Source organism: Glycine max, chromosome 6 (genome assembly GCF_000004515.6).
Source record: "Glycine max cultivar Williams 82 chromosome 6, Glycine_max_v4.0, whole genome shotgun sequence".
NCBI lineage: Eukaryota > Viridiplantae > Streptophyta > Magnoliopsida > Fabales > Fabaceae > Glycine > Glycine max.
The window spans coordinates 34,107,730-34,179,818 of record NC_038242.2 but is presented as its reverse complement, the minus strand read 5'-3'; the positions used below and the strand labels follow the sequence as shown (position 1 = coordinate 34,179,818).

At 34.9% G+C, this 72,089-nt stretch overlaps 4 protein-coding genes and 1 non-coding gene across 5 annotated transcripts; 3 read left to right on the top strand and 2 right to left on the bottom strand.

Annotated features, from left to right (window-relative positions):
* The first annotated feature begins 18,340 nt into the window (after positions 1 to 18,340).
* Positions 18,341 to 23,772, top strand: LOC100786900 (rab3 GTPase-activating protein non-catalytic subunit). The gene is made up of 8 exons (XM_003525927.5): positions 18,341 to 18,868; positions 20,941 to 21,075; positions 21,290 to 21,484; positions 21,939 to 22,000; positions 22,135 to 22,292; positions 22,820 to 22,968; positions 23,053 to 23,196; positions 23,469 to 23,772. The coding sequence occupies exons 1-8, from the start codon at positions 18,512 to 18,514 to the stop codon at positions 23,649 to 23,651; spliced, it is 1,383 nt and encodes a 460-aa protein (XP_003525975.1). The 5' UTR covers positions 18,341 to 18,511; the 3' UTR covers positions 23,652 to 23,772.
* A 9,414-nt stretch (positions 23,773 to 33,186) lies between these two features.
* On the top strand, positions 33,187 to 35,315 carry LOC100785850 (peptide-N4-(N-acetyl-beta-glucosaminyl)asparagine amidase A). Its single transcript, XM_003525925.5, has one exon. It carries the CDS (start codon positions 33,241 to 33,243, stop codon positions 35,053 to 35,055), a length of 1,815 nt encoding a protein of 604 aa, XP_003525973.1. The 5' UTR covers positions 33,187 to 33,240; the 3' UTR covers positions 35,056 to 35,315.
* Positions 35,316 to 39,483: 4,168 nt separating this feature from the next.
* LOC100818974 (anaphase-promoting complex subunit 6) lies at positions 39,484 to 50,376 on the bottom strand. Its single transcript, XM_003527156.5, has 16 exons — positions 49,887 to 50,376; positions 48,506 to 48,640; positions 47,734 to 47,807; positions 47,236 to 47,275; positions 46,737 to 46,782; positions 46,513 to 46,592; positions 46,250 to 46,431; positions 45,993 to 46,118; positions 45,767 to 45,841; positions 44,931 to 45,056; positions 44,133 to 44,202; positions 43,793 to 43,875; positions 41,897 to 42,010; positions 41,474 to 41,573; positions 40,849 to 40,884; positions 39,484 to 39,704 (listed from the first exon to the last, which is right to left on the bottom strand). The coding sequence occupies exons 1-16, from the start codon at positions 50,130 to 50,132 to the stop codon at positions 39,600 to 39,602; spliced, it is 1,638 nt and encodes a 545-aa protein (XP_003527204.1). The 5' UTR covers positions 50,133 to 50,376; the 3' UTR covers positions 39,484 to 39,599.
* A 97-nt stretch (positions 50,377 to 50,473) lies between these two features.
* Positions 50,474 to 50,546, top strand: TRNAE-CUC (transfer RNA glutamic acid (anticodon CUC)). The gene has a single exon. It is a non-coding gene; the product is annotated as a tRNA-Glu (tRNA).
* Positions 50,547 to 64,487: 13,941 nt separating this feature from the next.
* On the bottom strand, positions 64,488 to 65,036 carry LOC106799060 (cleavage and polyadenylation specificity factor subunit 4-like). The gene has a single exon (XM_014777012.1). The coding sequence runs from the start codon at positions 65,034 to 65,036 to the stop codon at positions 64,488 to 64,490; it is 549 nt and encodes a 182-aa protein (XP_014632498.1).
* Between the last annotated feature and the right edge of the window lie 7,053 nt (positions 65,037 to 72,089).

Sequence of the window (72,089 nt, the reverse complement as noted above, 5' to 3'; positions counted from 1 at the left end):
ACAGAAATGGAGTAGTCGGAGTACCAAGGAAGTGTTTGGAGGAAAGGGCAAAGGCCTTGGAAAATCAAGGCAAATGGGCTTTCTTTTATTTACATCTTGGCACTTTTGATCTTTGGAGTTGTCCTCTTTCCGAATATGGAAGGGTTAGTGGACCTAGCAGTGATTGACGCTTTCCTCGCCTTTCATCATGGCAAGGAAAGCCTGGTCGTCGCCATTTTGGTCATGTATGACACGTTCGACCGGGGATGTGAAAAGAGTGGCGCAAGAATTGTTTGTTGTGCACTGGCTCTCTATGTGTGGCGGGTTTCACACCTTTTTCTCCAAGAAGGTAGGCCCGTCTATCCGCTACAAGGTCACCGCTCGTGCGTCGAAAAAGGAAAGGCGAATTGGGACCAACTCTTGGCTAGCATGGAGGGGCGTCTGTTAATTTGTTCCCTCGCTAGAAGGAAGGAAGAATCAGGATTCTATCTTTATGCGAAGGATGTCCAAATGTTCCCTTGATGGAACAAGGGGTTGTATTAATTATAATCCCGTCCTCGCCATAAGACAGCTTGGCTACCCCATGAGAGGAGTGCCATCAGACGAAAGTATCACGCCTTTCATCGCACGGGGTTTCAGTGACCCCAATGCGAGGGTACTCTAAGGAGTTCACAAGGCATGTGATGCGGTGTGAAGAAAGGACAGAGAGCTTAGGGGAAGCAGTAATGGGAGCATCGGCGGCTATCATAAGTGGCTGAGAGTCCGGACACAAGGATTGGATTGGCTCCCAAATCTAAAGACTATGAGAGATGATGAGGTTAAAGCTTCGGAAGAAAGTGATGAGGTACAATCCCTAAAGGCAGAGCTTGAAAGAGCCCGGGTAGTCGAAGAGAAGTTCAAGTCCATAGCCATCAAAGTCTGAAAAGAGTACGATGAACTAAGGGACGTCAATATGGCCACCGCTGAAGCCTTGGAATGAGAAACCAAGAAGGCCTGAAAGGAAGAACACGACCAAAGCAAAGTTTTGAGGGGCTTTATAGGGCAGCAATAGTGAGCTCAAGCTCCGAAGAGGTGAAAGGAATCATCACGGGTCAAAGGCATGATCTTGAAGGACGAGCTAAAGGCTTGCCTTAGGTCGAAAAGAAATTTGTCCCAACAGTTAAGCGAGACTGAAGGGAATATGTGGGCCATCATCGATGAGTGCAAAGAGAAGCTAAATCTAGCAGCGACTCACGAGCAAAGGCTAGAGGATGAGTACGCCGAGATATCAGCAGAAAGAGAAGCAAGGGAAAGGGTAATTGATTCATTGCACCAAGAGGCAACAATGTGGATGGACCGATTTGCTCTTACTTTGAACAGGAGTCAAGAACTTCCCCGATTGCTAGCCAAGGCCAAAGCAATGGCGGACACCTACTCCGCCCCCGAGGAGATCCACAGACTTCTCAGCTATTGTCAGCATATGATAGACTTAATGGACCATATGATTAGAAACCGCTAGGAAGTTTGTATTGTCGCTCAGATGTTGACTAGTTATAACTTTTTGAATAAGATGAATTTATCCCACGTTTTTACTCCAAAAATCAGTGCGAATCAAGTCACTCCCGCATTTTATCTCTAGCATGCATTGTATGTTGGTCTCGTCCTTTGTCACGGGAAGCCGGAAGGTCCATATCACCTTCTTAACTGTACACATAGGGCACTGCGCCCCCAAATGCGCAAGTAAGAAGAGGTAATTTTTCGGGCTCTCGTGTCCGTAAATGCATTCATATCATGCATCGCATAAACATCTCTTCATGGCATCATAATGAACATATCGTTCCTGCATTTGTCTGTTATCATATTACAGCCTCACATTTTGCATGAGTCATGGCATCATCATGCATATGTGTTCAACAAACTTTTTGATCTGCAAAATTGCATACCATTTGTTTTCATGTTTGCTCATCCTTGCGTTTTCCTCTACAAAACAAAAACAAAAAAGGGGAAGCGTGAAACTTCACACTACATTCTTAGTTGCATGTGTTAGGCACCATGAGCCAACCATGTTGGGATCATAAACCCATTTCTAAAAATAAAAAAAAAACACACAACAACAAAACAAAATAATTGAACATGGTACCTAATGCATGGTTAACTAGGAAATGGTGTTTCTTCGGGCATCTCAATTTCATAATTACACTTTCCATGCATAGCTTAAAGTATGCCCGAGTCATTCATCCCTATGAGATGTTGTTGAAGTATTGGCGATCAGAATTGCCATTCCTTGGATTATAGGGTTGAACCAAGCTCATGCTTTTACAAAAAGGTTCATCAAAGTCAAGTTGAAATATGGAAGTAACCGTCTTGCAAAATTGGGGCAAAAGATGAATCGAGTCACATCACTGCTTTGTCTATTGCCAAACATATTTAGAATTTTTGATGTCCTTATTACTTCCAGTTTCACCTTGACAAAGATGTCATGGACCATGTTGAAAATATAAATTGATTCAACCCCATATCCTGCGTAAAAATTCGCAATACTTCAACTATACATCATTCGCATACATCCATGCTTTTCATTGGTTGCATTGCTCATTGCATTCTTTCCTTGAAAAATAAAATAAAATGAACTTAATCATTGTTATCAAAAAGAAAAGGACACGCTTTATGGCGCCCTTACCAAACTCGTGCTAGAGCTAGAGTAATGGGTGAAGCAAAGGAGGTGCAAGAGAAGATGAAGGCCGACATGGAGGCCATGAAAGAGCAAATGGCCACAATGATGGAGGCCATGATGAGCATGAAGAAGATAATGGAAGCCAATGCGGTTATAGTTGCCGCTACTAGCGCTGTCGCTAAGGTGAACCCGATGCTCCCATCTAGCCTCAAGCAAATGAATCATCCAACCTCAAATATGGTAGGCAAAGATTTGGGAAGTACGGATGACCCCATGATGTGCAAATTCAAAACAAGCACGCCTTCCCGCCATATGGCTTGCCTCCCAAACTATACACCACCCAATGTGGCGTACATTCCCAATGAGGATGTCAATAACTCCACTCCCATACTCATTAAGAGCCAACAACCTCAATCTGATCATGCACATGTCTCTCGACCCATGGAGGAGACACATGAAATTCCCCACCACGATCTAGCCGACTTCGAGCCTTGCCTCGGATATGCCGCTGAAGGGCAAGCAGTTGGTGGTATACCCCTACAAAACACTTTGGAGGGCCCTCAGTATCATCCATAACCACAACCCTCACGTTCCACAATGGTTAAAAACCCTCATGACTATGGCAGGAATGGGAAAGTTGGATCATCTAGAGGAAAGGCTCAGGGCCATTGAAGGAGGTGAAGATTATGCCTTTGCTAACCTAGAGAGTTGTTCCTAGTACCCAATATCATCACCCCTCCCAAGTTCAAGGTGCTGGACTTTGACAAGTACAAGGGGACTACTTGTCCCAAGAACCATCTAAAGATGTATTGTCAGAAGATAGGGGAATACGCAAAAGATGAGGAATTGCTGATACATTCCTTCCAAGAAAGTCTTACTGGGGTAGCTGTTACCTGGTACACTAACTTGGAACCTTCCCGAGTCCATTCTTGGAAGGACCTAATGGTTGCCTTTGTTAGGCAGTATCAGTACAATTTTGATATGGTTCCGGATAGGATGCAACTACAGAACATGTGCAAAAAGGGGGACGGATCTTTCAAAGAACACGCCCAAAAGGTGGAGGGATCTGGCGGCCCAGGTGGTACCCCCAATGATGGAAAGGGAGACGATAATCGTGATGGTAGACACATTATCGATACTCTACTATGAAAAGATGGTGGGCTACGCACCCTCAAAGCTTTGCGGATTTGGTCTTCGCCAATGAAAGGATCGATGTGGGTCCGAAAAGAGGCAAATTTGATCATCCTACTAGGACGACTGAGAAAAATGGGGCAAATAAAAAGGGTGAGAAAGAGGGAGAAACCCATGCTGTGACTGCCATTCCTATACGACCAAGTTTCCCACCAACCCAACAATGTCATTACTCAGCCAATAACAAACCTCCTCCTTACCCACCACCCAGTTATCCACAAAGGCCATCCCTAAATCAACCACAAAGCATGTCTACCGCATTTCCAATGACGAAGACCACCTTTAGCACAAACCAAAAACACCAACAAAAAGGAATTTTGCAGCAAAAAGCCTGTAGGGTTCACCCCAAATTCCGTTGTCATATGCTAAACTTGATCCCATATCCACTCGATAATTCAATGGTAGCCATAACCCCAACCAAGGTTCCTCAACCTCCATTTTTCTGAGGATACGACTCGAATGTAACGTATGCTTATCATGGAGGAGCCCCGGGGCATTCCATTGAGCATTGTATGACCCCGAAGCATAAAGTGTGAAGTCTAATTGATGCGGGCTGGTTGAAATTTGAGGAGAATCGCTTGTTGAATCCTAACATTGACAAGCGACACCATACATGGGGCAATTCTGGAAGCTGTTTTTATGACTCATTAGGATTTTCGAGTTTATGCCATTATTATAAACCACAGTTACAATGCTAAATGATATGGATAAAATGGACATCCTTGTCTCTCTCATCCTTTAACGAACACATCTTTGCTTATTCAACTTCCATCGGAATGTGAGTGTAAGCCATTGGTCTGTTTGCTCAAGCAACCTGCGCTCCTGAGTGTTGACTTCCAAGACCATTCAATCAGAGATTACTCATCTTGCACGTTGGTGGGGGTGTCGTAAAACAACAAGTAAAGTTCAAAACAAATAAGTTTCAAAATAAAAAATAAGTTTCAAAATAAAAAATAAAAAGGCATTTGATTGACTGTGTTTTCAAGTAAAAATATAGACGTTCATGTGACCTCATTTTGTCTTTTTAGAGAGAAGTGAGTTATCAAGAATAGGATGTTGGACAAATGGCCTCAGTTACCTTAAGAAAAAGGGGGGTTGAATTAAGATGCAAAGACTATTCCCCAATTGAACTATCACTCTTTCTTTTTGGATTAACAATGCACCCTTAACATGAATTACTCAAAAGACCATTCAAAATAAACTTCTTTAAAGCAAAAGATAAATAGCAATAAATAAAAGAAGTTTAAAGGAAGAGAGGAATGCAAACTTGATTTATACTGGTTCGGCCACTTCCCGCGCCTACGTCCAATCCTCAAGCAACCCACTTGAGATTTTCCACTCTCTTTGTAAAACTCCTTTTACAAAGTCTGAACCACACAGGGACAACCCTTCCCTTGTGTTCAGGAATGCTCTACAACAAGAGACCCACGGTCTCTTAATCCCTTTTCAGAAATAAGAAGAAGAGATCTCTCTTAAAAGAGATAGATTGTACAATGAAGATCAATCAAAATTCTTTATTGAATATACAAGTGGTTGATCAAGGAATCTTTTGAGAGGATAAAGACATTTCAGTTTGGAAAAAGTCTTAATCTTTTGAGAGGATAAAAATTTTTTGGGTAATGAAAACTCTCTTTAAATTCGTGTTTCCAAGTCACATAAATAGACCTTTGATGGCCGTTCATAAACCATTTGAATAGATGTGACTCCTGGGAATTATATTCTGAAAATCCCCTCTGGTAATCAATTACAAGACTGGTGTAATCGATTACAGGTTTTAAAAATTTGAATATAAACATTTTCAGCTGCTGGTAATCGATTACCAGAGAGCAAATCTCAATTTGAAATGATAGAATTCTTTGGTCAAACCTTTTGTTTGTTTTCAATTTGGAAACTTCTTCCTAAAGATTCTAAGAGATCAAACTTGATCATATATCTTGACTTTCTTGGATTCTTGTCTTGAATAAAACTTAGAAGCACTTGATCCTTTAGCATCATCAAGACATCAAAACATCTTGCTTCTACATAGGAGTCATTTGACTTAATCCATCAACTGAAAAATCCTTCAACTATTTCTCGACCTTGGAAAATTCTTTTTGCAAGAATCAACTGCTTCTTTCATTCTTCCTCACTACGAGGTTGTGAAAACAAGACAACAATTGGTACCTCTAAGCCCTACACTGGGGCAACGAAAGGCACCATGCAAAAACCTCAAGCGAACCTAGGGGCAGATTAGAAGTTTTCACCCAATAGGTTCCCAGCTACAAGGTCATGACGAAAGATAACAATTGGTACCTCAAAGCCTTACACACTGGGGCAATGAGGGGCATCGTGCATGAGCCTTAAGTGAACATAGGGGCAGATCAAAAGTTCACACCCGTCGATGTTTTTAAACAAGAAAAAAAAAAGGGAGACAAGCCCTGGAATTTCAATAGATTGATTAAACATCAAACGGCTCCATTCCCGTCACTCCAAAACGGTCAAGTGACTAAATCAAACAAAACATACACTCTGAGGGAGTTCCCGGAGAGATTTGCAAAAAGATAGGATGAGGTTGCATGAATTATCACCTCTTTCAAAAGGACAGTCAATCTGTGTTTTCCAAAAAAATTAAATCAAAATCAAAATCACAAAATAGGGAAAGAATGTCATGAACGTTGTACAACTTTCCATTACATTGCATTGTTTCATATGAAGTCTGCATTTACCGCATTTCAAGACAAAGGTTGCATGCATCTGCATCCCTAAAAATCATGTTAACTGCATAGATTTCCTACATCTAATATCCAGTCGTGTGGATTTGGGATGACCGACCCTCTCGATGAGTCGATCTCTTGCTTTCTCATAAGGGTGAACCCTTGGGTACTAGTTACCCTCACCATCAGAGGGCTGCACGCCCTCACCTTCAGAGGGCTACACGCCCTCGCCATCAGAGGACTGCATGTCCTCACCTTCGTAGGGCTACACGCCCTCACCTTTAGAGGACCACACGTCCTCACCTTCAGAGGGCTACACGCCCTCGCCATCAGAGGACTACATGTCCTCACCTTCGTAGGGCTGCACGCCCTCACCTTTAGAGGACCACACGTCCTCACCTTCAGAGGGCTACACGCCCTCGCCATCAGAGGACTGCATGTCCTCACCTTCGTAGGGCTACACGCCCTCACCTTTAGAGGACCACACGTCCTCACCTTCAGAGGGCTACACGCCCTCACCATCAGAGGACTGCAGGTCCTCACCTTCAGAGGGCTACACGCCCTCGCCATCAGAGGACCGTATGTCCTCACCTTCAGAGGGCTACACGCCCTCGCCATCAGAGGACTGCATGTCCTCACCTTCGTATGGCTACACGCCCTCGCCATCAGAGGACTGCATGTCCTCACCTTCAGAGGGCTACACGCCCTCGCCATCAGAGGACTGCATGTCCTCACCTTCGTAGGGCTACACGCCCTCGCCATCAGAGGACTACATGTCCTCACCTTCAGAGGGCTACACGCCCTCGCCATCAGAGGACTGCATGTCCTCACCTTCGTAGGGCTACACGCCCTCACATTTAGAGGACTACACATCCTCGTCAACAGAGGGTTGCACGCCCTCACCTTGAGAGGAATACACGTCCTCGCCAACAGAGGGCTGCACGCCCTCACCTCCAGAGGACTACACATCCTCGCCTTGAGAGGGTTGCACGCCCTCACCTTTAGAGGGCTACGTGTCCTCATTTTCAGTGTGCTCCACATCCGCACCTTAAGAGAATTTAAGGTCCTCTGTCCTTAAATGCTTAACCGAGACTTGCACTCTCGGTTAAGGGACCAGTAGTTTCCTTTTAACGGTTCCTGGGCCACCCCCTAATATTGGAGGGCGACCAACTATGCAAGCACAACCAGAGAGGGAGGCTATCACGCAGCTACTATGCATACCGGGGCAAGATTTCACCCGGGCCGCTGCAAAGAGACGAGTGTGGATCATGCGCATCAACATGACCACTCTTACACAGATATAAATGACGTTGTTACTTAGCAACATTCTGCCCAGTGATCGTAATGCCGATCTCCCCCTGTGGAAGTATCAGTTGGTCTGTGCCGTCCCGACATAGGTAGGTATGCATTATTTCCAACTAATTTCTAATGCCATCTACTATTTGCAGGGATCGCACCCATAAGACACCCAGTGGACTCGGAAAAGTCCAACAGGGCCCTGGGGTTTCCAGCTCTGGTTACGGGCCTCTATCAGTCCTACAGGGTGCCCGTACCCCCCTGGCAAGGTCACGTCATCATAGGTAAGTATGCACATCGCTCAACTAATTTCTGATGTCATCTATTGTTTGCAGGGATCATGCCCGCAAAACACTCTGTGGACCCGGAGAAGTCCAACAGGGTCTTGGGGTTGCCAGCTCTAAATACGGGTCTCTGTCAGTTCTAGGGAGTGCCTGTCGCCCCCAGCAAGGTCATCAGGCCCCCCTTACCAATCGAGCTTTCATCAAGAAGTACTGCACCCCCAGGCAGGCGCAGGGCGAAACACCACATCAGCATTGGGATGGCCGGTAGTGGGCAATAAACACACCGCCACCACCTCTAGAGTTCACCTCAGCTCATCCATAAAAAGGTTAGAGCGTTGCCTACAACACATGGCCGACCAATAGGCGACCAAGTCCAAAGCCAAAGGTAAGCAAAGTACTAGGTCCATGACTGACAAGTCATAAGGCGTCCAGCTCAAGACGTTAAAGAAGCGCTACTAGGAGGCAACCTAGTACCTTTTGAATCTATGCTTGTTATTTGATCACTTTTTATAGTAGGACGCACCTAGTTGCTCATGATCCTGGGAATTTAAATAAAACAAGCGCAAGCTCGGAAGGTAGATACCTCACAAAATATATATATGTATGTTTAGGTAGCAAGATACCTTGGATATGCATGTATATAGCAAAAAAACCTCACAAAAATATACACATGTTTAGGTAGCAAAATACCTCATGAAAAAAAAAGGAAAAAAAACAAAAACAAACAAGAAAAAGAAATAAACAAATAAAAAAAAGGAAAAAGGAAAAAGAGAGAAAAAAGAAAAATAAGTTGTCTAGCTGAAAAGCCAACATGCTTTTGAAAAGAGATGACTTCCAACTTTTCTTTGAAGAAAAATTCGCTGATCATAGCTAGTTTTTGAAAAAATGTGTGTAAACCTGAAGGGTGAATGCTGTGAAATTTTCCTGAGTACCCAAAATGGACTCGGATGAATGCACAAATTGATGAAAGAACATAATTTGGAAACATTGGGTTGATTTAAAATAGAGGAAATGAATCCTGAGCCCTAGCATCACATGACCATAAAAATTTGACACTTGAGTGTCCGCATAGGTGCATGCATGACCAGTTTTGCATAAAATTTCCAAATCATCATTTTTGCATTTGTGTCATGGAAATAATGTGGGGCATCCCTTTTATCCTTGAACCAAACCAAACCCTGACATGTATCATGTCTAGCCATTCTACAAGTCTTGTGCCGAAATCCTGACTCACCATAAACCTTGACCCAGGGTGAGAATGTCAATCCTTACCCTCGGAAGCAAAAAAAAGGAAAGAAGGAAAATTTCCAATCAAAGAGAAAGCAAAAAAAGAAAAGAAGGAAAATTCCCAATCAAAGAGTGGGAGAAAGCAAAAAGAAAAGAAAGAAAATTCCCAATCAAAGAATGGGAGAAAGTAAAAAAGGAAGAAGAAGAAGGAAAGAAAGCTCCTGATCAAGGATCGAAAGAAAACAGAAGAAATGTGCAGAAAGGTCTTTGGACCGGACAATATCTGAACAATACAGAATTGTCACCAAATGAACAAAAGAAAGAAAAGGAAACCATGACCTAAAAGTGGTCTTCTCCATTTGATTACCAACCAAAATCCTGTGCGTCGGTGACTTGTTCGCCTCGCGCAAAACCAAAACAGAAAAGGAAAAGGCCAAAAACACGCAAAAGCCGAAAAACCCACCAAAAGAACCCATTCCCAAGGGAAGTCCTATTGATCCATGATCACGCATGTAATTTTTGATTTGATAGGAAATAATTTGCAAAGTCAAGTCATGACATATCTATGGTTCGGAATTAGGGTAAAACACTTACCTGTGCGAGATTGATACACTTTGAGTGGATTTCTTCTATTTTTGTCGAACCCAGTGTTTCCTCTAAATGGTCATTTAGAAACGAAATGCTAACATCCAAAATCTCATTTATGGTTATGGGGGATTTCATCAGCATACTCTCCTTCCCCGGTAGACGCATTGTTTTTCACTCAAAAAAGCATATGCTGCTCTAAATCAATTGGAATATTTGTCTCTTTGCTAAAGCATGTTTGCATTTTAGTGGAGAAAACACCGAGACTTTTTTAAGTCTCACAAGTTATCCAGAACTACGTAGGTCTGAGTTCCTCATTGGAGGATACGTAGGAGCAAGAGCCTCGCTTTTGTCGACCACACCACCTTTTGTTGCCATGACCCAAGAGCTGGTAACCCGCGGAGACAAAATTTGGTCATTCCGCACCCCTTTGCCATTCAGACACAGTCGTGTCCGATGGCACGCAGAGATAAAATTTGGTCATTCTGCACCCTTTTGTCATCCAGAGGCGGCGGGCCCGATGACATGCGGAGACAAAATTTGGTCATTCTGCACCCCTTTGCCATTCAGACACAGTCGTGTCCGATGGCACGCAGAGACAAAATTTGGTCATTCTGCACTCTTTTGTCATCCAGAGGCGGCGGGCCCGATGACATGCGGAGACAAAATTTGGTCATTCCGCACCCCTTTGCCATTCAGACACAGTCGTGTCCGATGGTACGCAGAGACAAAATTTGGTCATTCTGCACCCTTTTGTCATCCAGAGGCGGCGGGCCCGATGACATGCGGAGACAAAATTTGGTCATTCCGCACCCCTTCGCCATTTAGACACAGTCGTGTCCGATGGCACGCAGAGACAAAATTTGGTCATTCTGCACCCTTTTGTCATCCAGAGGCGGCGGGCCCGATGATATGCGGAGACAAAATTTGGTCATTCCGCACCCCTTCGCCATTCAGACACAGTCGTGTCCGATGGCACGCAGAGACAAAATTTGGTCATTCTGCACCCTTTTGTCATCCAGAGGCGGCGGGCCCGATGACATGCGGAGACAAAATTTGGTCATTCCGCACCCCTTTGCCATTCAGACACAGTTGTGTCCGATGGCACGCAGAGACAAATTATGGTCATTCTGCACCCTTCGTCAATCGCGGCCGACAAGTCCGTTGACACGTGGAGATTTACATCATCTTCCACACTCACAAGATCTGTCATACTGACTTTTGAGTCACGCTGACGGGCGGAAATACCCGAGTGGTTATCCGTATAAACATTCTTTTGCTATCTGTAAGACAGAACGCTTGATAGCAGGCAGAGACTGACATCGTCTTCTGCACTTTTTGTTCCCTCGGGAACAACGAGTCATTTGCATGCGGAAATTTTATGGTCACCCGCAACTCTCGTCAACCGAGAGGAACGAAATTAGTGTCTTATCTTTACTTTCCTTTTATCTCCAATAAAAGGCAAGTAAAGAGGGGCAACTGTCATACCCTAATTTCGTCCGGGGACCTTTGCTTGATGACATGCGACTTTTGTTTGGTCCTTGTAAGGTGCTTGGCACCCATCATTAGGCAATTTGTGAAATTCCGGGACATGCCAGAAAACAAAAGAAAATATTGATGCACAATCGGTAAGGTTCCGTGACACACCGGAAATCAGATGGAAGCATCGTTGCACAATTAGTGAGGTTCCGTAACATTCCGTAAGTCAAAAAAGGGATGATTATGTAATCCACAAGGTTCCGTAACATTACAGAAAGAAAACAAGTATCGTTACGAAATTCGTAAGTTTCCGTAACTTTACGAAAAAAAGAATCACCAAAAAAAGGCAGGGGGTGTACTTAGTAAAAATGAGGGTGCAAATAGCAACCAGGCCCACTTGGGCCCTCCAGAAGGCTGTTGCTTCTGGAGGAAGCAACCCTGCTCGCCTAGGCGAGCTGGGCGGCAACCATCTCCCCTATTTTGCTATAAATAGGGGAGGAAGTGAAGAAGAAAAGGGTTCAGCCCCTTAGGCACTTCTCTCTCTTTCGAATTTGCTTGGAAAAATTGTTTCCGTGAAGAAAATCTAAGCTGAGGCGCTTCCAAAACGTTTCCGTAACGTTTCCGTGAGGAATTTCGCAAAGGTTTCGACCGTTCTTCGACGTTCTTCATTCGTTCTTCATCGTTCTTCGATCTTCAACGAGTAAGTACCTCGAACCAAGCTTTTCGATTCATTCTATGTACCCATGGTGGTCCACATTGTGTTTCGTGTATTTTTATTCTCGTTTTATTTACTTTTTATACCCCCTTTTGACGTGCTTAAGCCATTTTATTTAAGTCATTTCTCGCTTAACCTAAAAATAAAATAAATTTCCACCGATCGTTTGAATTGTATTATCCATTAACTTCGGTTAAAATGAATTCCGACCGTTCGGTCGTGCCGTAACCACGTTGGAAATCAAAAAGAGGTAAAGTAATAATATAATAATAAAAAAACAACGTCTTTTAGTAAAATAAAGCGAAAAATCAATCGAACGTTTTCTCTTTGGGATTTCTCATTCTTAATCGAATTGGCTAATAACTAAAGTGAAACTAAGGCTAAAATCAACTCGCCTAGTCAAGCTTGTCCATAAAAAATAGGTTTTTGAAGTTTGTCATTTCAATTTCTTACTAAGTAAATGGATCGTTTTCAAGGTCCAACGCCTTAAAATGATCACCTTTTAAGTAAAAAGAATCACTTGATAAAAAAGAACTACGTAGGTCTGATTTCCTCATCGCAATTGAGGAATACGTAGGAGCAAAGGGAAACACCCTTGTCGACCACAAAAAGAGAAAAATATAAAAAGGGTATAAAGGATATAAGGACATAAAAGGCAACGTAAAAATCAAAGTCATGTTTGCACATTCGATTAAAGGCTGTCGTCCCTTGTGACGGACGTGTGGGGTGCTAATACCTTCCCCGTGCGTAAATACAACTCCCGAACCTTTCACTTAAAAGTTTGTAGATCGCGTCTTTTCCGGTTTTTCCAACGTTTTCCTCAAATAAACGTTGGTGGCGACTCCGCGCGTATTCCTTTCGTGGAACACGCATCCCGCGAGTCTCGCGTCGCCCTCCCGCCGAAGGGTAGGTTGCGACAGGAACAAAGACCCCCCAACATAAAGCAAGCAATTGGTGAGGAGAATATTTACCAAACACAACTAAGCACCCTGTTAGGATTAGCAATAATAAGAGATTAGCAGAAGCTGACAAAGGAAGAAGCAGAATACTAAAAGAGAAGAAGAGAGAGGTTTGAAGTGTGAATAGAAACACTAAAAAGTAGGCAGCATAAGGGAATCGGTACTAAAAGTAGCATACAAGACCCACAAGCAGTGTTGAGACAAAAGGGCCCTAAGTAGAGAGGAAACATGAATGAATGAATGAATGAATGAATGAACGAATACAAACATTACCAATGAACATCAACATGAACCAAATGTAGATTGTTATAAACATTACCTAAATTGGGGCTCAGCTTCACGGGAACCTAGCTTATGCACTTCGACCAAGCAGTAGCGAAAGCAAGATTATGGTGGTGCGGCACGACAAATGGCAGAACAGGCAGCGATGTCAAAACAGAGGGCACTGGAGACGGCGGAGTGGGCTACTAGCTAGGGCGCAGACAACGCATTGTCGTGGAGTAGTGAATTCAATCACCTGCGTAGGTCGTGAAAAAACAAAAGAACAATCACGTGCCCTCACGTGCAATCACTAACCATACAAAGACGGTTTTTGGGACTAGACCATCTTTGTATTGTAATCAAATAATTACAAGTTTGCCATTGCATGTAGTTCAAAGACGGGTTTGCGGAAACGTCGTGGTTGTCTTCCTGTTAATTACAAATATGCCACCGTCGTACTTTCTAAAACGGTCATTTACAATCGTCTTAGAATCACCGACGTAAATAACACATTTTTTAGTAGTGAAAACAGATTTAGTATATTAAGAATGAAGATCGTGGGTTTTGGTTTCATCCAAATCAGAGCTACGGTCTAAATTTTATGCACGTTTGAAGTTTGCAGTTTTGAAAGGACTCTAGAAAATGATTTCCTACGCAAACTGAGCTACAAAATCCCAAATGGTGTGGGATCTAAAAACAGTTTTTGTTTCATTCTAATTTACATGTTACATTCTTATTTTCTTTCTACCACAATACACACATTAGAAAGAAAAGAGAGAAAAAGAAAAGAAGTAGTTATATGCTTAATTGTTTATGCTAGTAGAAGAAAGTAGAGTAGTCTAGTAGACAGTGTGTGCAGAGGAGAAGGAGTATAAAGATAACCAATTCCTTCATCAATTAGTTCCTTCAATTAGAGTACCAGTTAGTTCCTTCATGCTCAAGTGTACCAATTTGTTAAAGAAAGAGAAGATAAAAATACCTACTAAGGGTGATTGCCGAAAAACGGGCGATGGAGCTCTAAACGCTGAGAGATACACGCAACAGTTTGGTTCGTGAAATCGCTCAGGATTTCAAGACGGATATAAGGTTTCAAAGTAGTGTCATTTCCGCGCTCCAGGAAGCTGCAGAGGCTTACTTGGTGGGACTCTTCGAAGACACCAATCTTTGTGCCATTCACGCTAAGAGGGTTACCATAATGCCTAAGGATATTCAACTCGCCAAAAGAATTAGAGGGGAGATGGCTTAGTTTTGTCATCCCTGTCAGTTTACGTGTTTACCTGCAACAATGATGACAATGCATTGATGACAAGCCCTGACGGTGGAGACGCCGTCCATGATGACTCGTGACGGTGGTGATCAGTCGGGACGGTGGTGACGACGACGGCGAGCCATAATAGTGCGTGGCAACGATGGTGACAGAGGTAAACAAGGAAAAGAAAGAAAGAGGATATTTAACATCAGGTAAACAAAGGCCGATGTTAAATATTTCCCATAACATCAAGTAAACAATAATCGATGTTAAATCTCAATTTTCCCTAATGATTTTGGTTTTCACAAACCCAACATTAAACATAATAATCGACAAAAGGCGTAACCTATTCGTACTTAAGTTCACAGCGAAGAAATGAAAACTTTGACCTTTTCAAAATGAGGAAAATCAATTTTTGTATCTTTATAAAAAAGACGTTTAATCTCAATACTTGGTCCTGAATAGTTTAGACAGCTATGACATTTTATAACATTTTATTTTATCTTAACATGCACATGATAGCATGGCTAGTTAGTTTTAAGGAACTACAGAAAGATTATTTGAGTCACATAGAGAAGTATATATTAAGTTGTTTTTCACAAAGCAGCGCTACTTTTGATTTTAGCTTGAATTCTTTGGTTGCAGCAAAGTGATGCTTGACTATATATTGTTATATTGTTTAGGATACAAAGAATAGAGATAAGGTTTTATGTAACAAGATATATATACGAGGGTGTTGATTCAGGACTTTACCTTGAATAACAATTATAAACTCAAATCATTTTTTATTTTTAATAAATATCTGATTTTTTATTTGTTTCTTGATAAATTTTTATTTTATGTTGAGTTATTAATAAAATAACATTTTATTTTTTATTCTTGATGTTTTGTTTTAAGCTTTGAAAAAAAAAGAAAATTTTGTGTTTACTTCTTAATAAATTAGTAAATATTATTTTAGTATGTATTAATAATAAATGAGAAATATTTATCACAAAGCAAACATAAAAACAAATTTTATTAATTTATTAGTGGTTAAAAATAAATGTTCAATGATCAAAAATAAAATTATTATTATATTCTAAATTCATCGCAAAATAAAAAATTATTAAAAAATAAATACAAAATCAAATATTTATTAAAAATCAAAAACATATTTAAAAGTCTAAACTCAAATTTTCTTTTGCCACTTTCCTTCTCGCTACCGTCAAAATCCTCCACAAAACCTGTCTTCTCAATCGCACTCTAAATTTGGAGGAGCAAAATGACTGATATGGGAAACAAATAAGATGCTTTCATAATTAAAGATCAATACCGGGAAAATCCATTTAAATTTCTAATATATTGTAAATTGATGAAATTTAATGTTTGAGTAATGAAAAGTGTACGTTTATCCTTGAAGAAAGGAAATTGAGATTTTCAAAGGTGTGTTCAGCATGTGAGGCAATAAATTTGGATTGTAAAACCTGGCTCGAGTGTGCACGAGATCAATATCCCGACTAATTAAATATCCAGGATTTTATATGCGTGAAATATGAAAATTAGCTGAATCTGTCTATATTAAAATTGTGTGCATCTAATTTCAGTAGTCAATTATAAGCGAGAGAAAAAAGTTTAGTGGATTTAAATATTAATTAATTTTAATTTTTATCTTATTCAATAAAACCATCTAAAAATATTTTCAATTAATTAATTGACATTCTATTTCTAATTATTCTTTTTTTTTATATCAAGTATTAATGAAAATCATTTTGATTTTTTAAAATATAATTAGTATAATTAAATGATACTAGTATTAACTAAAAAATTTAATTAACACAAAAATTAGTTAAAATTACTTACTAGTAGTATATTAGTGTTCAAAGAAAGTATGTGTCTTTACTCCCTAAAATATATTTAAGTATATTTTTCTATTATAAGTTGCGACTTAATTAATTGTGTCCATCAACTAAATTTCTTTGTGCAAAGAACATATTTATGATAATTTTTGGGTTCGTTTGATTTGTTAAAAAATATGATACTTTACATGATAAATATTTTTATTTTCCATTTGATTTGATTTGAAAAATGATTAGTGAACAATAAAAATCAAGCTGATGAGAACATGATAAAATCTCTAATTTTTGTTAGTCAAAAGATTGTGGGACAACTTTTTGTCCCAAGTAGAAAGTGTATTGTACGGGATCGGTAGGTAGTCAGTCTCAATCGACTACCACTAACCAATGGCACGTTCTCAATGGACATATTGGAACGAAGTAAGTTAGTTTCTATTCACATTATACACACCTTAGACAAACACTTACTTTACTACTAGAGTCCATTTTCAAGTACCCACTCCACGCCGGAGAAGGAGCTTAGTCTAAAGAAAACACGACATCCAACAAATCAAACAAGTATAGAACTTGATTAGAATATTTTGCGCTCGTTACAGGGCTGAAGTGAAATTTCCTTCAGTAAAAAGACTTTATGGTAGTGACCAAGAGTTCAACATTTAGGTTGACCACCATGGAGGAAAGTTCAATGATACAGGGATGTAGGGAGTAGTTGGAAGCTCTACAAAAGAAAAACGTCGAGGAGATGGTCGTGTTATGACAAAAACAAGAAGTAGATTTGCAAGCATTGGGCCAAGAACACGAAGTTATCTTAGCGCAATTGCAACAATTGCAACCAAACACATAGAATACCATGACTACACACCAACCTGAAGCAACAAAGGAAAACTCTTCACATGATACCAACCGTCAAGATGACACCATTGGACGTTCTCATCAGAGATCCCAGAGTGAGCAAGTTGGGATACATTGTCAACATCCCTTCGTCAATTGCATCCTTGACGCTCCCTTTTCTCTTAAATGGAAACCTTTGAACATCAAACGATATGATGAAACCACATATCTAGATGAACACCTAGAAGCCTACATCACCCAAGTAAACTTATACACTAACGATGATGTTATCTTATGTAGGGTCTTTCCAACTTCTTTAAAAGGACATGCATTAACATGGTGGCATCAACTTCTTGCTCGATCTATTGACATGTTTGCCACTCTAGTCGAACATTTTGGTGCTCAGTACGCAACATGTCGACCTCATGAAAAATAAGAAGGATAAAGAATGAAAGTGACAAAAAATGGTAATGTCTATGCTAATAATTTACATGTAAAACTTAGTTGAAATTTTGAAAGTGCTTTCATGGATCAAAATGTCAGTAAATGATTATGTTCGGGGACTAAAATGATAAGTTAAGTTCAAAGACATGATTGAAAAATCAACTTTTAGACATGTAACAATCATGTGGATGACATATGTCAATCGTTAACCGTAAGAAATGTCATGTGTGCATGTTAACGATAATGAAAGAGAATTAACGACAAAACCAATATCTTTACTTTTTTCACATTCAAGAATTAAATTCAAATTTTTGATCTTAAAGGAATCAATCTATCAACATCTTATACTTTCGAGGACCAAAATAGATATATATATTTACACCACTAATGATCTAAAGATGTTATGAGTGTTTAATATATGTTTTTTATTTATTTACTTTTTGTTTGGGCTGAAACTAAAAGTTTAATTATCAATTTAATTCTCAAATTATTTTAAAAGATTTAATTTATCCTTAAATTTTTAAAAAAATTCAATTTAATCCTCGAGTTTTTTTAAAATACATTCATTTAGTCATTTTCGTCTAATTAAACCGACACAAAGTGTAAATTCCGACGGTTTTGACTTGAAATAGTTTTAATCACCATTATATTTATTTTTGTTTTCAAATTAAAATTTAATATACATGGAGGAAGTGTGGCATCGTTGTCTTCTGGGATCGCACCTTTCCCGACGAGCATTAAGTCGAAATTAAATCTTCTACCCATCGAGGACAGGTACTTTTATGCATTTGGCTTCCGTTGTTGGGTGTGTGAGTGGAATCTGAGAAGAAGCGATGTCCCGGCGATCGTACAAGACGGAGTTGGGTTGCATAGCATGCGACGAACTGGGCGAGCTGGGAGCGGGGAAGCCCCACTGGCTGGTGGAGACCCCTCAGCTCCTCTGCGCCATCGACACGCACTCTCTCCTCCTCGCCAACCGCTCCACCATCCTCCTCCTCTCCTGGTCCTCCGACTCCACCGCCGCTGCACCGCCGCCCCTCAAGATCCGACCCGACCTCTCCCCCATCGATGCCGAGTCCATCTCCGCCCTCGAGTGGCTCGCCTTCCGCGACCACCGCGTCATCGTCGCCGGCACCTCCTCCGGCTACCTCCTCCTCTACTCCCTCCAAGGGGAACTGATTCACCGCCAGGTAATCTCATCGTTGCCCCTCCCATCCCGCCTTCATGCCTTTCTTGTTGGTTAAGAATTTTAGGGAGAAATTATTGTGCCTTCCTTAGCCCTTTTTAGATTTGGCGTTTTGCTGGGTTAAGACTTTTTGGGAGAATTGCGATTTGAGACCCGAGAAACATGCTTGTGTTGTTCGGTTGGATCGATGCGTTTGTTTGGGAGATGAATTATAAAGGTTTAATGGTTGGGAGTTTAACGATTTCGTAGTTTGTTATTTGTGTGCTTGTAATTTGTACAATGTCGTCGATTGAATTTCTAATCAATGGCTATAACTATTGTTTATCTTTCAAAGTTCCCCCCTCAATTTAGTGGGTGTAAAATCTTGGACTTGGCTCATCCAAGGTTTTAAATATCGATGGCAGTCGCGTTGCAGTTTCATCACGTTTGTTGATATCGCGGAAAATTACAGACAAATGCGACCGATGTGGTCCCAGTTGCGGTTGCGGACAGTTGAAAAACCTTGATAATACGGCTTAAATAATGGTCATGTGGACCATTTTTTAAAAACCTTGGGATCATCTAATGCGAAGAGGATGCTCTTAAGTGGATATCAATTGCGGATTGCAAATAATGACGGAAAACTAATGATCTACTGTATTTATGCGGATAGTATCAGAGGCAAACAGTAGAAGTCGTACAGTGGTTGAAATCAGGGTTTTCGATAGCCGCACCGCAAGCAGCCCCTGCCCGCTACAGATGTTGCTGTAGCAGATCAGTTTAGTGTAGTGTCCATAGCGGGCTGAATAGCGACCATAGTGGGGGTACTAAAGCAGCGCTGTGTTGATTCCAAAAAATCCATCTGAACGGAGACAATAGAGCTTTCTTGGACAGATATTTTAGGATTTTAATTTCCAAAAATGAAATATATAGATGTAATAATTGTGAAAACGATTAAGACAACTTGGATTTAGAGGATGATGGTTGATGACTGATAATTCCCATCTAGGAAGCTTGTATTTGACATTTGTTGGTAATTACTGGTATGTTTTTTTTAAGACATCTATGACTTTTTTATTGTTAATTATGAATTATGAATGTCATAAATTTTGAGTAAATTTGATCATTTTTATGTGTATAGTATTCATTGAGTAGACTGTAAAAAAAAATTCAAAATAGAAGCTATTCTGCTATACTTTCTTTCACTAGTGTTTTTGAAGCCAGCTGCTGCACGTTGCTCTCCAGGATTTAAAACATTGGTTGAAATATATACTATATATAAATTATATATGTATAAAAAATTAAATTATATTCAAATAAAAGTAAAATGCATAAAAATTAGCATAACATTGACTCAAAGTTCAATTGGCCAAAGATGACAAGAGGATGCATGACACATGACACAACCACAACACCCATAACAACTGCAATAGCAACAGAGTTGCAATTTCAGATCCAAGGAATTCTGCAACGCAATAAATCTGGAAGATAATGTGTAATAATAATCATTGATTAGAAAATTAATGGTTTAGAAGTGTGATAAAATAAAATACATGTATCACAAATGCTGAAGTTAGTTACAATCTCAACGGTTGAATTTCCAAAAATTAATGTGCCAGTTAATTCAGCTAGTAAAGTCCTTTGTAGATGATCAGAAGGACTTAGGATCCATCTGCCTTCATCCGTTGCCCTCCTTTAAGAAGTAAAAAAATATTTTAATAGTGCTATTTTGTTTGAAATGAATGATTTTTTGGTGAAAAGTATTATGAATGACATTTTAACCAATTAAGATAGGAATAGGTAAGTGAGTTAAGAGAGAGAGTTGCTTTAAGATAGAGAAATGTTGTTCAGAGAGAGAAAGATTTATACTTTTGAGTTTCAAAAAATCTGTTTTGTACCTTTTAGCATTTTCCAAAATATTACTGCTCGAAAAGAACAAATGAAGTTTAAAATATAATTAAAATTTTGGGTGCAGATTTAAGATTGGCAAGTAGGTAAGGTGTACAAATCAGATAATATGAAAGTTTACATGCATATTTGTCCCTTTTTTTTGCATTAGTTTAATCATAGGTTTTATATCAAATTGCTTCCCTGTAGATGATTTATCCTGAACGAGTTTTAAAGTTAAGAGTTCGTGGAACAAAGAAAGATTTGATTCAAGATACCTCCTCAGAAGAGTTTTGTCTCATTATGTCAGGTGTAATTGCCCGTTTTGATGGCTCTGATATTCAGGTAAACACTAGTTTCTGTATCTCTTGGCTGTTGGAACTTCACTGAAATATAGATGAGTGGAAATGTAAAACTTTGTTTATTTTTTATTTTTTTTGGTGTTGGAATACTTTATTTTATTAAAAGTGAAATAGGGTGTCGTTGTTACAGTCTGAATTTTGGATTTGTGGTGGCTGATTATGAGTCTAATTGTAGGCTTTGTAATGTTGAAATGCAGAATATGCTGCAAAAATGGTTTGAAGAAGCAAACTCTCGATTTTCAGATCAAAACCCAAAGAGCCAAGATTCAGAGGATTTTGAAAATACTGATGTAAAAATACCTTACCAGTTATGGAATATTGGCAAGTATGGTACTTGTGCTGATGCAGCAATTACTGGCATAATGCCCCCTCCACTTATGGAACAACAACAGGTAAATTATTCTCTTAAATGATTGTGTTTTGTCTGGCATGGTAATGGTGTTCATTTGAATTTATTTTCATGAAATCCAAACAACAGAAATACAGAAAAGTGATTGGAGGAAATTATCATCAAATATTTTAGTATGTCTTAGCATCATATAAGATTTGTGAAGGCACATTTGTTTCTTTCATTTAATTGTATACTTATTCAGGTGTTAGTAGGCTTTTAAAAATTTCTTATTCCTTTTGGAAAAAAACTCACTCACTGTAATCACTTTTGAAAATTGTGACCTTTTAAAAAGTATAATAGGTTTGGTGATGTCTTTGATTTCTTGTGTGGCTTGTGTTTCTCAGTTTCATTTTGTCCTTCCATAATTATTGTGGTTTTATTTGAACCTGTAGATAATGGGAGCTTTCTGAAATTATTTCTGGTATTTGAATTCAGCTGCTTTTATTGTTGGGCAGTCAAATCAACGATATTATTGTGCAGTGGCTGTTGGAGAGGATGCCGTGATTTCAGCATACAGGTACTTGATGGATTATTTGGTATAATTTATGGTACTTCTTTGTCAATATGTGCTCTGATTTGCTCTATGATTTTTTTTGAAGTCATAGTAATATAGTATTATATTCACCAAGTTATTGTTTGATCCTTTGGAAGACTTTCTGAGAACAAAGGCAGGTCTTTAGTGGGAGCTATCTTGTCTAAAGTTGTACCTGCAACATTTTCCACTATAAGTTCTTTTTCTAAGTTGATATGGCGGAATGAACGGTCGTCTCCAAAGAAGTCAGATCTGAAGCCTCGGCCATTTGCTCGAGGTAGGAGTAACACCCATTATAGTGCTTGCCTTCTGTGATTATAAGTACACAGGCTCCTGCAGATAATAATATGGATGATGGTCAAGCCTAGTAAAAGGAAAAGAAAAATACATATTATCTTGCTAAATAGGATTGATTTTGACAATAGAAAAGTGATCCTATTATATTTTAACTATAACTAGAAGAAAAGGACTCACTCCAGAATAAGTTAATGAATACTTAGATACTTGTTAAAGGAAAGTTCTGCAGAATAACTGTTTTACAGGACACCTGTCTTTTCCTTTTTTGGCATTTTATTAACACTGGTGGAATTGATGTACTTCGATACTGAGAAACTCATTATGAGTGTCTAAAAAAAAATAATGAATACTTAGCTAAATCCCATTGCACATTCTGTTAGAACAGATATAGCTGAACCAACTGGATTTTCAACGATAAAATGCAGAGTTAATGTCCTTCATTATTGCTGCACCATTTCTAAATTCTTATCCTATTATCTTACTTTTTGCCTTCATGGTTCAATGCAGCTTCACCTCTGACATGTTTAAAGGATCACCCTAGGAAAGGTGAGAAGCTTACCTTATCACCAAGTGGTACATTGGCAGCTATAACAGATTCACTTGGTCGCATATTGCTGCTTGATACTCAAGCACTTGTGGTGGTGCGCTTATGGAAGGTTTTCTTTTGAACTTTTTGACCCCAACCACCACCTCACTCTTCCCAAAAGAAATATCAAAATGAAAATTAGTATTTTTTGCAGGGATATAGGGATGCCAGCTGTCTATTCATGGAGATGTTGGTGAACAAAGATATAGCATCATCAAGCTCTTCTTATTCTGAACCATTGAAGAGTGATTATTGCTTGTGTTTGGCTATTCATGCACCTAGGAAAGGAATTATTGAGGTTAGTCTTTTACCTTGCATTATAAGTGTGTTTTCACCTCTTTTTGTAAAACTATTGGAAAGCGTTGGCTGCAATTGTGCAATGAAAAATCTATAATTGCTATAATATAACAGTATATTCTCATTTTTACTGTCAGTGTAGCACTGATCCTCTACATTTTTATTCTTGTGCATAAAAAACTGAACCAGTCTTCTACTAGGATTGAATTGAACCTTTAGTGTTCTTACTTGGTAGATTCTTAATTTCTTTCCTTGATTGATAATGTCCTCCAGATCTGGCAAATGAGAACCGGACAACGTCTTAGAACGATTTCGTGCACAAAAGGTAGTAAAATGTTACAACCCAGCTACAGGTTTGGAGCATCAGTGTCCTCTCCTTATGTCCCTCTGGAAGTTTTCTTGTTAAATGGGGACTCAGGTCAGATATCAGTCTTAAATAGAACCTTGGATTCTTGATAGCTTTTGTCGTTAATTTTTTTATTCTTTCTATTTGCTAAATCAAAAACAATATTTGTAAAAAGAAAAAGACAGCATGATGTTATTAAGCCCGTTATATGCGAGATCATAGAATGGTGGATCCACTTGCATTTCAATTCAGTAATGGTGATTATTGTCTTCCGTTAGTGCCCTAGCTTAGTGAAAAGGATATATTGCTAAAGTTACTATAAAGATCCCTGCATCTCTTAATGAAAACTTTTGGTGAAAGTGTAGTAAGGCGCTTGATCAAGAAAGGACGAGCGAAGCTTTTTTATTTTTAGAATTGGTAATTAACTGATTATAAATTTTTACTTTTATTTTTATCAAGCAGATGCACGAACCGTGGGATTGATTACACTTTTTTTTTTTTGCAAATGCAACATTAATTTTTTTTTACAAAAATTATAACCACATAATTATGTTCAAACATAATTGATTATGCACTTTGAATTTATTTTTTAAAAAATAACTCAACATGATGAATTATCACAAAAAGGTAACGTGCATCATATTTGTAAAAAAAATAAAAAAACTGAATCGACTATGATTACCGCATAATTAATTATGGTAACAAAAAAAACATCTTTTTGTCCGTCAATTTTATTTTTAAGATTGGGATAAAATTATAAATTCATAATTGATTATTTTTTTTTTATTACTCATCTAACTAGTTTAATTTAAAATTTTAATCTCTTTTCACCTCTCTTCTATCTATACTAAACTCCACTTTTATCTCTCTTTCATTTTATTTCATTCCTTTTCATTCACCTCTACAAAATACAACTTTAATTTGGTTTTAATTGTTTGTTTGAATGAAAACTTTATTAGTTCGGTCATTAAAACTGATCAAAGAAAAAAAATAACGAAGTTAATTACTAACAAAATTTAATTTATATCAAAGAGCTGATAAAAGACAACATTGATTGATCACGATAAAGTAAGCTACGAGATCAGACAAACTTTTCTTGTGGCATCCCCAAGATAATGGTTAATACAATGTTACTGATAAAAAATACACTAAATTTGTCTTTTTCTTAACTTAATAAAAACCTTTCCGTTGGACCTATAACATGGCTTTGGCATCATCTTTTTGTAATGACAAATTAGAATTTTGTTATACCTTTTTCTTTTCTTGATTGTTATACCTAAATTGACTTGGAAAAAACAATTCATATTTTATTTTTATCTTCTTCACCTCCGCGAGTTCCTCCTTCTATGCTAAACTACGTTCCTCACTAGATACATGGGAGGTTAGCTCTATGAGTAGAGAATCATCACAAAATAATGTACATGTTTATTAGTTTATATATAGTTGCAAGCCAAACTCTCTAGTGTTTATTATATATGGTAGCAAAATGCTTTTGTTATGTATGTAAATATTTTGGAGTCTATATTGTATAATTTTGTAAAATATTAAGAACTAAATATTTAATATGTTTTTATAAAAAAAAATATTTAATATGTGTTATATTATGGTATGTACTAATTATAACTGACTGTATTTATAGATTTTTTTCATTACTTCCTTATTTTCTTTCACATAATATGGAAAAACATCAATAATACTTCTTATATTATTTCACTGTTTCATTATTTATATACAATTTCCTAATATACTTAGGCATAACACAAGTTTAATGTCCATGATAGTGTAAAATAAATATTCAATCATAAATGACCATTTGAATTATTTTATGATAATTTTTTAAAAGTTAACAAACTTATCATACATGGTGGGTTGTCATTAGATGATTATGTAAATTTTTTTACACTATTAGTATATAACTCTTTTTCTCAAAAACAAAATCCTAATATACTTCTTATCTTTCATATTAATTAAATACTCTCTTATTTTTAGTTTTTTTTAAAAAAAAAAACTTTTTCATCTATAGTAGTAAATATTTAAAACTATAATAAAATTTAGCAAAAAGATAAATCTATAATATAAATATATTTAATATACCATCAATAAATAACAATTAAAAATCTACTAAAAATGGATTCTTATTTATAAGATCTCATCACCTAATTCATTAGAATTAAAATAAATGATTAATTTAATTCATAACAATAAATTTATCTTTAATTTATATAATTTTTTTAAAAATATCATTATCATTAATATTTTTATTTTTTTCTAAATATATGTCAATATATTTAGAAACACTTCATATTTTGGAATCATTGTATGCATTTTCTGGCATAAATGACTCAAAATCTCTGTAAGACATCCAGTATAGCTAAAATATTAATTTGCATTAGTAATTTTAAAAACAATAAAATTGACATTTGAATAAATAAATATAAAAACAAAGGATTCAACCTCCTCATTACGCATGTTGTCGAATCTAAACCTGTAGTCAATGACATCACCGCGTGGGATTTCACAAAATCGTAGGCCTCTACCGCTCCATCTCGGTTAATGTGATAAGTTAATGTCAGATACATTATTGAAAAATGAGCTTTGTTTGAGTTGGAATTTTTGGTTTACCTATTTGCCAATGGATATGACGGTTGGCGTTCGACCCTTGGTTGAATGAACGACATGCGATACCATGTCCAAGACTATGATAACAGTGTACATCCTCCCATTTTTTTGGATGAGAGATAAATAGTCCTACACATTCTTTGTACAGATGTGCTAAACATGTCAAACCCCTACTTATCAGTTAGCCCGATCAAATCTGCTAATAAGGATAGATACATTTGGTGAACTCTATTCCTTGACTTGTGTGGCATCAACATCCCACCAATGAACCATAAAATGTATGCTCTACAATGGCCTGTTAGTTGTTGTGGTGTGGGTTCTGCTAGGAGAGTCAACATGTATTCTTTTAACCACTTTAGTTTAAGTGTTGATCCCACTAGTACGTTCTCTAGGAAACAATACCTATATATTCTATGCACATTTGTTCACAATCAAAATATGCTGGGCCAATAACTAGTCTACCATCAATGTATAAACCCAATTATAGAGCAACATCTTCCAAGGTGATTGTGCATTCATCAACAGGAAGATGAAACGTGTGTGACTCAAGTCTCCACCTTTCAACCAAAGCAGTCACTAAAGCGTCATTGATTTTAACTTGTCCGAGATTTGCAACATCTGAAAACCCAACTTGAACCAACAAAGGTTCAATTTTGGGATCTAAAGAGGGCATTGTCTGAGCATATGACTTGATTACATCATTAGTTACCTGAAGAAATGAAAATAATACAACATCATCATTTCTGACTCATGACTTGATTAACATTCAATTAAATAGTATGTATTACATACTTCTTCATATCTATGAAGGTGTTGTTTCCAAAGAAAAGGATCAATTGTAGATGTCATTGTTTAGGCTTTGGTGCTAACATCAAGAAGAACTTAAAAAAGGATATATGAGAACCAGAGAAAGTGAGTATGTTAGTTAGCATATATGATGGCAATACATGCAATGTATTTATAGGAAAAATGTAACAGTAACACAACTCATTCAGTGATATCTAGGCCGTTGATTTTGTCGGTGGGATCTTGGTTGTTCAGTGTTCATTGCTCCAATCGGTGATATCTAGGCTGTTGATTTTGTCGATAGAATCTTGGTCATTCAATGTTCGTTGCTCCAATCGGTGATATCTAGGACGTTGATTTTGTTGGTGGCATCTTGGTCGATCATTTTGAAGTGTATGTGACAAGCCATTAAACATTATAAATGTGGTATGCAGTAAGGTAGTTTGATCCATCACCTCAACCAGAAACCTTTCTATAACCCTGTACCCTAAACCATTGCTTCGTCATCAGTCAATGTGATTGTGTATTATGATGGCATGATCATAACAACTAAACATGACTCAACGTTTGTAAACAGTTCACCAAAGATCGTTCAACTTGACAACATAATGTCATTGAATGCCTTGAAGTAGGCTATTGGAAACAACATTAGTCTACCAAATGGTGAAGTGGTGAAGGATATTCATTTTCAATTTCCTGTATCATTTGTTGGTGATTGTGGCAGGTACATTGCATGCATGTTACATGATGATGAGGATGTAATGACTATGTTTTCCATGTTTGTAGACATCTCCAAGCTCACATGCCTGGAGTTGTATATTACCATTGTGCACCTGGCCATACAAACATTTGCACATCCACCACCAATTTCTGGCAGTTCTTTCAATTTTCAGGGTTTGGATAAATACCTCGCTCAAGCAATGAACCTTGAATCGAGTTTTGAAGAACTATGGGAAGGAATGATTATTTCAACCAAAACACTTGATACAAATAAGAATCTAAGTGCCCAAAGTTGCCCTCATGGATTCATATCTTCAAGTCTTAGTAATTTTTCTTATCTTTTCCCACTTGGTTCATGTGTTCGCGAGCTGAATCAAGACCCAAAAGTTGTCTTAATGGATTTATTGAGATGAAAACTATGAAATGAAACATTATTTAAATTCAAACACTTGATACAAATAAGAATCTAAGTGCCCAAAGTTGCCCTCATACATTCATTACTTCAAGTCTTAGTATTTTTTTCTTATCTTTTGTCACTTGGTTCGTGCATTTGAGAGCTGAATCAAGACCCAGAAGTTGAATTAATGGCTTTATTGACATGAAAAATATGTTATTGAAACATTATTTTAACCAAAACACTAGATACAAATAAGAATCTAAAGGCCCAAAGTTGCTCTCATGGATTGAAATTTTTAAGTTTTAGTAATTTTTCCTATGTTTTGTCACTTGGTTCATGCATTTGAGGGATGGATCAATACCCAAAATTTGTCTTAATAGGTTTATTGACATGAAAACCATGAGAGTGAAACATTATTTTAACCAAAATAGTTGATACAAATAACAATCTAAGTGTCAAAAGTTGTCCTCATGGATTGAAATCTCCAACTCTTACTAATTTTTTCTTGTTTTTGGCCACTTGGTTCATGCACTCTTTTTGTCTCACTTACAGGTTCAATTTATTTCATACCCTTATCTGCTCACGTCAGGGAATCCAATGCTTTACAATCTCATGTATTCATGTCAATGAATCCAATGCTCTAAATCCTAACCCTTACCCTAGGTTGTAAATCCTTAACCCTAACCCCGGACCCTACACTTAAGAGGAGGCAAAGCCTTTGTTGTATGATGTTTCTTGTGCTCTTATTTTTCTCTCACTCACAGGTCCAATGTATTTTAGTGATGAGAATCCTGAAACTGGTCAAATACAGGCTAAAGGTCCAAGTGGAGAAGGACGAAGGCCCAAGTGGAGAAGGACAAAGCCCCCGAGTGGAGAAGGATGAAGGCCCAAGTGGATAAGGATGAAGGCCCAGAGGCAAAGACACTACCAAGACTATTAATTGTTGATGAAGGCCCAGATTAATTTTAAGGCCCATACTAAAATATGTTCTATTTTTATTAATAATTTTTATTTATTGTAATTTTGGCCCAAACTATTTAGAAGGCTCATGTCTATTTTTATCTTTTTGTTCAGATACACTATAAGTATTGGTTTTTGTTTTCAATAAAGGAACTTTTGGCATTTTCATAAAATTTGGTGAGAGCTTCTCTCTAGGTTCCTTGTTGAACCAATCTCAGACTTATCAAGGTAATCCTTGTGGCGTCTACCCTGACTTATCTTCCTTCACTGGAAGTGGCGTCATCCAAATCTCCGTAGCCTGTATCAAGCGATCCGCTCCTAGTCAGGATCACATCAGTATGTTAGTGGATGAAGGTAATAATTGAAATAACGTTAAATAGTGAAAAACCCTTAATATTACATCAAGAGTAGTTTTGGTAAGTTGAGTCTCAACACGCTCCGTAATTCTACTTCAACCGACAACTCACTGCCTGAGTGTTTGTATTCTATCTCTTTAATGTTCTCTGCTTAATTATCTTCATTTATGTCTAATTTTATATTCCATATCATTATTTGACTCATATCAAATTTAGTTCATTGATTGCTTAAAATTGAACATATACAAATTCTAAGTACAATCAAAGTCCCTGTGGACTCGACACTCAGTTTTACTGTTTTAATTTACTACTTGGACGAATTAGTGCACTTGCCAATCGGTTAACAGTTAACCTGCTAGTGTCCCCTACATTGATTGAACACGCCTCTCAACGTTTGCAAACCAAGGGATTCCGAGGCAAACTGAGGCAAAAAACTTTTGAAAAAATTCACTTCAACTTATATTTAAATAAATAAATTATATTTTATTTTATCATCAATAATTAAAATTGTTATATAAATTTAAAGATGAAAATAAAAATAAACAAGTGATTTAAAAGAGATAGACATACATTAAAATTATGAATGTGCAAAAAATTACTTTAAAAAGTTATATTGATTGATATAGATTTTATTTTTAAGTTTCATTTAATCTATTTAAAAGCTTAATTTGGTATATTAATCTATTTACAAATCTATTTTATATTAAAGTTTTTATATAAGTCTAATTTTTCTTTATATTACACAATAGACTCATAAATAATTGAGAAAAAAATTATGTTAAATAAACTATAATCTATAAAAAATCAAAATTATCATTACTCAAAACATGATAAAGATGAAAATACATAAAAATAAACAAAAAAATAATGTAGCGAAAATATCATCTTAAAAAAAATTAAACAACACATTCTCTTAAATAAACTTTATTTAATTTTAAACAACAAATAAAATTAAAAAATAACAAAAATAATACAAAGTGTTATCAAACTAAAAATTATTTTTAGTTTAAACAATTTAAATATAAATATAATTAATTAAAAATGAAAAAAATTAAAAAAACAATTTACAAAAAAAATTAAATTAAAAAAATAAATATAAAAAAAAACTACGTTATGAAATCGATTTCTAGGGAACCGATTTCATAAAGTTGATTGTAAATCATGCAAGTTTTGATGATGTCAAAAATAATTTGCTTGATAATGAATGTCATCATAAAAAAGGGAGAGAATGTGAATGTATGTATACATGATTTTGATGATGCCAAAGAAGAATCAAACAAGGTTGCTTCAAAGGATAAACAATGCTTCAAGATTAATACAAGATTGCTTCAACAAACAAAGTCTTGTTTCAAGATTTACTAAAGATCAAGTCTTACCTCAAAACAAAGTATTTCCTAGACATGTAAGGCTCTGGTAACCGATGACCAGGCAGTGTAATTGATTACCAGAAGACAAGTTTGAAAAATAGTTGTTTAAAAGGGTTTTGAATTTGAAATTTGAACCTTTAATTGATTAACAGATGTGTGTAATCGGTTACCAGCAACGAAACTCTTGAAATTCAAATTCAAAAGTTATGACCCTTCAAAATATAATTGTGCAATCGATTACCAGAAACCTGTAATCGATTACCAGTGAAGAAATTCAAAAAAAGCTTTTCGAAAAGACACATCTCTTCAAACCATTTTGAAAAGACACGAAGGGTCTATATATATGTGTGTTTGACTTCAAAAAGCAAGAGAGAGATTTTTCAAGAGAATTTCATTGCCAAATGCTCTCTCAACAACTCTTGGGCAAACACTTGCAAATCTATTAAGAGTTCATGGAACTTCAATTGTAATATTCTTATCTTAAAGAGAGAATTTTTTTTTTCTTCTTCTTCTTATTCAAAGAGATTGATTAAGAAACCAAGGGTCTTTTAAGTTGTAAGGATTCCTGAGCACAAGGGATGGGTTGTTCCTGTGTGGTTCAGACTTTGTAAAAGGATTTTTACAAAGAAAGTGAAAAATCTCAAGTGGGTTGCTTGAGGACTGGATGTAGGCACAGGAAGTGACCGAACCAGTATAAATCGAGTTTGCATTTCTCTTTTCCCTTATCTCTTTTATTTTATTGCAATCAATTTTGTCTTGCATGTTTAAAAAACATTATTAAATTGATTGTTGCATCTTCTTCTGCATTCTGAGCCTATCACTTAGAAGGAGCGTTAAAAGTTTGTTAGTGGAAAATTAATTCATTCCCTCTTAAGTTATTGAGGTCGCTGGTCCATCATTGATTAGTCAAAAGATAAACACACGCTATGACATCAGTCCCCAGGAATCGATTTCATAACGTGGTGTTGTAAAAAAAATAAAACCATAGTTTAAAAATCAATTTCTCAAACCGATTTCTAAACGAAGGCAACAAAAAAATAACACTATTCATGTTAAGAAATTGGTTCCCTAGGTATCAATTTCTTAACATGAACACTCATTTGTATCATTCCCATAAATATTTTTCTAGTTGTATTATTTACATAAATATTTTATTTTTTTCTATTATTTGCATGAAAAAATTCCTGATTATGTATGTTTTAAGAATTTTATGTGTTATTTTATTTTAATGATTATCATCTAAGTTCAATCGTACTGTCCTTTTAATAATAGTAGTAATTTCACTTTACATTAACTTTTACTATTTATTGTGATATATTAACTAATAATTAACTAATTATATTATAAAACAAGATTACTAAGAATTTGGGAAAATAAATACCGAGAGGGATGACACATTAGTAAACTTGTCTAGTTTCATTTAAGGATTAATTTTTTTAAAATACTAATGTGGATTAATTCATATTTAAGTACTCATACTTTTATATCAATCATCAATGTAAACTATTAAAATTGAACATATTTTACTTATTTAATTTGTTTAGGTAAAACAATTAGATCACTTAAATATATTCATTTTTCATAAATATTTAACTAAATTATATTTATATTGAGTTTTTAAATATATCCATTTTTCATAAATATTTAACTAAATTATATTTATATTGAGTTTTTAAATATATGCATTTGTCTTAAATGCTATTCTAGATAAGTTATATTATTTTATAAATTAATGAATATAAAACAAATTAAAATAAAAAAGATAATTTTTTTATAAAAAGAAACTGTTACAGAAAATAAGAAAACAATTTATAACAAATAAAAGAACTCCAAAAGAAATAACAAAAAAAAGAAATCGTTCATATTCTGAACTTCTTTTTTTTTAAAAAAAAAAAACTTATGGAATAACCCATTTCATAAGGTGATTTTGAAAAAAAAACATGGTTATGAAATGAGTCCCGATAAATCGATTTCATAACTTTTCCTTTACTTTGATATGTATGAAAAATATTTGTGAAATTTCATTTTTTAGGATATTTTTAAATCAATTATTTTTTATATGTCGAAATGGACAATTTCATTGTTTATAATTAAAAAGAATTTTTATGAGAGTTTTTTTTTAACAAACTCTAATTTATATTTCTCCTAGTTAATTTTGTATAAATTATTCTCTTTATTTTTTTTAAAAAAAGGAAAACGCAACACCGGTGAGAAATCGGCTTGAGGAAATTAATTTTTTGCATGCATGGTAATTTATATTATTTATGTAAATAATTTTTTATTGTATTATTTAAATAAAATTTTAATTTTTTTAATTATTGGGATGAAAAAATCACGAAATCTTACTAAGATGTGAAATAAATTGAATCGAAAAAATTATGAGTACAATCAACAACACCTACCCCAGTCTCTGTGTAGCATAAAACCACCCGCTCAAATCATAAATAAATCATCTTAGCAATCTATCACCCACCCCTCCCTCTAAACCAACAACATGGACAATTATTTCTTCCTCTTCATCATCATCATCTTCCTCTCCCTCTCCCTCTTCCACCACCCCATTTCCGCATCAAATCTCCACAAAATCAAACAACTAACTCCAAATTTCCCCCTTGAACCTTTATCCTCCAATGACCCTCCACCACTCCCCACCGAATACTTCGAGGTAACAACACCCATTGAACACCCCAAAACAAAACCTTGCTCCCACCACATTCTCCACCACGACTTCGCCTACACCTATGGCCACCCCCCTGTTCTCGCCACCTACACCCCTCCCTCCCATTGCCACTTCAACACCTTCTCCAAAATCGTGCTCCAGTGGAACGCCACGTGCAAAGGAAGACAATTTGACCGCATTTTTGGTGTGTGGCTTGGTGGGGTTGAGCTTCTCAGAAGCTGCACTGCAGAGCCAAGAGCCACTGGCATTGTTTGGAGTGTTGAAAAGGACATCACAAGGTACCGTTCTTTGTTGTTAAGTCCACAAAATCAAAGCTTTGCTGTTTTTCTTGGGAACGTTGTGGATAAAACCTACACTGGGGTTTACCATGTTGATGTCACTATGCACTTTTACCCTTTGGGATATTTTGATGGGGAGAGCTCAAAGATTGGAGTTTTAGCATTTGGGGGTGGTGTTCATGCTGATTTGGTCCTACCCATTTCTAGAAACCTTCCATTGAATGATGGGTTGTGGTTTGCTATTCAGAATTCCAGTGATGAGGGTTTGAAGGAGTTTAGGGTGCCTCAGAATACCTATAGGGCTGTTTTGGAGGTTTATGTTTCATTTCATGAGAGGGATGAGTTTTGGTATGCTAACCCTCCTGATGAGTATCTGATTGCTAATAATCTCAGTGATGTGCCTGGGGGTGGTTCTTTTAGGGAGGTTGTGGTTTCTCTTGATGGGAATGTCGTTGGTGCAGTTTGGCCCTTTAGTGTGATCTACACTGGAGGGGTTAATCCCCTCTTGTGGAGGCCTATTACCGGGATTGGCTCGTTCGATCTTCCCTCGTATGATATTGAGGTCACACCACTTTTGGGGACCTTGTTGGATGGGAAGAGCCATTCGGTGGGGTTCAGCGTGACGAATGCAGTGAATGTTTGGTTTGTGGATGCAAATTTACATCTTTGGTTGGATGGGAAGAGCAGTAGGACAGAAGGAGGAGTTGTGGATCTTGTTGCCAAGCCTTTGGTTGAGTCTCTGGTGAGTGACTTTGAAGGTTTGAATGGAAAGTTCTGGACTAGTGCAAGGAGGTCCGTTTTGTCTGCTGGTTGGGTCAGATCCTCATATGGGAATGTTACTACCAGTTTTGTCCAAGATTTTGTTTTCAACAATTCAATGGTGATGGGGAAGAATGGGAATCAGCAAATTGTGAATCAAGTGATTCTTTTCAATGACAGTGTTCATGCTAACCTTCCATCACCCTTTGTTAAGGACACATACAGAAAATTTTCCCTATACTTGGACACTGACGAAATGGATCAGGGCGATGATACTTATTTATCCGTTTCAAATGTTACATTGGGATTTGATGTGGACAAGTCTACGAGCTCGGCTTTTGGATTTTCAAAGAGCTCTCTCAAAAATGTGCAGGATGCTCAGGGTACTATGGTTATCAAAGGGAATTTGGTTGTTAGGGGATTGGGTGAAACACAGCAAGATTACAGTTACACAAGTGATGGATACTGCTATTCTAGGAAAGTTGGCAGCTCAAATTACACAATTCTTTACGACAAAGTCAGACATTCGTGTAACAAAAGAAGTCACTCTCATCTTGGTCCTCATTCTATCAAAAAGTTGTTCATTCTCTAGGTTCCCTTCTTATAAGAACATAGAACTTTATTCTCCCCGGCTCAGTCCCACAAGTCCTTCCTTTCCATAAAGATTTGCCTTTCTAGCTCCACTCTCAGACTCAGGGATTTGTTCTGTGCTTACTGTGTCAGTTTGTTACATATTTGCCACTAAGATTTGTCTGTTTTACTCTCTCTCTCTCTCTTTTCAATAAATATGCATTATGCAATGACAAAATTGTGATTTTCTTCCACAGTTTAATCAAACATGATTAGTTTTCAGTGCTTGTTTACATGTCTTAGAATGTTTCTGCTTGAATAGATCTGCATCAACATACATATTTAGTATTCTTGAATTGAAACAAAAGTGTGGCGGGCCTTTGCCCCCGTAACAAGCTTTTTTGGCATCATATCTGAGAGATACCTGGGAAGGATTTTAAGCTAACCTGACAGCATTAATGGGTTTCATATTATTTTGCAAGAATAATGAGTCATATGCTTCACTTATTCTTTTGTTAAATACTATTTTAGGAGTTCCTGTAAGAATGGCGACAAGTATAGGGAAAATGTAAATTTGTTTGTTTTGTGTCAAGAAGGATGTTTAAGTTTGAACTGACTCGTGACCTACCATTTATCAATATTTTAATTTCATGCTGCTATTACAAAACCAAATGAAACTGAAGTTAAGTTTATTTGCTCATAGTTGGTAATGTGCAACATTTTAGAAGCTACTCAAAAAACATGTCATATCAGGTGTAAAAGAAACTAAAATAAGGTATGAGTGCAAAATAATGTTACTCCATGAGAAGTTTATTTCAAGGGTTGGTTTCCAGGTGGTTAAGCTTTCAGACTTGAGCTGAAAGATAAGCAAAATGATGCATAGCGGAACCATAACAATGCTACTCTACCCTAGCTATTGTACCTATGTGTTGCGGAGGAATATGAAATGACGATTTCATGTTATGCCTGTGTTGATTTTAGGAGCAATGTTTTAAAAATTGAGAAATTAAAATCATTGAACTTGAAAATTGGAAAATGAAATCGAGTTAGTTTTTAAAATTTTCAATTTTTAGAATTGAAAATTTTTGGAGAACAATTTCTAGCAGTTTATAGCTGCCAAACTAAAAACTAAACAGAAAAGTAGTTTGAGGAACAAGATTAGTCAAACTTTAATTGAGGAACTAAAAATAAAAATTTTGAACAATTGAGATACTAAACTACATTTTATCCTTTTTATATTAATCTTTAAAATATGTTTTTTTTTTTGTTTCTATAAAATATCTAAAGTTTATTTTTAGTCTTATAAAAAATTTCATCTTATAAAATTATAATGTATTATTTTTTAATTTAAAACTAGATTGAGGTGGCATATGATTGTCTACTAAAAAAGGAGGCCTCTAATAGCGGGTTATTGGAGATGGAGTACGATGCAGGAGGCCTCCTCTCTTTTTTATGAATGTTGCATGCTTTGTTAAGGCAGGTGACATGGCTTCTGCACTAGGCATGCACGAGAAGATGGTCTTTAATGATTAACTTCACTAATTAATGGCTTTTTCCGAGTTGGATGGGTGAACCATGGCTTGGACCTATGGCGTGAAATTAATGCGAGGAGTATTCTTATTATTGGGCATTTCCAGATCCATCGGAAGTTGTGTGTCACGGCTGACGTAGGTTGATGGTGGTGGTGGCGTTCGCTGCGCATGGAGGTTGATGGTGGTGAACCCGAACCAAATTTTTTTTATATTTTTTTCCTACAATGTGATTCTAATTCCCAAAAATTGTGTTATGTTATTTTTAAATTTGTTTATCTGGCAGTTTTTAATTCTCAAAAATTACATTTAAAAATTTAAACTAAAAAATATCACGTAGATGTGGATTACTTCAAATCTAATTCTAAGTTAAAAAAGTAATATATTATAATTTTACAAAGAAAAAAAAATAAATGAAAAATTTTATAGAAATTAAAAACAAATTTTAGGTATTTTACAAGGAAAAAAAACATTTTATTATTATTGAAAAGCAATATTTCAAACATTCTAAACTCAAAGTTGTCACTTATAATAAAAAATTAAAATAATATAATTATAAAATGACTTTTCTATTTATATATTTTTAAATTAAAACTTTAATTCAAAGAGGCGTGTAATAACATATATGTTAGTTTTTGAAAAATAATATAAAACATTTTAAAATCTTAACATGTAAGAATCTTTAAAATTTTGAATTATGAATTATAAACTAAAATTAATATATTTGTTTTTTTTGCTAAATATCAACAATGTATCTAGATATAAAAAAAATTTAAATTATTAATCATTATTGTGTAATACAAATAGTTAGTAAGATTCAACTGATTATTATATCTTAAAAGATATGGAAATAATAAAAATAAGAATTAAATTTATGTTTACTCAATAAATTATTTACATTTTATCTTAATTTGAATATGTTGTAATTTTGAATCAAAATATATTAATTTTATTAATTAATTTGAATTAAAATATATATTATGCCTAATTACTTTAAACTAATTAAATATATTAAAGAAGAATGATTGAGTGTTTCATGTTGAATATTTAAAATATTTTATTACTTACTGAATTACAATAATTAGTTGAGAGATACATGTGATCTTTGATTAAAAAACAAAAAATATAAATTGATACCCATCTTTACCGCACAATTATGTATTTTAACCTATAAAACAATCAAATCAACATTATTTTTGTGATCCTTTTGTTATTTTTTCTTTTCTTGACCCTTTTTTATTCTCTAACTTTGTTTGAATTAAAAATAAAAATATTAGATATTAATAATTGTTATCATTATGTATATATGAGTGACGGTAAAATTATGCTCAATCAAAAATACTATAAAGATTAATTTTTTATTCTTGAATTTCATAATTATCTTAAATTTTGTATGCAGATAATTATACATAAATTATTACATGTACAATTAGTTTTTTTTATTACTTACATATGTTAATAAAAAATTAGTTTATTAATAATATCAATATTAATAATAAGTATAATGCGTATGTAGTATAAAAAAGTATGATACATGTATAATTAATATAAATAATTGTTAATCATTTTCATTATTATAATTGCATTAAAATTATTATATATAACGTGTGTTTTTTAATTTCAAATGAATTCTCTTTCAAAACAAAATCAAATATATTTATTGTTTAGAGCTTTTGAGGATGTCTCATGTAAATATTTTTTGGAAAATATTTTCATGTGTATATACTATAAATATGCTATATTTATTAAATGAGAAAAAGAACTATACACTAATGTAAAATATTTTTATATAATCACTTTAAAAATCATATCAATAATAATTTACTATTGGATGATGGTATAAAACTACTTTACACTATTAGTAAATGATCATTAAGCTCTTACATATATAATGTAATAAGTTGAATATTATATTAATTATATTATATATATACATATTTATTAGTAGAAGTGAGAGTAATTATATCTTAATATAATAACTACTAAAATTATATGTAAAAATCAATTTGATTATATTTTTTCTATTTGATATTTTGCTATTTTGATTTTATCTCCAAGATTCATTAAATTCAAACACAAATCTCTCAGATAATAATACATATAGAGAGAGGGGGAGACCAATGAGAGAGGCTCTTGTCATAGCATATCAAATTATTAATCGTAACGCATCAAGATAATACATTAGAACCATAGGATAAGATGCAATGGGATAATGCTATTATATCTATTTGTACAACAAATAACAAATTATAATAAGATAACTTTCGTATCTTCATCAAATGGACCCTATACGTTCATATATTATTTTTTTAATAAATTTTAAGGGGCCTAAAATTATTTTTATAAAGGCATATACGCACTTTAAAAAAATTATTGTATTAAAAAAAGTTTTACCATATGACATCACTATATTCATTCTCACTAAATTATAATTGCATAATCATTAATTATTAAAAGATTTACTTAATATAATTAAATTTTAATTATCATTAGTCACTAAATTTTTACTATTAAAAACACTAATATTTTTTTTCTAATTATAGTTACAATCATGATTAAAGTATTCTAAGTAATAAATAATTATATTTTCTAATTCAAATTAATTAACAACACAAATATATTTTGATTCTAATTTAAATTTAAACTTTACACTAATTTTTTTTTAATTATGGTAACATTTTTATTATCATGATTTTATTAAATTGCCTTAAATATTTATTATAATGATAATAAAAACAATGATAATAATAACAAGCATTCTTATTAATCAAAATAAAATAGTTAAACACGTTAAAAAGTTACAATAATATTAAAAATTACAAATTTTAAGATTAATACCTGTGAAGTCACGGAATATTTAACTAGTATAAAATTGCTAGAGATATAATAAAATCAAACATTAATCAGAAAAAAAATACAGATTATCTACAACTGATAATAATAATTAACAATTGCACATTGGCAATACATCAACTCGGCACTCATTGTTACACATTTACAAGTGCAAATGGCTGCACCATCATATTCAAATCAGACTTCAACGGAATTCAAGACTGGGGTCAACGCCTCTTCGACTTTCATCTATTAGAGCCCAACTTAACATTTCAGTGCAGAACTGATCATCTGGTTTCAGCCACAAGGCCTAACATTCAAGAAACAAAATGATAAGTAAACTCAAATGCATGTTAAGGGAAACATACAAAATGATCACATGGAGATCCTTCAATAGACGGTGACAGTATCGTTTTAAGAATAACATCCATCAAAGCTAATGACTAGTTGAAGAGATTCTTTAGTAAGCATCAACCAATGTAGGCACTCCGTTCAACTATTGAGATCCATGAACATTGTTCAAGAGATAAATTCAATTTTAAGATGTTGAATAGAGTGTCCATGGTAGGTGGTATTCAACCATTCTTAAGTAAAACATAACTCAGTATGCCTAGGCATTCCATTCAACAATTGATGAACACTAATTCTCAGATAAGTGCATTTTTAACAAATGTTCATACAACCTTACATTTATTACATGTTAAATACAATGTCCATGGTAAGTAGTGCCTCCTAGGAACATGTTTGGTTAGAAAAAATATTCTTTTTTCACTAATGATTATGAAATGTTATTTTGTTTTCACAGGAGTTTATACAAGAAATGCTGAAAACAACAAATATTGAAACAGTGAAAACCAAGTGATATTTTTACAATTATTAATGAAAATAGAAAATTAAAATATAAAATATTTTCTCAAACTAAATATATTATAAGAATTTCTCTTATGGGGGTTGTGGGTGGATGAGCTAGTAAAGGTGTATCTATACTTAAAATTAGCAAATTGAGATTACAATCCAGAGAACTACTCTCAGTCCACTAAAATTTAAGGGTAGACACATCCTTACTTGTTCGCTCTAGAAAGTGACTGACTTACTATGAAGTACAAACTCTACGATTAATGTCTAAAACATAAGACACCGGGGCCATAGATAGATAGGCATACATGTTCCTAGGAGCCACCAATTACCATGGGCATTTTAACATGTAACAAATGTAAGGTTCTATGAACATTTGTTAAAAATGCACTTATCTCAGGAGTGTTCATCAATTGTTGAATGGAGTGCCTAGGCATATTGAGTTATGTTTTACTTAAGAATGGTTGAATACCACCTACCATGGACACTATTCAACATCTTAAAATTGCACTTATCTCTTGAACAATGTTCATGGGTCTCAATAGTTGAATGGAGTGCATCATAGGTTCATTATCATGGATACAAGCACAGTTACTCACTTTGTGATAATATGCAATTGCTGTGGTGAAATCATCCTGCATGAATTACATACAACAGTAAAAAAGGGAAGTCAATCAAATTTCATCAAATAAATAGATACATAAAGATGTACAAATACTTTTCAAGCAATAATAGACATTTAGAAAGTATGAGCCATTGACAGCCAAAGTGCTTTAACATAAAATAGCAGAATTTATTTCTTTTCACAGGCACTACTCTCAACCTGCCTCAACTTCTTTCAATAAAAATATCCATTAATGAATGTGTTAACATCTGCTTTTGTTGGTATTATTGGAAATCAATCAGTCTAAAGAACTAATGTGTCGTGAACTTTGAAAAAAAAAATCAAATATGGGTAATGGTTAACCAATCCTCTGCCTATCAAAAATTACAAAAACTGACAAGTCAAGAGTAATCATTCCCCTACTGCCAGCACAGACCTTTTCAGAAAAAAACCAACATAGACTATTTACCTTAATGAAGCCACAAATCCAAATTTCCAAGGCAACTCATACATAAAAAGGCTACATAAGAGCAGGACATTTGCTTCTCACATAATACCATAGTATATTGTGTTTTACTGAAAATCACAAAATAAGAAAAATATGAATATAATTTTAGAACCTGTAGGTGGTAAGTATATGCAAGACCGGCATAAGTGCTCACACTTCTTGTTGATAATGCAAGTGCTTTCTCATAATATGAAATTGCTTCTCGGTACATCCTGAAATAGTTCATTTCAACAATATTGTCCTTCAGCAGTCATGATAACAAACTAGCACTACCATTATTCAGATTAAACCTTCTATCAAATCAAGAAATTCATATTCTTTCTCAGTCAAAATTAATGGTTGAGGAAAAAATCCAGGACAAGAAATTTAAACATAGAGTAACCATGAACATAACAAATTTTATGGGTTTTAAAATAAATCCTCTAGCAAATGATGTTTCAACTCAACAACAGAGACCTCTCTGTATGCTAATTTTTCTATAAAAAAGGACAAGAAAATGCAAGCCCGATGACCACTGAGATATTAATTAACTTACTTCAGCTTTCTGTATGCATGTGCAAGATTGACTACAGTCGATTCCCAAATTTCAGATAAAGTGGTTGGTACCAAGGCTAATGTTTTCTCAAACCACCACACTGCTTTCTTATACCTGAATCAGAAGTCACAATTAATCAAGTCAAAATCTCTCAATTTTGCTAATTTGCATGGAAATTTGGCTGACAAATAATTAAAAAGATTTTTTTCAACTGTTTTGAGATTTAGAGATAAAGAGGGAGCACTATAATAAGATAAAAACTTTGATTTCGTCACATTAATAGAAGAATAACTTAGTACATTGTAACTCTTTTAGATTTAACAAGCCTCCATTAAAGGGCTTTGCAAGATTTCAATTTCCTTTCTTTAATGATCAGAAACCTTTCAACATTTTTAACCCATAATGCCAAAGAAGGAATTGACCAAGAAATAATTCCTTGCATCAACTAATCACCTGATACCTTCAACAATAGTTAGGTATAAAAAAATTTCATGGTTTCTATAGATAAAATGTATTCCACATCCCCAATGGAAATTTACAAGTATTAGTAAGATTAATATATTCCCACACATCCAAAGAATACCTGTGTTTAATAATTTAAGAGCTTATTTTCCTTGTTTAATAACATTTTTAACCCATAATGCCAAAGAAGGAATTGACCAAGAAATAATTCCTTGCATCAACTAATCACCTGATATCTTCAACAATAGTTAGGTATCAAAAAATTTTGTGGTCTCTAGAGATAAAATGTATTCCAAATCCCCAAAGGAAATTTACAAGTATTAGTCAGATGAATATATTCCCACACATCCAAAGAATGCCCGTGCTAAATAATTCAAGAGCTTATTTTCCTTGTTTAATGCTTTAGCTTTCACCTCTCAACCACATTCTTCTTCACAACCATTTCTATAGTAATATGAGAACATAAAGAAGCCTTGTACAGAACAAGGGCAGGATCCTATGAACTAAAATGTGAGTTGATATTAAGCAAATGAATACCCACATTCTAACAGACAAAAAGCAATGCTAGTTCAGAGAAGTATAGATACAGGAATCTCTAGTTCTTTACCACTAATCATGTTACATAAGAACAAGTGAACAACTGATAAAGAATTAAAAACTTACAAATTTTGGAATGTCAAATCCACTAGAATGAATGCATATTTACATCTTGACTCAATTGAAAAATAAATAAATAAAATTTAGTATGAAACTGCAAGAAACAATGTGTAGTGCTCCAAGTCCAATTAATATATGTTTGAACCATAACTCACATTCATGAGACCTAAAATATATTGTCGCTGAGTCAAGTTGGTAAAGTTCAATTTGTCTATCTTAACAGCACTGAGAGCAACCATAACTGAGAAAAGATACATGAGTTATATTACTTCAGTATGACAATGAGATAATTATGAAAACCAACATGAGCAGTTCAGACACCAAACATAACTATACTAACTCAAATTATATTAAATGACTATACTAACTCAATCCAAGAGAATTTTAAATGCAGTTCTCAGACATCAGACTTTACTATACTAACTCAAATTATATTAAATGACCATATTACACGAGCAGTGGTTCAATTGTAAAGTTTACAAATGCTGAATAAACTTCCAAAATAGAAAATAACTCTGCAAACACTTCCACGATGCCATATCAATCTATTTCACTACACATTCGTGCTGATCAAAACTAATATATTCCTTCGTTACAACTAAAGCAACTCATATTTTGTATTAAATAGAGTCAGGGTCAGATTCTTCACAAACAGGCTTTGTTTTTTTTCATTAGGATCATTTGAATAGCATTCAAGAGAAGGGAATTCTGTACAAGTGAATCTGAACAATTAAGTAACTTATAAAACAATAATTCAAAGCAGATAGTTGTCCTTACTCTTCCATATGGTAGGCAACAACTCCAAGTTCATTATACACAAGTGGATCTGAGGAGCAAATTGACTTGGCCTGCGTAAAAAACTGAAACAATATGGGAACATTAAGATTTAGATAAGGGCATGAAAGTATATGCATGATCATACACTGATTTGTAGGAGAAAATTTATTTTTTAGGTAATCAGTCATAGAAAGTGGACCTTGTTTGAACTCTACTTTTTATAGGATTTGCAAGGATATAGTTGGAAAGCATTACACCAACACCACCCCGCCACCCCCCCCCCCCCAAAAAAAAAAAAAAATTTCCCTGCCAATCCTTGAATCTGTCCAACTTTATATACCTGCTCAGCAAGCTTATAACTGTGGGTCCGCATGCATTCCATTCCAATGTAAAGAGTTGCTAAATGGCACCTGGAATAAAAGAACATCAAGATTTACACTGTAAAAGAGCAATTTATAGAAAAATAAGAGGATTTGACAAAAAAGTTGTTAAACAAACCAAAGTGACACATACATGGAAGCAAGTGAGCACCTAGTGTAAGAATCACAACTTTGAAATTTAAAATTGCAAACTGCTTTGGGATTCGATTGGAACATGGGTTTGTGCCTTAAGGAAAACTAGTAGGAATTATGCCCCAGCTATAGAGGATTATGAGCCACTAAAAGTAGCACTGTTGCAATCTCCAGAAGGTAAAACTAAACTTTTAGAAATTACAATCCTTTACTACAACAAAAAGCTCAAAACTTAAAAAAAAAGGCAAAAAATACAACAATTTTGTTATATTGTAATCATTGAATGGAGGGAAGAAGAATTCTGCAAGACTCGTGATTCAAGTCTTTAAGCAGGAAGACCCCACATATTTGGGCCACCCTTCTAGTCCAAATCACAAGGCAAAGACAATTGCCAACTAAGGACCAATTAACTTTGAGTTTTCTAAAGAGAAAAGTGCCATTTAGTTTTAAAAAACAACAAAGAATTCCATTTTCTGCCTTTTGCCTCCTTTTGCAAGAACCCAAAAACAGGTTTTATAAACATGTACTAGATTCTTATCTGACATTAGTGAAGAAATGCAAAGAAAATAATTTGCATTTGGGGAATAGTGGGAAAATCTAATGCTGTTGTAAAATAAATATCTTACCCAGGAAACAATCTAGCTGCAGTGCGGTAAGCAGACATAGCCTGGTCTCCCTCTTCTTGAGCAGCATAAGCATTCCCATAGCCTATCCATGCAGGGGGAAATGTTCCATCTAGACTAGTTGCCTTGCTGTACAGTACACAATGAAATTGAACAATAAGTTTCGATAATGATGTTCAAAAACAATCAAAGGCATAAATAATGAACCCTTGATAATTATTCATGCAGAAAAATCAGATTAGGCAAACAATTTTTAAGTATTTGACAGAGAAGACTGTCAAGCAATCTAACTCAGGTCAAAGAAACAATCAAACTCTTGTAAATACAGTAGATATTAGGATAGGAAAATACATCTTTCAGTTTCTTTTAGATAAAAGATAGCTTTTTAATTTGTATATATATGGGTACACATGTTGTAACCCAGTATACTGATAAAACAGTTTCTTCTCTTCCATGAAACCCAAACTTAACAACCCACAAAAAGCAATCTCAATCAACCAAACCCATGACAAACAATATATGCATTTATGTGCAGTTGAGGTGATAGCATGTCATTAGACATAACATATCCTTCAGTAGCCAGACATAACATTTGATGGTTATGAAACAAATTGACAACTGCATCAAATGTCAAATACAACTTATCTGATGTTATGAAGCACAATGAAATATAAAAAATTTTCAGTATATTCTCAAGTAAATAATAGTCAAACATTCAAATTCTAACAATACTGACAAGGAGAAAACCAAGAACCACATTCCTGTGATGATAAATTACTTGAAAACATTAGCTTTAGTTGTTTAAAGATTATCTAATTCTGGTAATAAGATATGTTTACCTAAAATAACGGCGGGATTGATCATACTTCTTGATACAATAGTAGTAGCAACCAACAGCAAACCATGATAAAGCCCTACACCAACATCAATGAGATTTAATTGTTTTACATAACAAAAGGCTTAAGGAGACAACTACATATATCAAGCAAAAGTTTAAATTAAGAGTAATTCTTATATGTGGCAAAATCATTAGAAGACAATAGAAATCATGGAAAAAGTGTTTACATCTGAGGATAATCCTTCACCAAATTGCATGACATCAGATAGAGTTCATTTGAATGCCCAAGCTCCACAGCAGCTGCCAGATGTACTAGCGTAGTCTTTAGATGGAAAAGATCCTTCTCAAGCAAACTGTAACAGAATTATTTAAGGTAAGTCAGGAAGAGAGAGAGAGAAGAAAGGAGTGGGGACAGTGAATGAAGCCAAAAGCCAGAGTTGTATCGCACCCTCACTTCAGTCACCAGATTAGATCCACAACTTACTCATTTGTTAACTCAAAACATTTCTGATATTCACCGCACTGATGGTAGTATTCAGCTTTGCAGGCCAATAGATCAGTATTGGATTTCAGTGTCCGCAAAAAAGAAGAATCTGATTGGTCACTTTTACAGCTTTCATTCTCAAGATCTCTGAACTTGGCTACTACAATATTTTCTTTGTCATACTGCATGACAAATAAGGGATTATCTTTCAGCAGTACAAAACATTTGGAAAGAAGCAAATTCTACCTGTCACCTGCTATTACCTTCTTTATCAAACAAGAATAAAATGAAGAGAGCCATCCATCCTCACTACCAAATTGCAATGATGAGATCAAATTTGCTTCTGATATTCACCATACAGAAAGGAAAGACAGATATATATATTAAGATCAATTTTTAATTAGACAATCTACTTCTTAACCTTCTTTATCTAAGGATAGAAAATTAAAATCAAAGAAATTTACAAGGGATCAATGAAAACTTCTACCTTCCTCACATGTAAGCATGTGATTCTCAATAAGGCATTCCAAAGCCTGTCATAATTATTGCCAAACAAGAAGGAAAAATCAGATAACTAGTGTGAGAAATATGTACACAAGTACATATGCCACAAATGACAATCTCCCCATAAAGGAAATAATACATTTGAGCATTCTAAAGCCTGAGGACTACTGGCTACAACCTACATTGTATCAATTTACAAATTTAGAGAAACTATCATAAGAAAAACAAAACTCAGTTTCTTCAGTAATAGATGTTATATAAGTCTAAGGTATGTTAGCATTTTTTTCAGCATTAGAGTGATACCTAACGGGCCCAAGGAGGGGGCGGGGGAAAGGGATGTTCCATCAGTGTGATGAACCCCCTATCTAGAATTTGCAAGCAAATTTCCAACCATGTGAGCACAGCTCACAAGACAGATCCCAGCATTCCATGATACTACTAATGAACTTACAAAAGATGGTGTGGAGAATATCAATCCATACCTCATAGCATAAAGGATCCGCTTTTATAGCAGCTTTATACCTTTACAAAAACAAATACAGCAAAGAAAGTGAGTCTTTTTTAATCAAATAGGCAGAGATCATACTTTTTGTAACTCTTCACACAAGCAGCAAATAATTATACTTCTTCCTAGTAATAAATGCTGAAAAATAATAAGGCCCAGGGTAAATAAAGTTCTCAATAAGTATTTACAAGAACAAACAAATAAAAAGATAAAATGAATGAAACTTCTCCTATAAATTAAAATCAAATTGTGAATTTAAAATTTTTTTTACAAATTCTTCCATCTAACTTCTCCAAAAGATGAGGCACATAAGTTGCTTTTAACTTATGGTAGAAGGTTTCATTCATTTTACCTCCTATTTTCTTCTTCTATAAGTATCTATTAAGGAGTTTATCCAAACTAACCCTAAAATCATATCTATTTTACTTATCCATAAGTTAGAAAATAACAATCCAAATACCCCAAACATACTCACCACATTCTGGCCTGGGCACGGTTTTCTAAAGCTTCATATGCTTTGCCTCTTAAGAAGCATATTGCGGAGGATATCTGTTATAGCATAACAAAATGTATTCAAATTCAAATAACCAAAAAATAAGTAAATAAACAAGGGCATTCCCAATGCCTCGAATTCCCATTCTAACAAGATATTCCAAAAATTTCACTTGAACAATGCTATTCTAGCACATCATATCAAAGCAGCAGAAGTAATTCAAAATTTAAATTCAGCATTGGAGAACATTTCCAGAATCCAGATCAGGTTTAAAAATATGATATTATTATTTTTGTTGCCAAAAATAATATGCAAAGTTGACCAAGCCATATAAATACGAAACCCACATCTCCAAATCAACTAATCAATATTTCTAATCATCTATAATGTGTACAGTGCAAGGAACAAGAAACATCCCAGGTATTCTTATGCAATTAAGTTGGAGATAGCTCACCAATGTCTGGCCACAGTTCCAGCTCACATAAGAATGGGAAATGAGTAAATTTAAACCAAAAATGCACTTTTTCAAGTTGGAATCCCTTTCGGATGAGATTATTATGTTTATCTATTTAAATGTCTTCATTAAATTAACAAAGAGACAAGCGACCTTTGCACATTTGATATTTTTTTAGCAGAACATCTTTATCTTTAGCTAATGAACTTACAGGCTTGCCTTGTAAAGTCCAAGAATAATAAATAACCAGACACAAATTTAGTTGCATCAATATATATAAAAAATAAACAAGGAACTCACATTGATTTCACGATCTTCACAATCTTTATCCAAGTACATGACATTAGAGTCCTTCATATCATAAACATTTCCATCGTCGTCCACTTTAGCCTCACCCAGCATCGACAGGCACTGATCCCACTCCTTCAGTTCCTCCTTCAATAACACCACGCCTCATTAATAAACACCAATAACAATAAATAAGAATAAACCCCAGTTACATCCTAAAATATTACTCTCTCTTCCATGATTTTAACTGATAACCAAACACATTAAATCATCCAAATAGGAGTCATCCCAATAAAGTGAGAGGGATCAACCCTTAGTTTTTACCAGCACGACTCAAATTAATTTGAAATTTCTTCCTAATCTGGATAGATATTGTTATTGTATTAGTAATTAGTAATTTACAAAGGGGGTAAATAAAACTTTCCCCCATTTACTAATGGCTCCTAATCCTGCCATGATCATTACGACGATGGGCTACCAATAGATGCTGGAATCCAATCATTTCCTTGAATTGAATTCTGCACTAAATACATTAACAAAAGCTCGGCATACTCAGTGATACAATGCCATACTCAATAACCTATGGACTACAAGTGAGTGATGGTAACATTTGTGAGGCACTAAATTGATATTTAATTCTTAATGAATTGATTTATTTAATCAGACACACTTGCTGAGAGCTAAAGAAGTTAAGTTAAAAGAACCAGAAACAAGAATAATTTACTTTGACATTCTACAGTCATGTGATTCATGAAGATACACTACACACAGGCCAAAAATTTACATCACAATCATGGTTTTAAATTGTGGTCGCAGTTGCAGTGAGCAAGAAGCCTTTTATATTGCAGGCAATTGCGGGAAAATGCAGCCACAATTGCAGTCACGGTGCGGTTACAGAGAGTCAAAATACCTTGACATTGCGGTTGCGGACTGCTATTTAAAACCATGATCATAATGCATAATGTTTCAACATTAGGAAACAGTCCACCATGCAGCAGAGAAGAATTTAAAATAACAATAATACGCATCGGTGATGAAATTACATTGGCAACCACATTCTAACTCAATAACCCTTATCCAGCTGCAAGTTATGGAGGATTTGATGACAGCACTATGCACAATGACGCAGAGTCACTTGGCATCAAGTTTCATAACCTTCTCAGTACCCTTTTCCAATTTCCCAACAGATACCACAAAAATCCCATTTAAAAGTTCATTTTGAAATAACTATAAGTTGTAACTCATACTATTTGAATTCATTCAAAAATCACGTTTCAACTCGTTTAAATAAAAATAAAAAAAGACATCCCATTATTAGAATTGATGTGTATTTTCAATGAATGGTTTTAATCAATAATCAAATGAAAAAAGAGAAAAGGAAACAGAAGAATACGAGGCACTTGGCGGCGAGGTAGCGGAATCGGAGGTCGGTGAGGACGATTTTGGATGCGTTGAGGAGGTGGAAGGCGCGGCGGTAGTGGCGGCCGAGGAAGAGGGCCTGGGCCTGCATGTAGATGTCTGCGGGGTCGGCGGTGAAGGCTGCCACTTTGTCGGCGAAGAAGATGGCGGAGGAGTAGAGGTGCTTGCTCACGCAGTCCCGCACCACTCCTCGAAGCTTCTCCATCTCTTCCTCCCTCATCTTCCAAACTTTACTCTTTCACTCACTGCTTGCTAGGGTTTTGCTTATGAATTTGCTTGTGACTTTGAGGCCAAATTGTGACGGCGCCCGGGTGGTGGTCCTGCGACGGCGGTGCGACCTCACTTGCTCGACGGCAACGACGGCTGAGGCTGATGCGTTTAGGGTTTCAGTGGTTCACTTATGCGTCTGTTTCTTACGATTTTGTTACTTTTTCGTTCAAACTTCAAAACAACGTTGTTAATCCAAGGGAGGGAACGTTTTGTATCAAATTTTCAATTTTTAATAATCAAAATTAAGTGAATACCTAACTTATTATTATTTATAAATTAACACATTAGCAATCCGTTGTAGTCTAGTTGGTTAGGATATTCGGCTCTCACCCGAAAGACCCGGGTTCAAGTCCCGGCAACGGAAATTTTTAGTTTTAATTAATATTTTTAATTGTATTTTTGTCTCCTTGTAATCGATCATTGTTATAGAAAAAATGGCTAGTTTTAGGATGTGAGTGAGTGGATTGGCTAAACTTTTTAAAAATCATACCAAATTTAGTCAAAATCTTAGAATGCGTCTAGTTTTATATATACTAGTTTTTAATATGGGTAGACAATTTGTTTGTGTAATTATAGAATTATTTTGTATTAATTAATATAGTTTATTAAGGTTTTAAATTTTGAGTCAAATGGTCACTGATGATGTGATGATGGCCTCTCTACCGCCGCTTCCCTAATGAACAGCACATAAAAACATGATATTCATCATCCACAACAGTGACAGAGTTTGTTTTTTGATAATTCATAATTTTATTTAATCATACTTATTGGCAAATTCTATAAACATAAAATAAAAATATACTAAATTAGTATCACACGAAAAAAAACCTTTATCATTTTTGCTTATGAAGTTGAACATATTCCTTATGCAACAAAAAACAATATAAAATTAGAATAGACATAAAAATATTATAATATGACTAATATTCTACTTGTGCATCCACACCGGCCTCCGGGAGGCCTATGTATGTGTGCACATTATCCATTATCATTTGTGTAATACTTTTAAGAATTTAATTAAATTGATAATAATATGTATAGTATCTTTAACTCAATTCAATATTCCAATAAGTTAGTTGTGGAATCATATTTTTTCATTTGAAAAGAATATATTATATACTAAGGAAGTTTGTAATAAGAATAAGAAGGATATCGATAACTCATCCAAACCTAAAATATTATATGCTAAGGTAGTAAAAGATAAGAATGGTTGCTGATAATTGATCCAAATCAAAGAAGACATTACACCATAATTTATATAACTTATAATTATAATATATATGTCATTGTAAGTCAGGCATGTTGGCATTTTAGAAAAACTATTTTAGCAATGGCAAACCAAAAGAGATACAATGATAATAAACACAAAACTTTATAATAAGTGAAACTATTATTGTAAATCAAAACATTAAACCCAAACCTAATAACTCTTAGTTAACTTTTGTCACTCCAACCACCTTTCCCATTGCAGCATCAAAGGTAAAACAAATTTTGTCTCCCTTCTATAGTTTGTTATATTTGCAGTAATGCTTTCAACCTTTTCCAATCTTCATTGTGTTCTTGTGAAGTTAATGGATCAAACATTTGCATTCAATGATAACTCCACCCAATAACTCAAATGATTGAATCAGATTTAGCTTGCCTTAAGAAATTCGCAACATGGAGGGGTAAGTTCTAGCAAAAATGAAATATATTAACCACTAGAATTTTTGGGTATGCAAAGAATTGAAATAAGTGTATTCCAAAATTAAAAGTGAAAATAAAATAAGTGAAAGACAAAAATTTAACCATACAAATTGGCTTCTTGTTGCTTTGTACTTGATCAAGGATACTTCAAATAAGATTTCTTCTTTGCTGGTTGCATCAGGTGACTGAGGTTTGGGAAACTTATCACATTCGTCACCCTCTTGAGGTTGAAGTCGTTTATTTTTTAAAATAGTAATTAGGAACAATGAGTGAAAAGATATACAACAAAATAAAAGATTGAACCTCAACAGTTGTTCTATTATGAAAATGTAACCCAAAAAATTAATCATTGGTAGTCTCGTGTTTTGATTTCCTAACCTACAAATTCAATTACCTAATTGAGTAAATCATTGTATTGATTGGATTCATAAAATCTTATGATTAATTCTTTTAGTGGTAGTTCAAGATGAAAACTAGAGTTAAATTTAATTAAATGAAACAAAACTGGAAGTTGGAGAATATGTTTAGAACAACTCACATTTCCAAAAGAATGTGAAACTGATGAATTGGACAAAACATCTCCAAAATCATCCATCATATTCCTGAAAGTAGAACTTGAGAATTGAAATAAGACTTAAGTTAGAGTAGAATGTACTCCTCAGTATTAGTTTGAACTACTAAAAGTTGGAAGTCAAAACATAAAGTGTTTTTCATGTGTGATATAATAAGAACTTTACCAATTAAAGATTATGGAACACTTCTTTGAAGACTACATTTGTTGTAGTATTCAATGGTCTTCCTTCCTTATTATGTATCAAGATCTTCAATCCTTGTTTACTCTTAACTCTTAAGATTACTACATATAATTGACCATGGCTAAAAATTGGTCTAGGCAAGTAAAAGTCCAACATATTCCAATGATTGACCTCAAGATTTGTTGATTGTCATGGCATATGACAGCATGATAGAAAACTGCCTCCTAATTAGTTTAAAATGCCATGGTGACAGTGATGGGGACATACACATTATAGGAATATATATCATGGTTTGCTAATCTTGTCACAGTTAGTCTTGTGCCATTACACAAACCTTCAGATTGATCTATATTTCTTAAAAGCATGATCGAACTTCCTACTTTAAGTTTAATTTTTTGATTAGGAGGTTCGGATGTCCTAAGAGAGTTTAGAAATTCAAGAGTAAGTGCTTCCAATGCTTGGTTGTCTGCTGCATTTGATTTGTTTACCATATCTAAACTTAAATATTCTTTTTCACCACCTACATTTATTAGAAAAATGGACAAATTAATGCAGAATGTGTTATGTTTGCAACACTTATTTCTAATTGAATGATGCATAAACTAGAATAAATAAGTTAGTACATGGCACTAATGATAGAACAAAATCATTTATCTCATCAACAATATCAATTGTAGAAACCAAAATAGCTCTACATTGCAAATACTCCTCATTAGTGTACTGGTCCATTAGATTTGGGTAGGTGCTGTTGACAATGCCATGTATAGGGTCATTAAAATTTGAGATGAGAAGCTCTTGTGGGATCTCTATTATAACATAACCATCATTTGATTCAGAAATTTTTTCATCTCCAATATCAAGTATCCATTGGGAAAAGCTATTGAGTTCACTTGCAGATGAGTTGTCCATACCAAACTGCAAATGCATGTTTTTTGTCAAAGTCAACACTTCACAATGATCTCATATATATGATGCATTAATCATTGAATGAACAATATCAGATTGTCTTCCTCTTGGAATGACCGGTAAGATTTGACGAAAATCTCCACCGAAAACAATGACCTTTCCTCCAAATATTGTAGACGATTCATTACCAAGTCCCATGATGTCTCTTGGGCTTTTATCTAGTGCTTCAAGGAAAAATTTATGGGTCATAGGTGTTTCATCCCATAAATCAACTTTGTCACTTTCAAAAGCTCAACTAATTCACTACCCTGGTGAATATTGCAAATTGAGTCATCAAAAGTAGGAATGAGAATCTTGAATTTAGAGTGTGTACAACAATGATGATATTCCACTTGAAGCCACTATTAAAACAATTAACCGTTGACTTCTTATTGTCGAAGTTAATGTTTTCCACATAAAGGTTTTTCTTGTACCGCCATAGCCATATAAAAAAAAACATCCTACCTTTCCTATTCATAACTCTCATAATTGTGTCAAATATATTTCTTTGCTCAATTGCAAAAGTAGTTAAATAAAATACATCATATTATAAAAGAAAAAAACAGTACTTGGATTAAAATTTTTAATCAATACGTCCTTTATCCATACATTTAAAAGTTATCCTTTACCTGTAAGAGATTTAAACTAATTATTAAATTGAGATTTTAATTCAGTAACATCATAATCCAGCTCTGCACAAATCAACCTATTTCCCAAATGTGTTGTGACATAATGTTATGGACTAGGTATCGATGGAAATTCCTTTAGGCTTTTTCTGTTTTTTTCTAGTAAAATCTCTATCTCAATCAAAGTTAAATTTTGCAACTCTTGATCAGCAAGCTGCAAGTCTATACATAAAACACATTAAAATAAGTAATCAAACACAAATAGTAAAACATGACTCGTATTTGTTAATACTTGTTTAAGTATTTACCATGAATAGTTTACATTCTTCTTTGTTGAAACAAAATCCCAACTAAAAGCCAATGTCAGACTTTTATCCAGGCATCTCCGAGTCTATTAATGTTATTTGACAACAACATAGTGACAAGCAATTTCCTCAAAAGGTGACTTGAGCCCCAATGGTAAGCTACTCTAATTGTCTCAATGTATTCCTTATCATCTCCAATGAAACCCATAGCAAAACATGCTTCCTTAAAAGTTGGATATTCAATATTTCTCATAGTCTTAATTGCATCATAACTACATTGTCCTTTTGCAACGGTTAACATTAATATAAGAAAATATAACTCGTCTGTGCTTAGAGGAATCCATATCAACCTTACAATTGTATAACCTGATTTGTGTGGTTTCCAAGTTCTTCTAGTTTTGACATAGACATACTTGGACACAAATTGAGTATAGGTTAGATTCTTTGCCTCTGGATATTTTCTATTTGTATCCATCCAAGAGGTGAACATCGATTCGATAACACTTGGCTTTGAAAGAACATCATCAATCACTTCATTATCTTTAAAATAGACTGCTTGTTCACTAGGTAAGTGAAAGAATAACCTTTCAACAATTGGTTTCCTGTTATGAATAGGAAAAGAAAAAATTCTCTAGCAAGCTTCAACTAGTGATATATATCAACAATCCAGGTATTGCTTAATTTCATCAACTACCCCATCAGAACATGATACTTGGTGCTCAGTTGGAACAATGGTTGTTGTAATCCTATCATAACCCTTGTTGATGTACTTGAATAAATACTTAATTGAGGTACTCTAGTAACACCATTCCATGTTAATATGTGCTTGGAACTTTAATAATAGTCTGGGATTGTAAGGGACAATAGAGTGATTGTTAACTATTACACCATTTTTCAAAACAGTATAACCATTGTCTCTTTGCCTGTAGACCGGATAACCATCTTGATCAACAATGGTTGAATTCTGGAACTTCTTAGGATAATACCTAGAACACTTTCCACCTTTCATGCATGGTGATATTTTTTGGATGAACCACAGGGACCATGAATCATGTGAGCTTTCACCAAATTGTATATCTTAGGTTCATCTTGTTCACTTGGAATTTCAGCTGGAATAATCCGGTCTATATCTTCAGTAGTTGGGTATTTGCTTTGTGGATGTAAGAAGATAAGCAAGTGATCATGTGGTAACCCTCGCTTTTGGAATTCAATTATGTACATATCTGTAAACAAAGCATAATTAAACATTCTTCAATAACTTTATAATTCTATGGTTAAAAGTCAATGAATAATTTTTAATTTGTATTGAAAAAGAAAATGTGACATACATGCAACCACTTTTCCCAAAATATGTTTCTTTGTAAAGTCTGCCAAAAGTTCTTCAAATTTGATTCTGAATACTCTTGACATTATATCAAGCCAATCAGGTGCTTTCAAATCCATAGACTTCAACGACCTTTCAATTTCTGGCCAGCAAGGATTACATGTAAAGTAACAAACAAATCTTGAAATCCAACATGGCTACATATAACCATCCCATCAAAATAAAGTTGATCCATGTAGCGTCGACCTCCTACGAATGATGAAGGTAAAATCATTCTTTTTCCTCTACTTGAACCTTTAGTTTAGACACCTTGCCATGATTCGGTCAAGTTATAATATTTGTCAACTCTTAGTTTTTCTTGATTCCTTCTAATAAAATTAAGTCTCTCTACCTCTAGCATTGCATAACCATCTACCAGGAATTGCTGAAAAAGTCTCCTAGACCGAAGCAGAGTTTGCACCTTATTTGCTCGAGTTTGGATTCTAAAACACATCCACTACTTGATTGTAATTCGAATCCTTTTTTTGAGAAGTATGTGTTGATCGGTGAAGAACATCATGTCTGTAACCATCTTCACCATAAGGAAACAAAAAAGGGTTTTGAAATCTTAAATAGCTAGTATGCAATTCATCAATTCGTTGAAGTTTTCCATTATGTGTCTCCATAATAATATCTCTCTTTGAACCTATATCAACATCCCCAAAAATTAGGGTAGTAACTTCAAATACAAGTGGTATGTTATATATTCTACCATTTTTATTTATGTTAGAAATCAACACCAGTTTCAAATCATGCACAGGTTCAGTTTTTAGCCTTTCCTTCATCATCCTAAAGGACTTTGCATGTACATTGTATTCATCTAACATGATCAATAACTTGGACACAATTTCAGCATCTATGTTCTTTTCATTCCTACATTAATTAAAGTACCATTTAGAAATTTTTAGTATAGTATCTGACACTAAGATGATAAAATAAACTACATTAAAATTTTAATTAGTGTTATTGGAAGCTTTATACATACCCCATTGACTGAATCTGATTATGTATCTCATTTTCTATATCATAAATGTAAAGTTGTGCAAACTTAGGCGCATGGCCACGAAGAGGTAACAAACTCCCTATTTGGTGACATGATTTACCTTGTATCTTTATGGTTGGTGGTTCTGCACTGTTAGTAGATCTATCAATCTTAGCCCCCTTTGATGTAAATGTAAACATCATATTATAGGTCCTATGTTGTTGATAATTTCTGTTATCATTAGCATTGTTATCAAATAGAAGATGCTGGAGCAGAGGAGGTGGATCTTTCAAAAGAAGGAGCAGAACTTTGCCATCACCGTAACAAAGATAAAATCAGGGGATTGTAGTGTGTCTGTGCTTTCGTGTTCTTTCTTGATACCACATATAATCTTGGCAATGTGTACATTGAATTATTGGATCCCTAATATCAAAATATCCTACAATGAATAAAACTGATATTAGATATTGAGACTCAAGCTAAATTGATAACAAATATACAATATACAATATCTTCTAGTAGGTCATCAACAAAAATAGTTATGGGATTGGTAAATAATAGGTCATCATCCTCATAATCAAAATTATTTTTAGAAATTAAGTAAGCATTATGAAGAAGAAAAATAATTTGTAATAGATAAACTAATCAGGTGATAAAAAGCATACCAAAGCTCTTAATGATTTTTAATCTTGTACCTAATAGAGCATTTATAATTTAAAAATTTTCTATTCTTCTTAGCTTGATTGACATCTCTTTGAATCTTATTTTCTCACCTTAACTCATTTTTGGTTTAAGGAAAATGATTGAGCTTAATTGAGAATTGTAGCTAATTTAAGATTTTGTGTTTACTTGACCTATCTTCCTTATGCAGGCCCTAGAGGACACTACAAAACTCCATTTGGAGAAAGAACTTTATTGGGAGAAACACTTCACTACACTTCATTTTGTACAAAACTTGTTGTGCAAGCTTTCTCTTTTCTGTCTTTTTCTCTCAAGTGTTCTTCATTCTTCTTTATCTTTTCAATTTTGTTCCACCATTTTCTTACAAAAATTTCATGGCTTCTGTGACACCTTCTACCCTCACAAATAACGAATAAAAGGAAATAAAATCATGCCGATTTTTTTTAAAACTCATTGACTTTAAATTGATTTCAAAAGATAAAGGGTTCACATTCACTTAATGAAAATATAGTAGAAATTGTTCGAATAAAAACAACAAAGTTATCCTGGCTCAAAACAAGGCCGTCCATGCTGAATGAATAAAAAAAAAACTAAAACAGAAAGCATAACACAATTATATCGTTTATAGAAAATATAACATGCGAAGTAAAATCCTATGGCCCAATGTCACACTTATCAGAGCATGTCTCTATCATAGACTAAGTCTCTCCAACTCTATCATGGAACTCATTATATGATGACTCACCTGAAACAAAATGGCAATCAACCCAAACACAAACACACACTGGGAGTGAGTTATCACATTCGCATATTATAAAACATTAGAGCATGTGGAACATATAATACTTAAAGTTGAATTTATATAAATAACATCACTTCACAAAATCACACACATTATTCACACCCATTTGAGTTCACACACTCCAGGTAATAACATCAAACCACAATTGTTAACTCAATGAAAGTCAAACACAAGCGTTATGCGAAAAATACACTAGACTCAAGCCTACATGCAATGTGGTACCATTTTTTAGTGAAAAACCTCCTCAAGCGCCTAGGTGTACATGACAGGACATGCCTCACAATGGGTAAGTCAGGTCACACTCACTAAGTGAAATCATAGGGAGATCAGTCAAGGTCACACTGTTTTGCGAGAATGCTCCAACCATGTGGGATCGACACCGACTTAAAGGATCACTCAAACTGGATGATCCCCAAGACCTACACTCCGAAGAGTCCGTCAGGGCCTCTCCCTCCTGATTCAGGTCCAACCCAAAAAAAACATTTGAACACATAGACTCTACCGATGAATTATGCAATGCACACAACTACTCAATTGTTTTCAAAATCTCAATTATATATATATATATATATATATATATATATATATATATATATATATATATATATATATATATTTAAAATATATTTTAACTCAATGTACCTCAAGTGATTAAACTCGTCAGTCCCACAGTAGATCCCATCACAACTCATCGCGCATTAACTCGTCGTCCTTAAAGGGTTTTACAATTGTGTGATTACATAATTCATGATTCACAACTCAAAACATACAACATCTCAACAATCATGTAATTCATAATCCATTATACTAAATAATTATCACTTACACACAATCCTAATCACAATTTCATAATAAAATAATTTATCACATCCCATGCATCCTATACATATAATTCAATAGTAACATTTACTTGACACAACAAAAAAATATAAATTAAACCGAAATATATTAATTCAACAAAATAAATAAAAAAACTTCTACAACAATTAATTTATAAAATCACAACAATAATCACTATGAACAAATAATGTCTATAACCTTATTATTTATTTATTTATTTATTTATTTATTATTATTATTATTATTATTATTATTATTATTATTATTATTGTTACACATCACAGTGAAAATGCATACTTGAAATACACTAAGACTAAAATAAATAGAGTACCAAACCATTTTTTTTATACTTCCAAATGTTTCTTAATGCTCAAATATATTAATTAAACAAAATAAAAATAATTATTATCAAACAATAATTTTACAACAATATATAATTTATTATTATACAGATATAACATATACAACTAAAAAGAAATAAACTAATAATTTCACAACACTATTTAATTTATTCTGAAAAGCAATAAACAATAATTTCACAACAGTATTTAATTTATAATATTAAACATATCAATTTTAAAAAAAAAACAACTTTCTTATACATATGTATATGATCGTTACAATATAATATTTTTCACAAAAAAAAACTTACTTATTATCAATTGTATTTGCTAAAAAAAATATTCGAACACGTAACTAAAAGAGAATTTGTACCCGGCGTTTCCAAATAAAAAAAGGACGTGGTCATAAAATTTGTGATATAAAATTAATGGCCACTTTATTAAGTAAGCAAGTATAACCAACCAAATGAAATCAATTAAATCCATTAATTAGTAAATTAAAAAGCTTTTATTTTAAAAAAAAATCTCTACGAAGACGAGTGTAAATCTTTTCATCTTCTTTCTTTTCAAATATACTAAAATCAAGCCTCAAGAAGAATTTCTTAATGCTCCAATTAATATGTATTAAAACTGCACAAAGTCTCAAACATCAAAAGCACTGCAGCAAGGAAATCAAGCTCTATTTGGCCAGTACGGGTTCCTTCACTTTCTCGGAAATCAAACAAAAAAAATGGAAAACAAGGAAGAAGCATAGTACCAAAATGGTGTTGGAGAATATATATATATATATATATATATATATATATATATATATATATATATATATATATAAACAAAAGAGATATATCTATATCTATATATAATGTATTTTTAACAAAGCCATACAGTAGATGATTCATAAATTTTGATTACAAACAAAAGGAAAAATAATTAAATCACAGGCATAAAACAACGAAAATTATATGCGTTAATATACAAAAAGAAATCAAGTAATAACCATTAACAATTAAAAAAAATTTGATATATACTAAAAAAAATATCATATCAATATACATTAAACATTATCATAGAATTTCATGAATTAAAATTTTATAAAAAAAACAACCCAAAATACCCCAAAATTGATCCTCCAGAGATCCCTATACATGTTCCTTCTAATCCTGAAGCGTGAGTAACTCATCCCTTACCTCGATGTAGTCGCTCAAACTTTCTCCGTTAGCAATCGTGGCGTTTCTGGTACTCTCTAGAGCTCCTCCTTTGGTTGCTCTGTTAGGATTCTAGTGCGTTAGAAAAAGAAAAAGGAACAAAAGTATTTTGTGAAAACTGCTCTAGGTTAAAATTTTGGCTTATATAGTGAGAAATTATGATCTATTTAATTTTACTTATTTATTTATTTAATTTATTTATAAGAGAGCTTAAAAGTTACGGCTGTTACAATTCCATCCCCTTTAAAAGAAGTTTCCCCTCGAAACTTACCTGTATCGAATAAGGTAGGATATGCATCACGCATTTGACCTTTTAGTTCCCAGGTAGCATCCTTGCTTGAAGCACTTCCCCAAATCTTTTTCCCCCTTAGCTGCTTAACCATACGATCGTCGATCCTCAGTGGTTGTGCTTCATATGTCAAGTTCTCTTTCATTTGGACATTGTCCAACTCAATCACGTGCGACAAATCATGGACATATTTTCTGAGCTGAGAGATATGGAAGACACTATGGAGATTTGAGAGGGATGGTGGCAAAGCCACTTGATACGCAACTGGGCTGCCATGCTTTAGGATTTTAAAGGGACCAATGAATCTAGGTGTGAGCTTATGGGACTTCAACGCCCTACCAACCCCAGTCCACAGAGTGACTCTCAAGAATAAATGATCACCTACAGCAAATTCAAGATCCTTTCTTCTCTTATCATAGTAGCTCTTTTGCCTACTTTGGGCTGCTCTCATCCTTTCTTGGATCAACTTGACCTTTTCAATGGTCTGTTGAACCACCTCAGGTCCTAAGTCAATGCTCTCATCGGGATCTACCCAACATAGAGGTGTCCTACATCTCCTACCATACAATGCCTCGTAAGACGCCATACTTATACTGGAGTGAAAACTATTGTTGTATGTAAATTCTATCAAGGGTAAGAAACTATCCCAACTACCCTTCTGCTCTAACACACAGGCTCTCAAGAGGTCCTTTAAGGATTGGATGGTGTGCTCGGTTTGACCATCAGTCTGTGGATGGTAAGCAGAACTCAACCTAAGCTTTGTCCCCAAGGCTTTATGAAGACTCTCCCAAAATCTAGAGGTAAATCTGGGATCTCTATTAGAGACTATGCTAGAAGGAACACCGTGTAGTCTAACTATTTCACTGACGTACAAGCTAGTCAACCTCTCTAAGGAATATCTAATGTTAATTGGGATGAAATGAGCAGACTTCGTCAACCTATCTACAATAACCTAAATGGAATCTAAACCTTTGGGGGTCCTAGGTAACCCCACCACGAAATCCATGGAGATGTTATCCCACTTCCACTCAGGTATCTCTAAAGGTTGCAACTTCCCTGAAGGCTTTTGGTGTTCTATCTTAGCCTTTTGACACACTAGGCATGCAAGGACAAACTCGTTAACTTCTCTCTTCATACCTGGCCACCAAAACATCTGCCTAAGGTCCTGGTACATCTTAGTCGCTCCCGGGTGGATACTTAGACTACTTCTATGGCCCTCTTCCAAGATCATTCTCCTAAGCTTGGGTACACTAGGAACACACACCCTATCCTGAAATCTCAAGACTCCATCAGTTCCCACTCTAAAACTACTCTCTCTCCCTGCGACTATGGACTCTATTTGAGCTGACAAGAATGGGTCCGACTTCTGACCCTCACGGATCTCGCTCAAGAGTTCGCTGGTGACTCTCAACATACCCAACTTAATGCTACTAGAGGTGATCTCACATGCCAAACTCATGTCTCTAAACTGCTCTAAGAGGTCTAACTCTCTAACCATCAAAGCAGACATTTGAAGGGATTTCCTACTCAAGGCATCAACTACAACATTGGCTTTACTTGGGTGATAGCTAAGCTCAAAATTGTAATCCTTAAGGAAGTCTAACCATCTCCTCTGCCTCATGTTAAGCTCTTTTTGATCAAACAAATATCTAAGGCTCTTATGGTCACTAAACACCTCAAATTTAGATCCATAAAGGTAATGCCTCTAAAGCTAAAGAGCAAAAACTACGGCTGTTAACTCAAGATTGTGTGTAGGATAATTCCTTTCATGTATCTTAAGCTACGGAGAAGCATAGGCCACTACCAGTCCCCGTTGCATAAGCACCCCACCCAAACCCATCTTGGATGCATCACAGTACACCACAAAAGGTTCACTCGGGTCAGGTAACACTAAAACTGGTGCAGTGGTCAATCTTTCCTTAAGGGTACGAAAACTACTCTCACACTGGGCATCCCACACAAAAACTTGACCCTTACAAGTAAGCTTAGTCAAAGGTAAGGCTAGCTTAGAAAAACCCTCTATGAATCTACGGTAGTATCTTGCTAAGCCATGGAAACTCCTAATCTCAAACATTGACTTAGTAGAAAAACCCTCTATGAATCTACGGTAGTATCCTGCTAAGCCAAAGAAACTCCTAATCTCAAACACTGACTTAGGACTCTCCCAACTCATCACTGCCTCTACCTTGGAAGGATCTATTGCTATCCCTCCCTTGGATATAACGTGCCCTAAGAAGCTCACCTCCTCTAGCCAAAAATCACACTTGGACAACTTAGCATACAATCTATTGTCTTTGAGGGTTTGCAACACAAATCTCAAATGCTCCTCATGTTCCTCTCTAGTCTTAGAATACACCAAGATATCATCTATGAAGACCACTACAAAACTATCTAGGTAGGGGTGAAAGATCCTATTCATATAATCCATGAACACACACCAGGGGCGTTGGTCACACCAAAAGGCATAACAAGTACTCATAATGGCCGTAACGGGTCCTGAAGGTAGTCTTCAGAACATCTTCTGGCTTCACTCTAATCTGGTGGTAACCTGACCTAAGATCTATCTTACTAAATACACAAGCTCCTACTAATTGATCCATCAGGTCATCTATCCTAGGCAAAGGGTACCTATTCTTTATCGTTACCTTATTCAACTGACGATAATCTACACATAGCCTCATAGTCCCATCCTTCTTCTTAACTAACATCACTGGTGCTCCCTAGGGTGACACACTAGGCCTCACAAACTGTTTCTTAAGCTCGCTCAACTCTATAGGGGACATCCTATAAGGTGCTATGGATATGGGTCCAATACTGGGCACTAGGTCTATAGAGAACTCGACCTCTCTCTCAAGTGGTAATCCTGACACCTCCTCAAACACCTCTAGAAACTCTCTCACCAATAGTATATCACTCACAAGGGTTTTGGTCTCAACACTCATACTACCTAAGATCATGTATACCTGTGCATCCTCCCTTAAAGATGCCTCAACTTGGTTAGCAAACAAAAACATATCACCTTCACTCACACTAGACTCAAGAAAGACAATAGATTTCTGAAAATAATTTAATAAGACATGATTGGAAGATAACCAGTCCATACCAAGAATAACATCAATCTGACTCAAAGGTAAAACAACTAAGTCAATCAGAAATTGTCTTTCAGAAATTAAGACAGGACATTGCAAACACACATAAGAAGTTAAAACAGACCCACTAGCAGGTGTATTCACAATCAAGTCAAATTTCAAGGAAGACACAGGTAAGGCAAGTTTTTCAACACAGACATGAGAAATAAACGAATGTGTCGCACCTGAATCATCCAATACAACCAAGGGAACTTGACTTATGAAACACATACCTTGAATGAGATCATTAGACTGTGCGGCATCAACACCACTAAGAGCAAACACTCTCCCTGTGGTCCTTGATCGTCCGTTCTGATTATTCAGACTTCCACTCATCTTCTCCCTCCTCAGATGTGGTTAACTGGTACTGAGGTGGCCCTTACCTCGGCATTTGAAACAAGTCACGTCACTATCTGGGCACTCACGAGCAAAATGACCCATCTTACCACACTTAGCACACCGGGTTGGCATAGCAGGTGTAGCAGGAGCACCACCACCACCTCTACCAGCAGGCTGAGACACTCTGTTAACTGACTGAGAACTCCCACCAGCTAGGTGATGTCCTCCACTGGTCCTTTGTCCCCCAGAATGGTTTCCATATTTCCCGAGAGGGGCAGAATGTGGCTTAGCACGACTGTGAGTCACGGGCTTCTTCTCTTTCCCATGACTAGCATTGGCATTCCTGTAAAATGCAACCTTCTCCCGCTGATCTTCATCAAATATTCTACACATGTTGGTCAACTGTGCAAAGTTATGAATACCGTGATAATTCACCATCATCTTTACTTCTGGTCGGAGGCCATTAACAAATTTCACACATTTGGACCTCTCCCTAGCTTCCCCTTGATAATGAGGAAAATACCTTACGAGGTTCTCAAACCTCGCTGCATACTCCGTCACTGTCATACTCCCCTATTTCAGCTCGAGGAACTCCATCTCCTTTTTGTTCTTCACATCTTCTAGAAAATACTTCTCTAGAAAAGTCTATCGGAAGGTCCCTCATGGGACAACAACACCACCCGTTCCTTCTAAACGTGGGCGAGTGTTCTCCCACCAATACTTTGCCTCATCCGCCAACATATGAGTAGCAAACAACACCTTTTGTTGGTCTTGACACTCCGTCACCCGGAAGATCTTGTCAATCTCCCTTAGCCAAGCCTCAGCACCCTCAGGAAGCGATCTAAACCATGGTACATAGTTGCTCCTCCACCGCCTCCCAGATTGGCCATAACTTGCGGCAAGTTGTTCAAGGCCTCGGTAAGAAGTCGTTCTCGTTCATTTCTCGCAACCATTACTTCCTATGTCACACAAGAAACAAAAATTTGAAAAGAAAAAGAAGAAAAAAAAATACCAACACAATAAAGTACACTTCTAATCAAACAAAACAAACACAACGCATCAGAGTACACAAGGAAACACAAAAAGCTCATAACACACATGGCCGAAAGGTTCGACCTGCTCTGATACCACTAAATGTGACACCCTCTACCCTTACAAATAACGAATAAAAGGAAATAAAATCATGCAAATATTTTTTTTAAAACACATTGACTTTAAATTGATTTCAAAAGATAAAGGGTTTGCATTCACTTAATGAAAACATAGTATAAATTGTTCAAATAAAATCAACAAAGTTATCCAGACTCAAAACAAGGCCGTCCATGCTGAATGAATAAAAAAAAAACTAAAACAGAAAGCATAACACAATTATATCGTTTATGAAAAATATAACATGCGAAGTAAAATCCTATGCTCCAATGTCACACTTATCAGAGCATGTCTCTATCACAGACTAAGTTTCTCCAGCTCTATCATGGAACTCATTATATGATGACTCACCTGAAACAAAATGACAATCAGCACAAATACAGACACACACCGGGAGTGAGTTATCACATTCGTATATTATAAAACATTAGAGCATGTGAAACATATAATACTTAAAGCTAAATTTATATAAATAACATCACTTCACAAAATCACACACATTATTCACACCCATTTGAGTTCACACACTCCAGGTAATAACATCAAACCACAATTGTTAACTCAATGAAAGTCAAACACAAGTGTTATGTGACAAATACACTAGACTCAAGCCTACATGCAATGTGGTATCATTTTTCAGTGAAAAACCTCGTCGGGCGCCTAGGAGTACATGACAGGACATGCCTCACAATGGGTAAGTCAGGTCACTCTCACTAAGTGAAATCATAGGAAGACCAGTCAGGGTCACACTATTTTGTGAGATTGCTCCAACCATGTGTGATTGGCACCGACTTAAAGGAGCACTTAAACCGGATGACCCCCAAGGCCTACACTCCGAAGAGTCCGTCTGAGCCTCTCCCTCTTGATTCAGGTCCAACCCAAAAAAAAACATTTGAACACAGAGACTCTACCTATGAATTATGCAATGCACACAACTACTCAATTGTTTTCAAAATCTCAATTATATATATATATATATATATATATATATATATATATATATATATATTTTTTTTTTTTTTTTTTTAAAATACATTTTAACTCAGTGCGCCTCAAGTGATTAAACTTATCGGGTTCCCACAGTGGATCCCATCACAACTTATTGTGCATTAACTCCTCACCCTTAAAGGGTCTTACAGTTGTGTGATTACATAATTCATGGCTCACAACTCAAAACATACAACATCTCAACAATCATGTAATTCACAATCCATTACGTACCAAATAATTATCACTTACACACATTCCCAATCACAATTTCATAATAAAATAATTTATCGCATCCCATGCATGCTACACATATCATTCAATAGTAACATTTACTTGACACAACAAAAAAATATAAATTAAACCGAAATATATTAATTCAACAAAATAAATAAAAAAAACTTTTACCATAATTAATTTATAAAGTCACAACAATAATCACTATGAAACAATAATGTCTATAACCTTATTATTTATTTATTTATTATTATTATTATTATTATTATTATTATTATTATTACACATCACAGTGAAAGTGCATACTTGGAATACACTAAGACAAAAATAAATAGATTACCAAACCATTTTTTTATACTTCCAAATGTTTCTTAATGCTCAAATATATTAATTCAACAAAATAAAAATAATTATTATTAAGCAATAATTTTACAACAATATTTAATTTATTATTATACAGATATAACAAATGATGCAATCCTACCCCACAAGGACATTGGATAGAAGACTCCAAGTAGATTGGGCCAGAAATCCAAGGGAAGGTCCTAGGGTTCTCATGAGCCTTAGGGTAGATTTCGAGCCCATGGACTAAGTATGAGCCCGCTTATCTTTATAAATATTAGAATAGGTTTTTCCTTCGTTTGGGCCTTGTATTTTGGCCATTCTAGTAGTATAGGGTTTTAGCCTTGTATTTCAAGGCATTTTGAGTAGTCTTTGTAGTAGGGACTTTTTTGTATTTTCATGTATTTTGCCATGGGGTGAGCTTAGCTATTATAAGGGGTGTGTAGCTAAGCTCTAGCTTCTCATCTCAAGGAGGTGAGCTTAGCTATAAGAGAGGTGTGTGTAGCTAAGCTCTAGCTTCTTTAGGAATCTTCTCAAGGAAGCTTCTCAAGGAGGTGAGCTTAGTTATTAAAGGGGTGTGTGTAGCTAAACTCTAGTTTCTCAAGAAAGTTTTCTCAAAGAAGGTTCTCAAGAAAACTTCTCAAGGAAGCTACCTAGTCTATAAATAGAAGCATGTGTAACACTTGTTGTAACTTTGATGAATGAAAGTCTTATGAGACACACTTCAAAGTTCCACTTCTCTCCCTCTTTTATTCCTTCAATTTCATTCTCCCCCTGCTCTCTTTCTTTTCCTCCATTAAAGCATCCTCTTCAAGCTTCTTATCCAAGACACATTCTTGGTGGTGAAGCTTCTTCTTCCATGGCTTATTCCCTAGTGGATGGTGCCTCCCCTCTCCTCTTCTCCTTTGCCTTCCGCTGCATCTCCATGGTGGAAAATCATCATTGAAGGACCTCTTCTCCTTGATGGAAGCTTGCTTGTGGAGCTTCTATGGAGGCTGGATCTTTGAGCTTCAATGAGGTCCTTCAATGGTGATTTTCCACCATGGAGAGGGGAGGCACCATCCACTAGGGAATAAGCCATGGAAGAAGGAGCTTCACCACCAAGAATGTGTCTTGGATAAGAAGCTTTAAGAGGATGCTTTAATGGAGGAAAAGAAGGAAATAGGGAGGAGAACGAAATTCAAGGAATAAAAGAGGGAGAGAAGTGAAACTTTGAAGTGTGTCTCATAAGACTTTCATTCATGAAAGTTACAACAAGTGTTACACATGCTTCTATTTATAGACTAGGTAGCTTCCTTGAGAAGCTTTCTTGAGAAAACTTCCTTGAGAAGCTTCTTTGAGAAAACTTCCTTGAGAAACTAGAGCTTACCTACACACACCCCTCTAATAACTAAGCTCACCTCCTTGAGAAGCTTCCTTGAAAAGATTCCTAAAGAAGCTAGAGCTTAGCTACACACACCTCTCTAATAGCTAAGCTCACCTCCTTGAGATGAGAAGCTAAAGCTTAGCTACATACCCCTATAATAGCTAAGCTCACCCCCATGACAAAATACATGAAAATACAAAAAAGTCCCTACTACAAAGACTACTCAAAATGCCTCGAAATACAAGGCTAAAACCCTATACTACTAAAATAACCAAAATGCAAGGCCCAAACGAAGGAAAAACCTATTATGATATTTACAAAGATAAGCAGGCTCATACTTAGCCCATGGGCTCGAAATCTACCCTAAGGCTCATGAGAACCCTAGGGCCTTCCCTTGGATCTCTGGCCCAATCTACTTGGAGTCTTCTATCCAATACTCTTGCGGGGCAGGATTGCATCATATAACATATACAACTGAAAAGAAATAAACTAATAATTTCACAACACTATTTAATTTATTTCTGAAAAGCAATAAACAATAGTTTCACAACAGTATTTAATTTATAATATTAAACATATCAATTTACACAAAAAATAGCTTTCTTACATATGTATATGATCGTTACAATATAATATTTTTTACAAAAAAAACTTACTTATTATCAATTGTATTTGCTAAAAAAAAATATTCGAACACGTAACTAAAAGGGAATTTGTACCCAGTGCTTCCAAATAAAAAAAAGGACATGGTCATAAAATCTGTGATATAAAATTAATGGCCACTTTATTAGGTAAGCAAGTATAACCAACCAAATGAAATCAATTAAATCCATTAATTAGTAAATTAAAAAGCTTTTATTTTAAAAAAATCTCTACGAAGAGGAGTGTAAATATTTTCATCTTCTTTCTTTTCAAATATACTAAAATCAAGCCTCAAGAAGAATTTCTTAATGCTCCAATTAATATGTATTACAACTGCACAAAGTCTCAAACATCAAAAGCACTGCAGCAAGGAAATCAAGCTCTATTTGGCCAGTACGGGTTCCTTCACTTTCTTGGAAATCAAACAAAAAAAATGGAAAACAAGGAAGAAGCGCAACACCAAAACAATGTTGGAGAATATACATATATACAAACAAAAGAGATATATCTATATCTATATATAATGTATTATCAACAAAGGCATATAGTAGGTGATTCATAAATTTTGATTACAAACAAAAGGAAATATAATTAAATCACAAGCATAAAACAACGAAAATCATATGCGTTAATATACAAAAAGAAATCAAGTAATAACCATTAACAGTTAAAAAAAATCTGATATATACTAAAAAAAATATCATATAAGTATACATTAAATAGGATCATAGAATTTCATGAATTAAAATTTTATAAAAAAAAACAAACCAAAATACCCCAAAATTGATCCTCCAGAGATCCCTATACATGTTCCTTCTAATCCCGAAGCGTGAGTAACTCATCCCTTACCTCGATGTAGTCACTCAAATGTTCTCCGTTAGCAATCGTGGCGTTTCTGGTGCTCTCTAGAGCTCCTCCTCCGGTTGTTCTGTTAGGGTTCTTGTGCGTCAGAAAAAGAAAAAGGAACAAAAGTGTTTTGTGAAAGCTGCTCTAGGTTAAAATTTTGGCTTATATAGTGGGAAATTATGACCTATTTAATTTTACTTATTTATTTATTTATTTAATTTATTTATAGGAGAGCTTAAAAGTTACAGCTGTTACAGCTTCTCCATCGGTGATGATCATGGAGGGCTAAAGAATTAATCAATCCAATGATCCACTCCAAGTAGAGCTGAATTTGAGTCCTAGTTTGAGATTTCTACTCTTTGTGAATGTTCTTCTTTCTCTTCAATCCTATTTTTATTTTTCATGATTGTGATTACGTTTAGGATTGAAAATGGATTAGGTTATGGATTAATTTCCTAATTTCAAAAATTAATCACAAATTGTTTGGATGATTGTCCACTCTAATTTGCGATTTCAAACAATCTAGAGATTTGATTTGACTGAACTTCTCTAATGCATTTGAGTGAACTTTCACATTGAACATCATTTGTAGTGACTGTGATAATTCTAATTGCATTGGTTTGGTAAATTGGATTGATGCTTTTAATCTTGAATTGTATTTTGTTCTTGTTCTGTTTTGTTTCTTCAATTATGTTTTTGTGTTTTTACATTCTTTTAGAGTTGCTCACAAACTGTTTTACAAAAATCCCCTTTTCAGTTTATAAGTGAATGAATGTAAGAACCATATTGAATCATATTTCTGAGTTTGACATAGGTTAATCTTGTGTTACAAAATTCTTGAGTAAATTTGTTTTTGACACCTTCAACTGTCGTTATCAAAACTGGCATCGTTGTCGGGGATATGATTCATTGTGTGCCAACCTTGATTCACTCATAACTGACATTAGTATAGTAGTTGTTGGATCAAGTGGCCTCGGAATAATTAAGAAGGGGGGTTGAATTAATTATTAATGTACCTTGACTAATTAAAACTTATCCTTCTTAATGTTACTAGATTCAATTAGACTTTACTACTAAGTTATGTAACTTAAACAAAAGTAAAGCGTAAAAGTAAAGTACACAGCGAAAATTAAAAAGTGTAGGGAAGAAGAAGACAAATACAAGAATTTTATACTGGTTCGGCAATAACCCGTGCCTACATCCAGTCCCCAAGCAACCACTGGTTCTTGAGATTTCTTTCAACCTTGTAAAATCCTTTACAAGCAAAGATCCACAAGGGATGTACCCTCCCTTGTTCTCTTTGAACAACCAAGTGGATGTACCCTCCACTTGAACTAATCCACAAGAGATGTACCCTCTCTTGTTCTCAGTTACAACAACCCAAGTAGATGTACCCTCTACTTGTACCACAAAGGATGTATCCTCCAATGTGTTAAGACAAAGAATTCTCAGGCGGTTAGTCCTTTGAATCTTTGTAAGGGGAAACAAAAGATATCTCAGGCGGTTAGTCCTTTGAAATCTTTGTTTAAGGGAAAGGGAAGAATCAAAAGAATTCTCAGGCGGTTAGTCCTTTGAATTCTCTTGGAAAGGGAGAAGGGAGACACAAAAGAATTCAGGCGGTTAGCCCGTCTATTCTTTTGGAAAAGGAAGAAGAGAGACACAAAAAGAATTCAAGCGATTAGTCCTTGTTGAATTGTTTTTGGCAAAGGGAGAAGAGAATGAAAAGATATAGCACACTTTTGTTTTCTGCAGAATTTTCACTTGCAGAAGAACAAGGTTTGGAAAACAGAAATCTTTGAAAGCTTTTTGGCAAAGGAAGAAGAAGAAAGATGAGTAGGAAAGATTTCTTAAAGAATTGTAAAGGTTGTAAAGGTTTCTCAAAAGTTGTTTAAGAAGTTGTGTGAATGCAAGTCAAGGTCTTGCTTTTATAAACTCTTCATGTCTGGTCTAGAAAACCATTGGAAGAGTTATAACCTTGACAAAATCATGTCAAGAGTTACATCTCTTGACCTTTTATTCAAAACTTGTCACTGGTAATCGATTACCATAAT

Bases quoted from the DNA above. Each gene is read 5' to 3' on its own strand.
- LOC106799060 (XM_014777012.1), bottom strand. From the start codon at position 65,036: ATGACAGTGACGGAGTATGCAGCGAGGTTTGAGAACCTCGTAAGGTAT.
- LOC100786900 (XM_003525927.5), top strand. From the start codon at position 18,512: ATGTCCCGGCGATCGTACAAGACGGAGTTGGGTTGCATAGCATGCGAC. The intron at 21,485-21,938 runs GTAAATTATTCT...ATTGTTGGGCAG, and splicing joins CACTTATGGAACAACAACAG to TCAAATCAACGATATTATTG. The intron at 22,969-23,052 runs GTTTTCTTTTGA...TATTTTTTGCAG, and splicing joins TGGTGGTGCGCTTATGGAAG to GGATATAGGGATGCCAGCTG.
- LOC100818974 (XM_003527156.5), bottom strand. From the start codon at position 50,132: ATGAGGGAGGAAGAGATGGAGAAGCTTCGAGGAGTGGTGCGGGACTGC. The intron at 46,119-46,249 runs GTAAGTTGTGGA...ATTCTGTTACAG, and splicing joins TGTTTTGAGTTAACAAATGA to TTTGCTTGAGAAGGATCTTT. The intron at 43,876-44,132 runs GTATATAAAGTT...ATATTGTTTCAG, and splicing joins GTTATAAGCTTGCTGAGCAG to TTTTTTACGCAGGCCAAGTC.
- LOC100785850 (XM_003525925.5), top strand. From the start codon at position 33,241: ATGGACAATTATTTCTTCCTCTTCATCATCATCATCTTCCTCTCCCTC.